Source organism: Bombina bombina, chromosome 11, assembly GCF_027579735.1.
Source record: "Bombina bombina isolate aBomBom1 chromosome 11, aBomBom1.pri, whole genome shotgun sequence".
Classification (NCBI taxonomy): Eukaryota; Metazoa; Chordata; class Amphibia; order Anura; family Bombinatoridae; genus Bombina; species Bombina bombina.
Genome location: NC_069509.1, coordinates 119777625 through 119849713, shown reverse-complemented (window position 1 = coordinate 119849713; position 72089 = coordinate 119777625).

Sequence of the window (72089 nt, the reverse complement as noted above, 5' to 3'; positions counted from 1 at the left end):
TAAAGACACCCGGGGTAAAGAGGAGACAAGATTCAAATTCGAAGTTTAATATACAAAGATCCTACATTGTTTTAAACGCACTTACGTGCTTCACATACCCAGACCAATATGGCGGCCAGAAAACCGAGGTCAGACAAGACACAGAAGAATACAACCCCCAGTGGAGGGAAACTAAAATCCTTTTTCAAACCATTTGACAGTGTAAACGCATTATCGTTAGAGACTGCACAAATGGACATGTCAGATCTCACAGAACACACAGATGATTCTGCTCCCATAACAAGGGCAGACCTGAATCTACTCCTCACTAAAAATGACCTCAGCACATTCATGGTACAAGTCAGCACAGCAATAAAAGATGGTCTGGCCGAAGTTAAAAGGGATATTAACGCTCTGGGCCACAGAGTACTCCATCTTGAAGAGCAAGCAGAGGAAAATACAAAGACCACTGATGATATGACCATCGCATTGCAACAGCAAAACACCACAATCTTACAATTGCAATCGCAAGTTGAAGACCTCGACAATAGAGGAAGACGCCACAATTTGAGAATTAGAGGAGTACCGGAGGAAATTCTACCACCACAAATCCCCTCATACCTACAAAATTAAAAATGAATAGAGAGGGCCTTAATAATATATCCTCTAAGGTAGACATTAACAATGTCCTTGATGAAATGAGATCACCTGAAAAAAGATATTAACCAGGTTATATATACAGTATTTTAGTATATATACATCACCACACAGTTCATAGTTTCATTATAATCAAGCAAAGCCTTTAATGATGAGTAATATACAGCATAGCTACCATGTTCCTCCTTTTATTTATAGCGTAATACCCCCATTGGGAGGTACACAGATAACTCTTGATATTTGCTAATAGGGATACCTCAACTAAAGTTGTTTTCACTGTATACTAGAAATATCGCCTTCTCTCATCTACATCTCTGTTTTTGGGGATTAGTGAGGGTATAGAAATAGACCTTGCAGCATACTCCCCTAGGCTAGAAATATACAATTTTAACTCCAGTTTATGATGCAGATTTAGAACATAGTACGTCTACTGGGAGGAACATAAACTCTGAACAGTTTTACATACAGTGAAGATATAACCTGTGGTACTATTTTAAGGGACACTGTTGACCACATGTTTAGAGGTAACATTATAATGTAAGCAGGTTGAAGAGGGTATAGATAATTGTTATTCCTGTTGTTCTTTTTTTTAATTATATGTAAAGTTAAATAAAAGTTGTATAGTTCATACAAAAGTTGTTGTTGACATGATATTAATTTCTGTACATATACCCCTCAGGATAAGCTAAACCCCACAATACCTGACTAACTTAGGTTTTATTGACCCTGATCTTTAAAACTATAATGTATTAAACAAATCGGGTGTGAGGATACAGACCCACCACCTTCCTGTCTTTCTTTTACAATACAACCTTGATAGGTTGTTCTTTCCTTTGTACTTACCTTACTTACCTCCCTTTATCGCTTTTTTCTTTTTTTTCTCTACATCTTTAAATTTAAGTTATATTGGTCTAGAACTTCTTTTAGGTCAAAGATTTTTTTTTTGTCTCTCTCTCGCCTATCTCCTCTCCCCTTCGTGTTCCCATATCTCCTTTCCCTATAGTCACACCACAATGCAAAATGGCAACCCAATGGGCATTCAACAATGCAAAGGGTCTTAATGTACCAGAGAAGATATCCCATTTAATTTGAGATGCTCACAGATTACATTGTGATATTATATATATACAAGATACACACTTTAAAAAGGGAAAGGAGCTAAAATGGCATAATAATAAAGTTCCCAACAACTGGCCCCACAAAATAAATGGTGTAGGCATACTTATTAAGCAGTCTTCCCCATTTTTCCTAATACAGGAAATAAGAGACCCTGAAGGAGGATATTTAATAGTTGTAGGTCTCCTACACAACAGACCGGTTACACTGGTAAATGTATATTCCCCCAACCAACATCAAAACAAATTTCTGTCCACTATTACAAACAAAATACTGGAATTAAAGAAAGGAGCATTGTTTCTCAGCAGTGATTTTAACCTCCCTTTAGACCCCCAGTTAGACACATCTAGAGGGATATCATCTATTTTTAAATTTTTTTATTAAGCATCATAATGCCGGACTTGAAGAACTGGCAGTGCATGACACATGGCGAGTCAACCACCCAACAAGACAAGATTATACTTTTTCTTTCCCACCCGCATGATCTTTACACTAGGATAGACTATATTTTTACTGACCAATCTACATTAGCCTTGATCACCAACCCGCAAATTATCCCAATGACATGGTCAGACCATGCCCCGGTGATATGCATTATGAGATGGCCAACCATACCAAATGTCCTTTCCTGTGGAGATTTGATGACTTCATGCTTGATTACCAAGTAATTAGAGCTAAAATTGAATCCACACTTACTGACTATTTCACACTTAATGACATTGACGAGACTTCTAAACACACCATATGGGAGAACCATAAATGGGTGTTACGTGGCGAGCTTATTAAACAAAAAGTCCTCTTAGCCAAACAAACCAGAATTAAATACACAACATTACTATCCAAAATAAGTGACCTGGAAACCAGACATAAAAGATTGCCTACAGATGCATCGATTAGCCTAGAACTCAAACAAGCCAGATTAAAGATACAAGACCTACATGCTGTTGAACAGCAAAAAATAGCCCTAAAACTTAAGCAGAAATTTTAAGAATTCAGAGATAAACCTGGTAAATTATTAGCAAGGGCCTTAAAAAGGAAAAGTCTGAAAACACACATTCACTCCATCTATAACCAAACGAATCTTACTTGTTCGGATAGCTAAGCTATTGCAGAGGTTTTGAGAACTTATTACCATAAGCTATACAATTTACAGGATACCACCCATCCACCAAATGATCCTGACAAACAACCAACTACACCAGACATAAACTCATACTTAGGCCTCTAGTTATTAAGGTCTGTCGGACCTGATCCGACAGTGCGGATCAGGTCCGACAGACCTCGCTGAATACGGCGAGCAATAAGCTTGCCGTATTCAGCATTGCACCAACAGCTCACAAGAGCTACTGGTGCAACGCCGCCCCCTGCAGACTCGCGCCAGCAGGGGGGTGTCAATCAACCCGATCGTACACAATCGGGTTGATTTCCGGCAATGTATGTCCGCCTGCTCAGAGCAGGCGGACAGGTTATGGAGCAGCAGTCTTTGTGACCGCTGCTTCATAACTGCTGTTTCTGGCGAGTCTAAAGACTCGCCAGAAACAGGGGCCATCAAGCTCCATCCGGAGCTTGATAACTAGAGGCCTTAGACTCTTTCACACTCCCTTCGTTATCTCAAGAGGATATGGAGGAGCTGGATGCCCCTATATGACAGAAGAAGTCCTATATACAATAGAGAATTTGCTGACCGGCAAGAACCCCGGCCCAGTCGGCTTCAGTGCCAAATACTACAAGCTATTTAAATCCATCTTATCCGCACATTTAGCCTCCCTATTTAATACACTAGAATATTCTCAGGGATTCCCTCCTTCTATGCTAACAGCATATATCACCACAATCCCAAAACCGGGAAAACCTCCAAACCGCCCTGAAAATTTTAGACCAATCTCTCTTCTTAATGTTGACATTAAGATTTTTTCCACAATTCTCTCTACCAGGTTAAATACATGTCTACCCAATTTAATATCCCCCAATCAAGAAGGATTTGTCCCTGGGCGAGAAGTTAGGGACAACCCTATAAAGGCCACTCTTCTCATTAATTATGCACAATGTAACAAAATCCTGATGATACTAGTATCAACGGACACTGAGAAAGCCTGAGAAAGATTAAATTTGGATCACATTTTATACAAAAAGTCTTCTCCCTTTACACAGCGCCCTCAGCACAGGTCAAAATAAATAATATCTTATCAAACTCCTTTAGCATATCCAATGGTACCAGTCAAGGGTGTATGCTGTCGCCATTGCTTTTTGCATTTGTAATAGAGATGCTGGCACAGAAAATTAGAGACAATGGAAAGATAACAGGTCTTAAAATAGAGGAACATGAACATAAACTGTCCCTCTAAACTGTCCACCACTCCCTGAGGTCCTGAGGGAATTTGAAGAATCTGGTAGGTTATCAAATTTTCTTCTAAATCAGAGTATATCGGAAATACTGAATATAAATCTCCCCCAGTTGGATTTATGCCAAACCCGATCTCTTAAATATTTAGGGATCAACTCAACCTCACCCCAAAAATTGATGCATTTTTTGAAGCCAATTACATAAATTTGCTCTCCATGATCACTAGTGATCTCTCATCATGGCGTACTAAACCGGTTTCTTGGTTGGGGAGAATTTGGATAATTAAGATGAATATTCTCCTGCATGTTTTGTACTATATGCAGACCCTCCCTATCTCTCTTCCTATACATTTTTTACAAAAAATTCAAAGCATAATGGAGGAGGTCATTTGGAAAGATGTAAAACCCTGAATAGCAAAACAAACACTTAAAAATCAAAAGAAAAAGGAGGGTAGGGAGTCCTGAATCTATTAATATATAAAAAAGCCATTAACCTCCAACACCAAGTAGAATGGAGTAACAACTCCAATGACAAAACATGGGTGCAGATAGGTGGGACAATATTAAGAACACAGAACATAGGTTCTCTGAGTTGGACTTCATCTAAAGCACAACCCAAACTAATTAACAGTTATGCACTACTGAGGGAATTCTTCACACAATGGGACAAAACATTAATAGAACACCCTTACATATCATTAAACCCCTCACCACGTATTTCCTTTATTGATAATCCATATATTTCATTCACAAATACCCATAACTTGACAGTGAATAATACACAACTTGCCCAAGTTACCTTTGGTCGAATTCTGACAGCCAAAAAAAATTAAAAATAGAGACGAACTAGAAAACTCAGGTCTCAGGTTTTCCTGGTACTACCACATGCAACATCTGCACTACCTTATGACACACAAAAGATCTGAAAGTATTACTAGGCCACTAACGTTCCTGGAATCTCTTTGCTTGCTACCTTGAGCACCGAAACATCTGATCTCCATAGCATATCATTTGTTACTCTCACACAGAGAGGCTCCCCTGCCTAGTTATGTTAGACAATGGAGCTTGTGCCCCCTCCATCTGAAAAAGATTGGAATATAATATTTCATTAGCACACAAAAGCTTCGATCTCAACAAGGGTCCTGGAGTCTAATTACAAATTTCCATCCCGTTGGTACCTTACATCAGATAAAATTTAAAAAATCTATAAACAAACTGATGGGAAGTGCTGGTGTGGTTGTGGGGAGCAGGGTACACTCATACATATCTGGTGGAGTTGTAAAATACTTGTACCCTTTTGGCAGTCAATTTTAGATTAACCAAATTAACCAAATTTAACATTACACTAAACAGATCACCAGACCTCTTGCTTTTTCACGGCCTCCCTAAACTAAAAGATAAACCTACAAAACACCTTCTTTTTATCATGCTCAATAGTGCTAAAATCCTTGTTCCTAAAAAATGGAAAAGCTTCAGTACCCCTACTATAACTGATTGGACAAACATATCTGCAGCTAGAAAGATTCCGATATATGAGATATGACAAAATAGAAATTCATGAATATATGCTAGCAATTTGGAATTCCCCAGCAATCTGTTCAAGGATAATCTTCATATGATCTCACTGTCTTGACATTGCCATTAGTACTCTCCCCTCAGAGTCCCACCCCATCCTTCCCATACCCCCTCCACATACCCTCTTCCCCCCTTTTTTTCTCTCTGTCTGTCTTCTTTCTCTACTTTCTCTTCATTTTTGTATTTCTTCTTTACTTTAATGTAGAAAAAATCTTGGCTTGCGGCTACAGGTTAGCGCATTTCAAGATACTAGGTTATCATCTGGTATGTAGGAGTACACCTACAAAACCTTACCCCTCTTTGTTAACAAGTTATCTTGTATTTGTTAAGATTCTTTTAATAGTTCAAACAAAGAGTACCGGTATTAAGGTAAAAGAAGCCAGTTACCCACAATGGTAAATGGAAGCGGAGACTGTGTATAGGAAATTTTCTCCTGTGTGGTATTGCCGGAGATCAAAATCTCACAGGACCTCCTTTCATTCAGCCGTCTGCAGCCCGTGATGTAGATGAGTATTCTCCAATCCCATCGGAAGCAAGGAAGCACTGGAATGAAATAAGACAGAAAGACGCAGCTCGGCTCAAGTGTAATAATTTTTAATAGGACGTAAGTGCGCATGTACAAGTGGCTACTTACAAAAAATAAAACAATACAAGCAGAATGAAAAACCAATGCGGTTTACAAATGGCATATGTTCCAAACTACGGAATGGACAGAAGTCTCTCCCCTACGTCTGCTCCACCTCAGCTGTTAGGAACCACGTCCAGAGCCGGATACAGTGAATGCCTCCAGGCGACCCCAGTGTATGCCATTGAAACAAGAACCTCTACGCATTTCTTCATAAAATAGAAGGCTAATAATTCTAAAATGTTCATTACATGAATGCTTGTAAGTCTAATTCAATTTTTATTATCCTATTTTATGAAGGTATTTTCATTTATTCAATTAATTTTTTTGCACACATCAGACATCTTTTAGACACTCAATATGTGGCATTTGATCCATTTAGTGCGTTTAGAACCATAAGAGTGATTGCAAATACACTCATATGCTGGTATATTTTAGCGTATATTTTAGTGATGTTTTTATTATTATTTTTTTTTAACAATATGCGTTACTATGCTTTTAGTTTATCATAAGCGCATTCTTTTTATATTGCATTGTAAGTTTCTTTGTTTTTAATTTATCCATTTGTGTATCATTACAAATGTAACACCTTAGAGGCGTGTTCCGCCATTGGTGATTGTGTCAATGTATGTTTTCTATTGGCTCTTTAAAAAGCCGGTTAGAGCCGCTAAAGAATCAACTCTTGAAAAAGTCTGAGCATTCCCAGACGAAACGCGTAGAGGTTCTTGTTTCAATGGCATACACTGGGATCGCCTGGAGTCATTCACTGTATCTGGCTCTGGACTTGGTTCCTAACAGCTGAGGTAGAGCAGATGTATGGGAGAGACTTCCATCTGTTTCGTGGTTTGGAACATATGCCATTTGTAAACCACATTGGTTTTTCATACTACTTGTATTGTTTTATTTTATGTAATTAGCCACTTGTACATGCACACTTACGTCCTATTAAATATTATTACACTTTAGTCGGGCTGCACATGTCTTATTTCATTCCAGTGCTTCCTTTTAATAGTTTGCAAACTTATAACATGACCTTACTTGTGGACAAGAACGCTTGGTAGTATCTCACAATTTAAATAATAATTGTACAAGGATCATCCACCTTTCCAACATAGACTTTGGTTAACAAAAGAGAATTTAACATTTGCTGGACGGAATTTCATCTCTATATTGGAATGTCTCTTCAACTTGAATGGGTACAATGTCCCTGAAATTCATGTATGTTATAACTTTTGTTTGCACATATTTTTGTACCGTTCTTTGATATCTTAATAAAGCTTTGAAGAAAAGAAAAAAAAAAAGAAAAAAAAATTTAAATTAAAAACTGTAGTTATTTCATTGAAATATGAAAATGAAGAGTCAGTTCAAATACAAATATATAATAATACAAGTGTGTTTTATAGCTTAAAAATGTTAATATTAAACATGATAACATAAAATTGATGAAGATGAATTTAAGATTGATATTGGATAAAAAATAAAGTGATGCCTAGATTTAGAGTTTTGCGGCCAAAGGGGTGCGTTAGCTACGCATGCTTTTTTCTGGCCGCACCTTTTAAATACCGCTAGTATTTAGAGTTCACAGAATGGCTGCGTTAGGCTCCAAAAAAGGAGCGTATAGCATATTTACCGCAACTTCAACTCTCGATACCAGCGGTGCTTACGGACGCGGCCAGCTTCAAAAACGTTCTCGTGCACGATTCCCCCATAGAAAACAATGGGGCTGTTTGAGCTAAAAAAAAACCTAACACCTGCAAAAAAGCCGCGTTCAGCTCCTAACGCAGCCCCATTGTTTTCTATGGGGAAACACTTCCTATGTCTGCACCTAACACCCTAACATGTACCCCGAGTCTAAACACCCCTAACCTTACACTTATTAACCCCTAATCTGCTGCCCCCGCTATCGCTGACCGCTGCATATTATATTTAACCCCTAATCTGCCGCTCCGTACACCCCCGCCACCTACATTATCCCTATGTACCCCTAATCTGCTGCCCTAACATCACCGACCCCTATATTATATTTATTAACCCCTAATCTGCCGCCCCCAACGTCGCCTCCACCTAACTACACTTATTAACCCCTAATCTGCCGACCGGACCTGAGCGCTACTATAATAAATGTATTAACCCCTAATCCGCCTCCCTCCTGCCTCAATAACCCTATAATAAATAGTATTAACCCCTAATCTGCCCTCCCTAACATTGCCGACACCTAACTTCAAGTATTAACCCCTAATCTGCCGACAGGAGCTCACCGCTACTCTAATAAATTTATTAACCCCTAAAGCAAAGTCTAACTTTAACCCTAACACCCCCCTAAATTAAATATAATTTAAATCTAACTAAATAAATTAACTCTTATTAAATAAATTATTCCTATTTAAAGCTAAATACTTACCTGTAAAATAAACCCTAATATAGCTACAATATAAATTATAATTATATTGTAGCTATTTTAGGATTAATATTTATTTTACAGGCAACTTTTTAATTATTTTAACCAGGTACAATAGCTATTAAATAGTTAATAACTATTTAATAGTTACCTAGTTAAAATAATTACAAAATTACCTGTAAAATAAATCCTAACCTAAGTTACAATTAAACCTAACACTACACTATCAATAAATTAATTAAATAAACTACCTACAATTATCTACAATTAAACCTAACACTACACTATCAATAAATAAATTAAATACAATTCCTACAAATAAATACAATTAAATAAACTAACTAAAGTACAAAAAATAAAAAAGAACTAAGTTACAAAAAATAAAAAAATATTTACAAACATTAGAAAAAAATTACAACAATTTTAAACTAATTACACCTTCTCTAAGCCCCCAAATAAAATAACAAAGACCCCCAAAATAAAAAAATGCCCTACCCTATTCTAAATTACAAAAGTTCAAAGCTCTTTTACCTTACCAGCCCTTAAAAGGGCCCTTTGCGGGGCATGCCCCAAAGAATTCAGCTCTTTTGCCTGTAAAAAAAAACCATACAATACCCCCCCCCCACATTACAACCCACCACCCACATACCCCTAATCTAACCCAAACCCCCCTTAAATAAACCTAACACTAAGCCCCTGAAGATCTCCCTACCTTGTCTTCACCATGCCAGGTTCACCAATCGGTCCAGAAGAGGGTCCGAAGTCTTGATCCAAGCCCAAGCGGGGGGCTGAAGAGTGAAGTCCATCCTCGGGCTGAAGTCTGGATCCAAGCGGCGGCTGAAGAAATCCATCATTGGGCTGAAGTCTTGATCCAAGCGGGCGCTGAAGAAGTCCATCATCGGGATGAAGTCTTCTATGAAGCAGCATCTTCAATCTTCTTTCTTCCGGAGCCATCATCTTCCAGCCGACCCGGAACATCCTCTTCTACCGACGCCTACTCGCCGAATGACGGTTCCTTTAAATGACATCATCCAAGATGGCGTCCGTCGAATTCCGATTGGCTGATAGGATTCTATCAGCCAATCGGAATTAAGGTAGGAAAATTCTGATTGGCTGATGGAATCAGCCAATCAGATTCAAGTTCAATCCGCTTGGCTGATCCGATCAGCCAATCAGATTGAGCTCACATTCTATTGGCTGTTCCGATCAGCCAATAGAATGCAAGCTCAATCTGATTGGCTGATCGGATCAGCCAATCGGATTGAACTTGATTCTGATTGGCTGATTCCATCAGCCAATCAGAATTTTCCTACCTTAATTCCGATTGGCTGATAGAATCCTATCAGCCAATCGGAATTCGACGGACGCCATCTTGGATGACGTCATTTAAAGGAACCGTCATTCGGCGAGTAGGCGTCGGTAGAAGAGGATGTTCCGCCTCGGCTGGAAGATGATGGCTCCGGAAGAAAGAAGATTGAAGATGCTGCTTCATAGAAGACTTCATCCCGATGATGGACTTCTTCAGCGCCCGCTTGGATCAAGACTTCAGCCCGATGATGGATTTCTTCAGCCGCCGCTTGGATCCAGACTTCAGCCCGAGGATGGACTTCACTCTTCAGCCCCCCGCTTGGGCTTGGATCAAGACTTTGGACCCTCTTCTGGACCGATCGGTGAACCTGGCATGGTGAAGACAAGGTAGGGAGATCTTCAGGGGCTTAGTGTTAGGTTTATTTAAGGGGGGTTTGGGTTAGATTAGGGGTATGTGGGTGGTGGATTGTAATGTGGGGGGGGTATTGTATGTTTTTTTTTTACAGGCAAAAGAGCTGAATTCTTTGGGGCATGCCCCGCAAAGGGCCCTTTTAAGGGCTGGTAAGGTAAAAGAGCTTTGAACTTTTGTAATTTAGAATAGGGTAGGGTATTTTTTATTTTGGGGGTCTTTGTTATTTTATTAGGGGGCTTAGAGTAGGTGTAATTAGTTTAAAATTGTTGTAATATTTTTCTAATGTTTGTAAATATTTTTTTATTTTTTGTAACTTAGTTCTTTTTTATTTTTTGTACTTTAGTTAGTTTATTTCATTGTATTTAATTGTAGGTATTTGTATGTAATTAATTTATTGATAGTGTAGTGTTAGGTTTAATTGTAGATAATTGTAGAGATTATATTTAATTAATTTATTGATAGTGTAGTGTTAGGTTTAATTGTAACTTAGGTTAGGATTTATTTTACAGGTAATTTTGTAATTATTTTAACTATTTTAGCTATTAAATAGTTATTAACTATTTAATAGCTATTGTACCTGATTAAAATAAATACAAAGTTGCCTGTAAAATAAATATTAATCCTAAAATAGCTACAATATAATTATAATTTATATTGTAGCTATATTAGGGTTTATTTTACAGGTAAGTATTTAGCTTTAAATAGGAATAATTTATATAATAAGAGTTAATTTATTTCGTTAGATTTAAATTATATTTAACTTAGGGGGGTGTTAGTGTTAGGGTTAGACTTAGCTTTAGGGATTAAAAAATTTATTAGAATAGCGGTGAGCTCCGGTCGGCAGATTAGGGGTTAATGTTTGAAGTTAGGTGTCGGCGATGTTAGGGAGGGCAGATTAGGGGTTAATACTATTTATTATAGGGTTATTGAGGCGGGAGTGAGGCGGATTAGGGGTTAATAACTTTATTATAGTAGCGGTGCGGTCCGCTCGGCAGATTAGGGGTTAATAAGTGTAGGTAGGTGGCGGCGACGTTGGGGGGGGCAGATTAGGGGTTAATAAATATAATATAGGGGTCGGCGGTGTTAGGGGCAGCAGATTAGGGGTACATAGGGATAATTTAGCTGTCGGCGCTTTGCGGTCGGCAGATTAGGGGTTAATTATTGTAGGTAGCTGGCGGCGACGTTGTGGGGGGCAGGTTAGGGGTTAATAAATATAATATAGGGGTCGGCGGTGTTAGGGGCAGCAGATTAGGGGTACATAAGTATAACGTAGGTGGCGGTCGGCAGATTAGGGGTTAAAAAAATGTAATCGAGTGGCGGCGATGTGGGGGGACCTCGGTTTAGGGGTACATAGGTAGTTTATGGGTGTTAGTGTACTTTAGAGCACAGTAGTTAAGAGCTTTATGAACCGGCATTAGCCCAGAAAGCTCTTAACTACTGACTTTTTTCTGCGGCTGGAGTTTTGTCGTTAGATTTCTAACGCTCACTTCAGCCAAGACTCTAAATACCGGCGTTAGAAAGATCCCATTGAAAAGAAAGGATATGCAAATGGCGTAGGGGGATCTGCGGTATGGAAAATTCGCGGCTGGAAAGTGAGCGTTAGACCCTTTCCTGACTGACTCCAAATACCGGCGGTAGCCCAAAACCAGCGTTAGGAGCCTCTAGCGCTGGTTTTGACGGCTACCGCCCAAATCTAAATCTAGGCCTGAGTAAATTACAAACAAAACTCAAGATTGTGTATAATAAACAAACAAAAAGTGAATGAATGAGTTTTGTGATTGCTTATAAAAAGAAGTTGTTGAGCATGAATTAAAATAAAAATTAAATTATAGTGATGGTAAATCCTAGCATTTTTGAAATGCTAGGATTTACCAGTGCAACAAATAGCCGATAGATGTGTGGGCAAGCTGGCATTATTGTGAATAGCTAGCACTGAAAAATAACGTTCTGCCTACTTCATTACTGAAAGTCCCCTATAATTGTTACACTGGTAAATCCTAGCATTTCAAAAATGCTAGGATATAGTATCACTTTAATGCAATAATTATAAATGACAGAGTGAGTCAATAAAGTGCCATAAATTGATGAATTCTATAATGTATGAATTTGTGAAATGCTAAATCTGTGTAATTGTAAATTTTTACAGAAAGGCCAAAAATCCTTTCAAGGACAATGCCCAGCCAAATGCCCTTTTCAGTAGTTTTTTTTAGAAAGCCTTTGTGGGAGGGTGGTTAATTCTAGAGGTTTATAGACTTTTTTCAGAAAAAGAGCAGTCACTTTAGGGCAATGCCCAACAAAATACCCTTTTAAGGCGGTTACTGGTAATGGGGTAAAGGTGATTTAGGGGTTAATAGTGAAGTTGGTTACTTTTAGATTGGGTGTGTGGTGATTTTGGAGTTAATTTAGGCAGTCATTTAAACAGCACGCCACTTGTAATATGGATGTGAGAATAAAGAATACCGTGATTTTGCAATCGTCTTTACGCTCCTCACACTAATGATAACGCTACACTTGTAATCTTGCCCTCAATCTATTAGCTGGACCTATTTTTGCTACATCTTACTGGATATCTTGTATTACTTATAGGATGTATACCTCCTAGCTACCCACAGTAACACAATATTAAGGGTTTATAACTTGTGATGTTGAATTCCCTGGGGTGCATGGATTTTCCTATGATAATTACAATATCCTAGAATACAATATAATACATGATAGGTCAATATTTTTTCCAACTTATTATCACTAAATTGTGATTGTACCAATTATAATATTTCTTATTTTGTGTGTAGTCCACATAATTTAAAGTATTTTGAAGACTATATTATACTTCCAAGAATGTATACTATCATACACTAATTCTCCTTTATTTTAAGGGTTTATCCCATTTTTAAAATTATATGTTTAATAAAAGTTATGTTTTAACACTAATATCTTTGTTATGCCTTATAAGGCTGGACAGAGACTGCTAGATTCCATCCTCTCTGTGGAATTTCTTCTTTATCTACATCCAAATAAACAATATTCATTTGACTAAGGGTGAGATTAAATTGAAGCCGATTAAGATATGCAAATCAGATACACATCTCACACTAAAGAATACATTTGCATATCTCATTTGCATATTTCCCTGGTTCTCTTTAATATCATCGCAAGTTTAATGAATATTATGTTTTCCCTATAATTAAGCTTCACCAACCAGCTTGCCAAATGTATTGTCTACTGTTAAAAACTTGTAAATTTATAGTAACTAGGAGACAAGGTTGTCTAGGCAATCTTTTGGCTGGAGGTATTCTTGTTACCTCAGAGAAACTAATGACAATTGCTTCCTGAGTAGTTGCATTTCAATTTCATAGTTATTGAAAAGTGGGTGGAGCTAGCACTATAGACTACCCTACTGTCAATACAAGGGAGCATCCTCAAATAAGCCCACGAGTTAACAAGTTAAGGAAAAAAAGATGGGTGTAGTACTGGCGCTCCAGGCTAAACATATATGAAACACACTAAAATAACGTCTATGGTAGAATGTATGGTAGAATGTAGGAAAATGTGTGAATACACTCCTAATGGGAAGAAAGATGTGTGTATACACTCCTAATGTAGCATCTGCTACTGATATATATGAATAAAGACAACAACAATAAATGCTATACTTATGTCTTCAAAAATATAGCTAGAGATGAGCTAGAAGAAAGCAAATTACAAAAGTACACATTTTAATACACAAATAACATATAAAATATATGAATATTATAAATCAGCAGCAGAACAATACATACATACAGTATAAAAGTACAATAAACCCTTATGTGCTGTGTGGGAAATAAAAAACGTATATGTCATATAAGGATATATGGGAATATAATACCTCAATAGTGATGTCCCGAACTGTTCGCCCGCGAACGGTTCACAGCGAACATAGCTTGTTCGCGTTCGCGTTTGTGGGCGAACACATGGCGATGTTCGATCCGCCCCTATGTGTCATCATTGAGGAAACTTTGACCCTTTATGTCACAGCCGCCTGACACATTAGAGCCAATCAACATCATCCACTCCCTCACAGACCCTCCCAGCTACTCGGAATCCGCCATTTTAGACTCATAACGACCTTGCTTTCTTAATGAGAGGACGTGTTGTGTTTTTGCTCCTGACATTAATAGGAAAAACATAGCTAGGCAAGTGTATTTACAGTCCAGAAGGACTCCACTCATCTCTGCTGCAAGCACAGCACCCCAAAAAACCCTTTTTAGGGATATATTTCGTGCCGTTTTTTTTTTTTTTTTCCGTTTTTTTTTTTATTAGCATTTGCCTGGCTTTCAGGCTGTGTGTTTAAGGCTCACAGCATATGCTGTGATTACTGCCACCACTGATATCTCCCTAACAATATTAGTTTAAATTTAACTTACCAAAAAATTTAATTATTTTGCTAGTGTAATTTTTTTTTCATTTTCTATCAGGCCTGTGTCACACAGCATATACTCTGGTTCATTGCTCTGTGCCAGCCAGCAGCCACCAGTGTTAATATCCGTTTATAACATTATTTTAAATTAAAAAATATATATATATATATTTTGCTAGTGTAATCTAATTACATTTACTATCAGGCCTGTGTCTGTCAGGCTCACTCAGCATTAATATACCTCATTTTTTTTTTCAGTCTTTTGGTTAATTGGTCTGTGCCAGGCAGCCACCCAGCACTCATATCTTCTTCACCTTTATTTAAATATAAAAAAAAAGTTTAAATTTGTTTGATAGTGTAATCTAATATAATTTTCTATCAGGCCTGTGTGTTTTGCTGACATACAGAGCCTACTGTGTTTACTTGCTGCCCTGCCTAGTCTATGAGCCACGACTCATATGTGTTTAACCTTTTTTTAATCCCCCCCCCCAAAATAATTTAAATAATTTTTCTAGTGTAATCTAATAGTATTTTCTATCAGGCGTGTGTGTATCTGACTTACAGAGCCTACTGTTTTTAATAGCTGCCCTTCCAAGGCTATCAGCCACGACTCATATGTATGTGCTTAACCTTTTTCTTTAAATTCCCCAAAAAAAGTCTTTAAATCATTATGCTAGTGTAATCTAATTTTATTTTCTATCAGGCCTGTGTCTGTCTATCTGACTTACACAGCATACTGTTGTTAATTTCTGCCCTACGTAGCAGCCAGCCAGTGCGACCACTCATAGAGTCATATGTGCATTGCACTTCTTAACATAATTTTAATATTAAAATCTAAAATTTTAAAATATTTTGCTAGTGTAATCTAACTTAATTTTCTATCAGGCCTGTGTTTTTGTCACTTACACAGCATATTGTGTTAAATTGCTGCCCTACCTACCATCCACGACTCATATCTGTCAGCCTGTGTGCCAGACCCAACTAGCCAATTAGTGGCACCAATCATAATTCTTCTAACAGTATATTAAAAAATAAAAATCATTATTTTTTGGACTGCAAATATTAAGTCTCCTAGTGCCATTGAATTGCATTTACCTCCTGCCTGCCATTGCCAGCCTTTTGTGCCAGGCCGTCTAGCCAACTATTTACACCAATCATAATTGTTGTCACAGACAGTATAGTTACTATTTAAAATTAAAAACATTTTGATTGTTGATCTTAATCCTCAGTTTGCTCATGCCATAGAATTGCACTTTTCTACTGCCTTCCAAGCCTGTGTGTCAGGCCTACTTGAAAAATATTTACACCAATCATATTTGTTGTCACAGTATTCTAAATAATTAAAAATTAAAATTTTTGGTAATAGTTGTTGTGAATCCTCAGTTTGCTGGTGCCATTGAATTGCACTTTCCTCCTGCCTTGCAGCCTGCTGTGTGCCAGGCCGACCTAGCCAATTATTGCCAGCAATCATATTTCTTTTAACAGTATTGCAAAAATTATCAATCATCACTGTTTTGACTGTCAGTAATCAGTCTCCTAGTGTCCTTGAATTGCATCTACCTCCTGCATGCCAGCCTTTTGTGCCAGGCCGTCTTGCCAACTATTTACACCAATCATAATTGTTGTCACAGTATAGTTACTAATTAAAATTAAAAAAATCTTGATTGTTGATCTTAATCCTCAGTTTGCTCGTGCCCTAGAATTGCACTTTTCTACTGCCTTCCAAGCCTGTGTGCCAGGCCTACTTGTAAAATATTTACACCAATCATATTTGTTGTCACAGTATTCTTAGTAATTAAAAATTAAATTTTTTGTTAATAGTTGTGAATCCTCAGTTTGCTGGTGCCAGTGAATTGCACTTTCCTCCTGCCTTGCAGCCTGCTGTGTGCCAGGCCCACCTAGCCAATTATTGCCAGCAATCATATTTATTTTAACAGTATTGCAAAAATTGTCAATCATCACTGTTTTGACTGTCAGTAATCAGTCTCCTAGTGTCCTTGAATTGCATTTACCTCCTGCATGCCAGCCTTTTGTGCCAGGCCATATTGCCAACTATTTACACCAATCATAATTGTTGTCACAGTATAGTTACTTATTAAAATAAAAAAATTCTTGATTGTTGATGATCTTAATCCTCAGTTTGCTCGTGCCCTAGAATTGCACTTTTCTACTGCCTTCCAAGCCTGTGTGCCAGGCCTACTTGAAAAATATTTACACCAATCATATTTGTTGTGACAGTATTCTTAATAATTAGACATTAAAATTTTTGGTAATAGTTCTTGTGAATTCTCAGTTTGCTGGTGCCATTGAATTGCACTTTCCTCCTGCCTTGCAGCCTGCTGTGTGCCAGGCCCAACTAGCCAATTATTGCCAGCAATCATATTTCTTTTAACAGTATTGCAAAAATTGTCAATCATCACTGTTTTGACTGTCAGTAATCAGTCTCCTAGTGTCCTTGAATTGCATCTACCTCCTGCCTGCCAGCCTTTTGTGCCAGGCCGTCTTGCCAACTATTTACACCAATCATAATTGTTGTCACAGTATAGTTACTAATTAAAATTAAAAAATTCTTGATTGTTGATCTTAATCCTCAGTTTGCTCGTGCCCTAGAATTGCAATTTTCTACTGCCTTCCAAGCCTGTGTGCCAGGCCTACTTGAAAAATATTTACACCAATCATATTTGTTGTCACAGTATTCTTAGTAATTAAAAATTAACATTTTTGGTAATAGTTGTTGTGAATCCTCAGTTTGCTGGTGCAAGTGAATTGCACTTTCCTCCTGCCTTGCAGCCTGCTGTGTGCCAGGTCCACCTAGCCAATTCGTAACAGAAAAGGAGAACCAATGGCACTACTTGTTAGGATTAAGGATAAGCTCTAGATCTCTGAATATCTTGGATTTAGGATTATATCCCAGATCAATACTGTGTAGTAAAAGAGTCTGTGGTGCTATGTACTGTGTATAAACTTAGAAGGCTAGATGTGGTTAAAGAGATAACCACCAAAAAAAGAGTACACTTGTAGCACTCAGGAGCTTAATGTTGATATAGTTAGATCTATCACAAGGCTCAATGTGGTACAATAGAAAGAGTAACAGCACTAGATTCCAAATATACTAAACCTAACTAATTTAAAACTTAACGTTTATTTGTACAGTGCTAAAATTTGCAGAAAACAATAAACATTAAAAACACTTAACCAAAATAGGTGCTAGATTGAATAGTACAAATCAATATGATAGGCTAATGAGACCCATACAGGGATCTCTATGTATTGGTCTCTACGTAGGAGGCCTTATAATGTAGATATAATTTACAAGGGATTGTGGGTACTTGCAGTTTGACTACTGATCAGTAGTGAATATATTTAGATACGCAACTGATTTTATTAAAGTATGAGCTGTGACTTCCCAGGGATAGCTACTAATAGCTGTAATAAGCTTTATGGTTCAATCTTACTCAATTAAGATTATAACCATGGCTCTTTTATAATTGTAGTATAGTTACAGATGATGGAGTCGTGGTTAAACTCAGGAAAAATTTGTATGAACACTATAGTTTAGTCTCTCAATAATAGTCTAACATGCACACACTATGGTGGTGTTTAATAAATTGAGGTATGTTATAGTCCTTGTCACGTTCACCTACCCATAAATTATGCCCCTTGTAGGTGCAGTAATATTGTCAAATGTGAACATCAGGGCTAATGAGTGTTCAATATTGATAACCTGAGTCTCTAGGTGGGCTTACCAAACCAAATGTAGTATGTTTTATTTACTATATTGTAATATTAATTGTCAGATTCTCACGTACTACAATTCAGCATAAATGTTGCCCAGTGGTAGTTGGTTCATATATATATATATATACTAGATTATATCTAGGAGTCCAGTTATATAGAACAGCTAATAACGATGTATATGTGTCGCTGGGAGTTTACTTATATAATGTAACTCAATGGTTTTAAATACAAGGTTTCAAGTTCAATTGATGCAGTAATATGTGTTACGTATTTTATTACATTGTACCTGTTTCAATTGTGCGTGTGTGAACATTGGTTACATTGGTATCAAAGCTCATTTATTGAGGGTACAAACTTATGATTATGATTTAAGCAAGCCGGGCTTTCAATGGATGTTAGGGCTTAGTTATTTTATCACAGCTTGAATTTAAACAGTTTTGTTTTAACTTGCAGTTAAATGTAAATACTTTACCACTGTTTTACAATATAGTTAAGAGTGTTAAATGAACTGTTTAAATTAAGAACTGAATTCTGTGATTTAGTTACTTGATACTTGAAAGTGATTTTATCATGCAATTTGTTGTAACATGCAAGAGCTCTGGGTGGTCTAGTGAGCCACACTTCAGAGTCAAGCACCTTAGTTGTCAATTTTGATGTAAGTTGTTCACCATTTAAGTTTGAGTTCACTGCAGCCTTACAGTTAAAGTAGTGTGGCTTATAATTAAAAAGATACTAATATCCCCTCTTGTTCTTATATTATTGTAGTGTTTGGCGATATCTAAATATTGAATAACTGAGATTGAATACTCTTTATGCACTTGTAGAACACACTGTTATCTGCAAACAACTATTATTGCTGAAACAGTATAAAACTGATCTGCTGCTGGTTATAAGCTGGCGAGTAATACCCGGTGCCTATATTGCCAAGTTTTGGCGCTTTCCTTTTTGAATTAACTGACCGTTAGGATAGTGTTACTCCTGATTATAGGCTGGCGAGTAATACCCGATTCCTAAATTACCAAGTTTTGGCGTTTTCCTATTTGAGTTAATTAACCGTTAAGATAATGTTGCTCTTGAACGGTAATAGAAGGTTGGAAAATAGCCAGTAAGTATCGTACTAAAAGCCAGCTTATAGTACCAGAGTCACCCTTGTTAGCGTATAAGTTTAGTAAAGGTACATATGTATAGCCTAAATAAAGTAACCGGTTTACATACTAACACAAATGTTAGTTAGCTTCTAAAATACAGGAGCTCGCAATGACTCCACACCATTTCCCTAAGTCCCTAACATGTTTCGCCGTCTAACACGGCTTTATCAAAGGGTTATCGCGAGTGCACTGTTTGCATACGCCTTATAAACCCAATTGGTAGTTAGCTCCGCCTAATGGGAGGCGACATTGGTATCACGTGATGGTTTAATGAGTAATACCCGATTCCTAAATTACCAAGTTTTGGCGTTTTCCTATTTGAGTTAATTAACCGTTAAGATAATGTTGCTCTTGAACGGTAATAGAAGGTTGGAAAATAGCCAGTAAGTATCGTACTAAAAGCCAGCTTATAGTACCAGAGTCACCCTTGTTAGCGTATAAGTTTAGTAAAGGTACATATGTATAGCCTAAATAAAGTAACCGGTTTACATACTAACACAAATGTTAGTTAGCTTCTAAAATACAGGAGCTCGCAATGACTCCACACCATTTCCCTAAGTCCCTAACATGTTTCGCCGTCTAACACGGCTTTATCAAAGGGTTATCGCGAGTGCACTGTTTGCATACGCCTTATAAACCCAATTGGTAGTTAGCTCCGCCTAATGGGAGGCGACATTGGTATTACGTGATGGTTTAATGATTGGCTTAAGCTTGGAGAGTTCTGGGTAATGTAGTTTCTGAGGAAACGTATATTTATCATTGAATTTTGTCAGTGCTTGTCTTGCTAGCATAGTCTTAATTTGTTAGTAATCCAGATCATGGCAGGATTAATATGTTGGATATACTGCACGTTTGATATTCCAACATATTAATATTGATTTTTTAAAAGAGAAACTATGTAACACCATAAGAGCACTCCCAACCGGAGAATTTCTACAAATGCGTAGAAATTGCTCAAACGAAGCTAACTACAATCAAAGAGCAAAGGAACTCAAAGAGAGACTAATAATGCGTGGATACAGCAAAAGGTCCATCAAAAAAGCAGAATTCAGGGCAAGGATGACAGAAAGAACTTCGTTACTTGAAACCAAACCTAAGAAATCTGATAACAAAGTAAGGTTTATAACTACCTATAACCCTAACTCTAGAGCAATCATTAATGTGATCAATGAGCATTGGCACATTCTAAAATCTGACCCAATTTTGGGGAAACTGTTGGAAAATAGAGTACAAGTGGGCTATAGACGAACGAAAAACCTAAAGGACTTAGTTAGTCCAAGTCATTTTCAAGGCCCAAAAACAAGAAATGCCTTCAAACCAGGTACATACAAATGTGGAACATGTAGTACCTGCAGCTTCATGTTGAAAACTGATACTGTTACAGACAGATTTTACAAAAAGCACAAAATTAATGAACATATCAATTGTCACACTGAAGGGGTAATCTATGCCCTTCAATGCAAATGCAAAAAATATTATGTTGGAATGACATCAAGAAAAATAAGAACTAGACTTCAGGAACACCTGAGGAATATTAAAAACTCTGACAAAGACCTCAAAGAAGGTAAAAAAATCACTTTGGTGGCCAGACACTTCTCTAACCATCATCAATCAAGACAAAATGAAGTTAAATGTTTTGGCTTACAGAAAATCACCCTAGGTATTCCGGGAGGTGACCTGGAAATAAGATTATTACAAGCAGAAACAAAATGGATATTCTTGCTTAACAGTGTTCAACCACACGGACTCAATGAACAAAACAATTTCAGTTCCTTTCTCTAAATTAATACAATCCTAAAATACAATCTTGAAACTTTGGATGCAGTGGTCCTAACCATTGAAAAAAATATTGATAAAAGAATGCATAACTGAAGACATCTATTTTTAAAAACACAACATATGATTCACTTTTTCTTTATTTGACTATTCACTTTTCTCCTTATTTTTCTACTAATCGTCCTCCTGACGATTACATCACTCTTAATCCTTTAGTGTCCTTTTCTCCCCCCTTTTTGCACCAACACTAATATACACATCACATAATGTGGTATACATCAATAATGATGTCACAATTTCCCCCATATAATATATGTTCACTGAAGCAAACTTTTAGCATAGAACGATACTAGGTTCATTAAACACTTAGAATAATGTAAATCTACAATACTTTATTTTCCTTCACTTGTTATCCAGTCTCACTTGTATAAAATCCTCAATCGTATATTGAGTAATATTGGCACACAGTCTCACCTTTATAGAATCCTCAATTTCATTTGAGTAATCCCACCAAAAACTAACATTAGTTAATATGATGCACTATTTTTATCACAATTAGTCAAAAACCGTTGTATATAAGTTTTATTTATTATTTCTTGAAGGACTCATTCAAGCATAATATAAGCACTTTTTAATTAGTTTAGATATTATAATAATAAGTAAAAAACTTAAGGTATATAATTCCCATTTTTAACTTTTCATTCCAAGGTTAGGACCCGAAAAATAACACAATCTGTATCCTTTCAATAAGGTCTCTATTCTTAAATCCAAAGACTAAAATCAACATTTCACTTTTAAAGAAAAAATTAATTTAATTAAGTTACATAGTTTCTCTTTTAAAAAATCAATATCAATATGTTGGAATATCAAACGTGCAGTATATCCAACATATTAATCCTGCTATGATCTGGATTACTAACAAATTAAGACTATGCTAGCAAGACAAGCACTGACAAAATTCAATGATAAATATACATTTCCTCAGAAACTACATTACCCAGAACTCTCCAAGCTTAAGCCAATCATTAAACCATCACGTAATACCAATGTCGCCTCCCATTAGGCGGAGCTAACTACCAATTGGGTTTATAAGGCGTATGCAAACAGTGCTCTCGCGATAACCTTTTGATAATGTTAGGGACTTAGGGAAATGGTGAGGAGTCATTGCGAGCTCCTGTATTTTAGAAGCTAACTAACATTTGTGCTAGTATGTAAACCGGTTACTTTATTTAGGCTATACATATGTACCTTTACTAAACTTATACGCTAACAAGGGTGACTCTGGTACTATAAGCTGGCTTTTAGTACGATACTTACTGGCTATTTTCCAACCTTCTATTACCGTTCAAGAGCAACATTATCTTAACGGTTAATTAACTCAAATAGGAAAATGCCAAAACTTGGTAATTTAGGAATCGGGTATTACTCGCCAGCCTATAATCAGGAGTAACACTATCCTAACGGTCAGTTAATTCAAACAGGAAAGCGCCAAAACTTGGCAATATAGGCACCGGGTATTACTCGCCAGCTTATAACCAGCAGCAGATCAGTTTTATACTGTTTCAGCAATAATAGTTGTTTGCAGATAACAGTGTGTTCTACAAGTGCATAAAGAGTATTCAATCTCAGTTATTCAATATTTAGATATCGCCAAACACTACAATAATATAAGAACAAGAGGGGATATTAGTATCTTTTTAATTATAAGCCACACTACTTTAACTGTAAGGCTGCAGTGAACTCAAACTTAAATGGTGAACAACTTACATCAAAATTGACAACTAAGGTGCTTGACTCTGAAGTGTGGCTCACTAGACCACCCAGAGCTCTTGCATGTTACAACAAATTGCATGATAAAATCACTTTCAAGTATCAAGTAGCTAAATCACAGAATTCAGTTCTTAATTTAAACAGTTCATTTAACACTCTTAACTATATTGTAAAACAGTGGTAAAGTATTTACATTTAACTGCAAGTTAAAACAAAACTGTTTAAATTCAAGCTGTGATAAAATAACTAAGCCCTAACATCCATTGAAAGCCCGGCTTGCTTAAATCATAATCATAAGTTTGTACCCTCAATAAATGAGCTTTGATACCAATGTAACCAATGTTCACACAAGCACAATTGAAACAGGTACAATGTAATAAAATATGTAACACATATTACTGCATCAATTGAACTTGAAACCTTGTATTTATAACCATTGAGTTACATTATATAAGTAAACTCCCAGCGACACATATACATCGTTATTAGCTGTTCTATATAACTGGACTCCTAGATATAATCTAGTATATATATATATATGAACCAACTACCACTGGGCAACATTTATGCTGAATTGTAGTACATGAGAATCTGACAATTAATATTACAATATAGTAAATAAAACATACTACATTTGGTTTGGTAAGCCCACCTAGAGACTCAGGTTATCAATATTGAACACTCATTAGCCCTGATGTTCACATTTGACAATATTACTGCACCTACAAGGGGCATAATTTATGGGTAGGTGAACGTGATAAGGACTATAACATACCTCAATTTATTAAACACCACCATAGTGTGTGCATGTTAGACTATTATTGAGAGACTAAACTATAGTGTTCATACAAATTTTTCCTGAGTTTAACCACGACTCCATCATCTGTAACTATACTACAATTATAAAAGAGCAATGGTTATAATCTTAATTGAGTAAGATTGAACCTTAAAGCTTATTACAGCTATTAGTAGCTATCCCTGGGAAGTCACAGCTCATACTTTAATAAAATCAGTTGCGTATCTAAATATATTCACTACTGATCAGTAGTCAAACTGCAAGTACCCACAATCCCTTGTTAATTATATCTACATTATACGGCCTCCTACGTAGAGACCAATACATAGAGATCCCTGTATGGGTCTCATTAGCCTATCATATTGATTTGTACTATTCAATCTAGCACCTATTTTGGTTAAGTATTTTTAATGTTTATTGTTTTCTGCAAATTTTAGCACTGTACAAATAAACGTTAAGTTTTAAATTAGTTAGGTTTAGTATATTTGGAATCTAGTGCTGTCACTCTGTCTATTGTACCACATTGAGCCTTGTGATAGATCTAACTATATCAACATTAAGCTCCTGAGTGCTACAAGTGTACTCTTTTTTGGTGGTTATCTCTTTAACCACATCTAGCCTTCTAAGTTTATACACAGTACACAGCACCACAGACTCTTTTACTACACAGTATTGATCTGGGATATAATCCTAAATCCAAGATATTCAGAGATCTAGAGCTTATCCTTAATCCTAACAAGTAGTGCCATTGGTTCTCCTTTTCTGTTATGAAGTGATACACATACCTGTAATACAGGGTTCCTTACCAATAGAGCACACATTCTAATTGTTATAACAAACAAGTGACTGTAGTCAATAGTGGTTTAATCTCACGCATATAGTTCTCCAAATATAATGTCCTGTAAATGGGAAGCTGACAGACTATCCAGACAACAAAAGAGAGAGGCCGATCTGAATGAGGTTTTTAAAAATCCTCAAACTACAACAACTAATGTACAGGACAAAATGAATCTAGCTTTAAAAAATATCCACAAAGCTATGCAAAAACAGGACAAACTGTGGTGGAACCATGATTTTTTCGAAAAATATTTCGACCATAAACTTATACCTAGAGGCTTACGGATACAAATTTTCCCTGCGTTTGAATTCCGGAACCCAAATTTAGGCACTGAATGGGAAGAAGCACTCACTGAATGTTCGGTCAAATTAATGAAAATTTTAATAAAACATGACAAGTCAGAATATGACCTATTGGAAACTGAAATACAAAAACAAAATCAGATGCTGAAGGAATTCGAAACAAACAAAGATTTTGAAAACATGTATAATAAATACCAACAAGAATTGGAGAAATATGAACAGGAAATCAAACAAACCAAACAAGGGAAACTAAGCAGAGGCAAGTCTGACTATGAAAATAAAAAGGTATATAAGTGGAAAAGAAAAATTAACACCAATCTGAACAGACAATCAAGAGTGAATGTGATACAAAGTGATATTTCGGACACAGAAGGGGAGGAGTCAGAAAATACTGATACAGAAATTGAACCTGGAACATCAGCCTCTAGCTTAAATACACTCCCTAATCAAAATAAACGTAAGAATTTTTTAGAGGACAATGCCTCTTCAGAAGTAAGCATACCAGAAGAGGCAGGAGGAAAAATAAAAAGACAAATGAGAAGCCGCTCACAAAACAAAATCAACAAACAAGGACAAACTCCCTATCGGAGACCGCCGAGACCATTCTCTCAAATCAAGATGAAACAATGAGAATAATAAATCTATCAAATAAGACTTTAACTATTGATCATAAGAATGTGCTCTCAAAAGGTCTGTCTTTCTGCCCTACGCCAACGATGGATAAATTCGATATAATCGAAGATCTTCAATTGTTTTTGAGGAAATTAACTCTCAAAAGACTATATAACAAAACGGCAGATCCTTCAAACACAGATGACTGGACAGAGGAAGAACAGAATTGTCTAGAAACTCTGGAAGAATTATTAAAAGAAAATGAACCTGCCAAACAAAAGTTATGGAGAGAGAGAATTAAAAACAAATCCAAATACATGCCTAAGTCACAAGATTGTCCTCAAATAGAGGTCTTTAACCAATTGGTCTGTTCCAAGATAATAAAAATGGAAGACAACAAGACGTCAAAGAACTTAACCAAACACGAATTAAAAGCGTTGGAAGAAATTAAAAAATGGGAGGATGTCATCATTAGAAACTCTGACAAGGGCGGCAATGTAGTGATTTGGCCCATCACATTATACCTCCAAGAGGCAGAGTCACAACTAAAGGATAAACCTTTTACCAGAAATTAAACTATAATCCAACACAAGAGTATCTATTGAAATATAGCAAACTCATCAATACTCCAAAAAAACAAAAAATCATAACAGCTAAGGAGCTATCTACCCCAACTAAGCTCCTATGTCCAAGACACTCGAGATGCCCTAAATCAACTACTCAATATCCAAGTTACTGCCTCTACCTGGTTAGTAACTGCGGACGTCGAGTCACTTTATACCTGTATTCGTCACAATCTAGGCTTACAAGCAATTGACTATTTTCTAAAAATGGGTTCCGAAGAAAACATTGAACATGATAAATTCATTCTTGAATTATTAAACTTTGTCCTGACCCATAATTCATTCACATTCAATCATCAATTCTATCTACAGATCCGCTGAACAGCCATGGGGACAGCCTGTGCTCCCACGTATGCCAACCTGTTCCTAGGTTCGTGGGAGAACAGTACAGTTTTTTCAGACATCAATGACAAATTTCTAAAGCATATACCCCTGTGGCTGCGGTACATTGATGATGTGCTATTCCTCTGGGAAGGTTCGAAAGATGAACTAGATGCATTCCTCCAGGTGCTAAACAACAATAAATTTAACATCAAATTGACACATGAAGCTGACTTTAAATCAATTGCTTTTTTGTAACTTATGATAACGAAAGATGAACAAGGAAATCTATCTACTGATGTTCATCGTAAATAAAACAGCGACAAAGAGTCTTTTACAAAGCGCCAGTGCACATGCACCAAACACCATAAGAGCACTCCCAACCGGAGAATTTCTACGAATGCGTAGAAATTGCTCAAACGAAGCTAACTACAATCAAAGAGCAAAGGAACTCAAAGAAAGACTAATAATGCGTGGATACAGCAAAAGGTCCATCAAAAAAGCAGAATTCAGGGCAAGGATGACAGAAAGAACTTTGTTACTTGAAACCAAACCTAAGAAATCTGATAACAAAGTAAGGTTTATAACTACCTATAACCCTAACTCTAGAGCAATCACTAATGTGATCAATGAGCATTGGCACATTATAAAATCTGACCCAATTTTGGGGAAACTGTTGGAAAATAGAGTACAAGTGGGCTATAGACGGACGAAAAACCTAAAGGACTTAGTTAGTCCAAGTCATTTTCAAGGCCCAAAAACAAGAAATGCCTTCAAGCCAGGTACATACAAATGTGGAACATGTAGTACCTGCAGCTTCATGTTGAAAACTGATACTGTCACAGACAGATTTGACGAAAAGCACAAAATTAATGAACATATCAATTGTCACACTGAAGGGGTAATCTATGCCCTTCAATGCAAATGCAAAAAATATTATGTTGGAATGACATCAAGAAAAATAAGAACTAGACTTCAGGAACATCTGAGGAATATTAAAAACGCTGACAAAGACCTCAAAGAAGGTAAAAAAGGGGGGGCGGAGCCAGCAACCACCAAGACAAGACGCACATTGCTAAAGCTCCTAATATTTCTACTATCTTTAAAGGCTTTATTACTTCTTTTCCCCACTTTTGACCCTATTTTTGAAACTCGCACAGTGAACTAGCCTTTTTTCCTTTACAGGGAATCTTTTAAGGCTTCATATTTAATTTTTTTCTATGTAACCCATGCTTTCTAGTTTTTATTGCCCTGAGTATGATGACTATGGCTGCGCTCATTTTGAAGCAGATAAAGGACTTGTTAAAACACCATAATGACATCCTTTTGGACGCAGTTGATGAAGCATTTAATTCTATCACAATTCATGCCGCCTCTTCAAGTGCCCTAACCGCTGGCGAACAGGAATGTGATGTCGCAGATGGTATAATGGAGTCCGGGCTGCCGCCATCTTTGCTGCTGGGAGCAGAGCATACTTTATTACTTAGCGATAGAAAGGCAACTACGCACACTAATATTCTGGATTCCGATACCAAGTTGAAAACAGGAGCTGAGGTGCATGTTCTGGGAACAACGCAACAGGCAGACATATGTCAGCACACTGAGGAGATGGAACTGCACTCGACTCCCGACTACCAGATATTTTACCGGAGTTCCTTTGGGGTCTAGAGCCTACTTAGAGTCTACAAGCTCGGGCTGGATTGTCTCAAAAACTGTGAGTTACAGCTACGCTGGGTATTTCAGAATGCAACTACGGATGTAGGTTAGCAGCCATCCCTGGGTCTTGTAACACAAGCGCAATTTGTTTTCTGCAATCTCAGATGTGGAATCGGCTAGCATGGAGATGATCTCTATATCCATATTTGAAGATACTTTTGCTTATCTGAGAGTGAATTAAAAGCGAGACGCTTCCCTATCATGTTGAACTTTTACTGTTCTTGTTTCAAACTCCCGGGGGCCACGTATTCCTCTCCACTGGATGTGCAGAATGTTTTTCATAAGCACTGGTTTCAATGGGTTGGTTTTATTTTATATGTAGTATTGCTATTGCTTAAGGCTGCTTGAAATACAGACTATATGACATGTTTCTCACAGAACCAACAAACGCCATGTTGAATTTAATTATTTGTTTAACATATCCCATTGTTAATATATATCTCGTATAGTCCTGTAAGTCCTATTTAATCTGTTCTAATTTATATTCCATAGCTGATAGTTAGCTCTGCGCACTTCCTACTTAGACAGTTATTTACTGTTATTTACTTATTTCAGTTAGTTAACTTTTCTGCTATCTCTTAGCTGAGCTTTCGCTAAGTTTAAATATTTATGTATTCACAATACAATTGTGTCTTCCCAGACTGCCCTCCTTAACATCTAGGAGTCCCCATATTCGACATTTAGCTAACTATGTTGTTCAATGTACTGTATTGGCAATACTTATGTAGTTCTCATATCTGCTCACTAAAATAGGTCTTGCTGTGCCGTCTGCGGCCGAGACGGCTCGGCTAAGACTTCAATTTGCTCTTTATATCTAATGTGGGATGTTTGGTGCAAACCTAATAATTTATTAATGTGAACATTGTTATAGAAGGGCTCGCAATCTTAATGTGAAACATTTGTCACGTCATTTAAGTGGGCTGGACCCACATTGCTAATCTTACTTATGGTTCCCCTACATATAAAACCCTGCTTAAGCCATGTCTAAACAAAAGATTTAGCTCTTTAAGCTTTAACGGGCCACATTGGACAGAGGCCTAGTATGAAACCAACCCTTGTGCATCATTCCCTTGGTAAATCATATGCTCCTGAGAGTAATACTGAAGCTCATCCCACTTTTGAGTTATTGTATTATAAGCTATCTTGTCTCTCTACCACACTCTATATAACCACCTCCCCCCCCCCCAACAATAATATATCACCTAGTTTAGGTGACTTAAAAACGCGGTTTTCTAGTCTATACCGCATCCTAAAGCCATTTAATTTATGCAGCGCACTAATATACACTTAACAGATTTTATCATAGGCTTAGCATATATCGCTACACACTTTTCATCTAACTTCTACCAAATATTCTAAACTTACCTTGTTGTTCGCATATTTCAACTTTTGCTATCCCTTGAAATTATTTTCTTGTAAGCCTTATTAAAATATATCCTAACTATAGTTTTAAAAATACATAAAATAAAGGTTTTCCAGTAGGGGTCCACAAGTGGCACTGTCACATCACTGCTTACCTGCTTTATACTACGTTACAGTACCTTTTGCGGTCTACATGTGGCCGCTTATATCTTATAGTAGGTGTAATGTTTGAGCAGAGTTTAATGCTTATATCTAATGGGTAATTTGTCATTTAACTGTTTTATATATCTATACGATCTTGTTTTGGCAGCTTACTCTGTAACAATTTATTCTCCTTTTTATTATTATGTGTTGACAATTAATAATTGTTTGTTTTGAAAAGAACCTCAATAAAAATTTATAAAAAAAAAAAAAAAAAAGAAGGTAAAAAAATCACTTTGGTGGCCAGACACTTCTCTAACCATCATCAATCAAGACAAAATGAAGTTAAATGTTTTGGCTTACAGAAAATCACCCTAGGTATTCGGGAAGGTGACCTGGAAACAAGATTATTATAAGCAGAAACAAAATGGATATTCTTGCTTAACAGTGTTCAACCACACGGACTCAATGAACAAAACAATTTCAGTTCCTTTCTCTAAATTAATACAATCCTAAAATACAATCTTGAAACTTTGGATGCAGTGGTCCTCACCATTGAAAAAAATATTGATAAAAGAATGCATAACTGAAGACATCTTTTTTAAAAACACAACGTATGATTCACTTTTTCTTTATTTGACTATTCACTTTTCTCCTTATTTTTCTACTAATCGTCCTCCTGACGATTTCATCACTCTTAATCCTTTAGTGTCCTTCTCTCCCCCCTTTTTGGACCAACACTAATATACACATCACATAATGTGGTATACATCAATAATGATGTCACAATTTCCCCCATATAATATATGTTCACTGAAGCAAACTTTTAGCATAGAACCATACTAGGTTAATTAAACACTTAGAATAATGTAAATCTACAATACTTTATTTTCCTTCACTTGTTATCCAGTCTCACTTGTATAAAATCCTCAATCGTATATTGAGTAATATTGGCACACAGTCTCACCTTTATAGAATCCTCAATTTCATTTGAGTAATCCCACCACACACTAACATTAGTTAATATGATGCACTACTGTTATCACAATTAGTAAAAAACCGTTGTATATAAGTTTTATTTATTATTTCTTGAAGGACTCATTCAAGCATAATATAAGCACTTTTTAATTAGTTTAGATATTATAATAATAAGTAAAAAACTTAAGGTATATAATCCCCATTTTTAACTTTTCATTCCAAGGTTAGGACCCAAAAAATAACACAATCTGTATCCTTTCAATAAGGTCTCTATTCTTAAATCCAAAGACTAAAATCAACATTTCACTTTTAAAGAAAAAATTAATTTAATTAAGTTACATAGTTTCTCTTTTAAAAAATCAATATCAATATGTTGGAATATCAAACGTGCAGTATATCCAACATATTAATCCTGCTATGATCTGGATTACTAACAAATTAAGACTATGCTAGCAAGACAAGCACTGACAAAATTCAATGATAAATATACGTTTCCTCAGAAACTACATTACCCAGAACTCTCCAAGCTTAAGCCAATCATTAAACCATCACGTAATACCAATGTCGCCTCCCATTAGGCGGAGCTAACTACCAATTGGGTTTATAAGGCGTATGCAAACAGTGCTCTCGCGATAACCCTTTGATAATGTCAGGGACTTAGGGAAATGGTGAGGAGTCATTGCGAGCTCCTGTATTTTAGAAGCTAACTAACATTTGTGCTAGTATGTAAACCGGTTACTTTATTTAGGCTATACATATGTACCTTTACTAAACTTATACGCTAACAAGGGTGACTCTGGTACTATAAGCTGGCTTTTAGTACGATACTTACTGGCTATTTTCCAACCTTCTATTACCGTTCAAGAGCAACATTATCTTAACGGTTAATTAACTCAAATAGGAAAACGCCAAAACTTGGTAATTTAGGAATCGGGTATTACTCGCCAGCCTATAATCAGGAGTAACACTATCCTAACGGTCAGTTAATTCAAACAGGAAAGCGCCAAAACTTGGCAATATAGGCACCGGGTATTACTCGCCAGCTTATAACCAGCATCAGATCAGTTTTACACTGTTTCAGCAATAATAGTTGTTTGCAGATAACAGTGTGTTCTACAAGTGCATAAAGAGTATTCAATCTCAGTTATTCAATATTTAGATATCGCCAAACACTACAATAATATAAGAACAAGAGGGGATATTAGTATCTTTTTTATTATAAGCCACACTACTTTAACTGTAAGGCTGCAGTGAACTCAAACTTATATGCTGAACAACTTACATCAAAATTGACAACTAAGGTGCTTGAATCTGAAGTGTGGCTCACTAGACCACCCAGAGCTCTTGCATGTTACAACAAATTGCATGATAAAATCACTTTCAAGTATCAAGTAGCTAAATCACAGAATTCAGTTCTTAATTTAAACAGTTCATTTAACACTCTTAACTATATTGTAAAACAGCGGTAAAGTATTTACATTTAACTGCAAGTTAAAACAAAACTGTTTAAATTCAAGCTGTGGTAAAATAACTAAGCCCTAACATCCATTGAAAGCCCGGCTTGCTTAAATCATAATCATAAGTTTGTACCCTCAATAAATGAGCTTTGATACCAATGTAACCAATGTTCACACAAGCACAATTGAAACAGGTACAATGTAATAAAATACGTAACACATATTACTGCCTCAATTGAACGTGAAACCTTGTATTTATAACCATTGAGTTACATTATATAAGTAAACTCCCAGCGACACATATACATCGTTATTAGCTGTTCTATATAACTGGACTCCTAGACATAATCTAGTATATATATGAACCAACTACCACTGGGCAACATTTATGCTGAATTGTAGTACATGAGAATCTGACAATTAATATTACAATATAGTAAATAAAACATACTACATTTGGTTTGGTTTTCTTACAAGGTGCATAATTTATGGGTAGGTGAACGTGACAAGGACTATAACATACCTCAATTTATTAAACACCACCATAGTGTGTGCATGTTAGACTATTTATATTAGAGACTAAACTATAGTGTTCATTCAATTTTTTCCTGAGTTTAACCACGACTCCATCATCTGTAACTATACTACAATTATAAAAGAGCAATGGTTATAATCTTAATTGAGTAAGATTGAACCTTAAAGCTTATTACAGCTATTAGTAGCTGTCCCTGGGAAGTTACAGCTCATACTTTAATAAAATCAGTATCTAAATATATTCACTACTGATCAGTAGTCAAACTGCAAGTACCCACAATCCCTTGTTAATTATATCTACATTATACGCAGTGGCGGTTCTAGACAAATTTCACTGGGGGGGCCAAGGTGGGGCCAGTGTTTAATCAGAGGGGCACATTAAGAAATTAAAGACACAGAAATTGCCAGGGGAACAGTGATAGTATTTATTTATTACTTAACACATTAATGTGCCACTGTCTAAACTGTTAATATATTGTTTATCAAACTGCAAGTATGTCCTTTATTTATATAGGTATTATTTATCATTTTAAGACAGGTACAATCACATTAATTTATATATTTTTTTACTTCATTGAGCCAGCTTTATATTCTTAAAGAAACTGCATACAAATGGGTTTACGTAATTTAATTCATTATCTGTGGAAATTTAATTAATGGTAATTGCAGGCTATGTACTTTTTACATATTGCCATAACTTTTTTGAATATAATTCCTTTGATTACTATTTGTATAAATAAAGCAATATACCTTTTAAGACAAATGAATTGTTTGCATCAACATATAGTTTGATGTAAACAATACAATATTTCATATGAAATATACAAATGGCTAAATAGATAACATCTTTTAAAATGTTTTCTTACACAATTTGTCTATAGATATAAATGTATTATATATGTATAAAGCCTTGATTTGCATGAGTACATAAGGGCCACATTTAAAAAAATTTACATGGACACATGCTCATTAAGATGACAGATTTTACCTTTTTGTGACTTTCCTTGCACAGCTCAATGTATTAAGAATAAGGTATAAATTGCATCTTTAAGCAAAATACAACTTAGAAAGTGTATACTTCAAGAAAATAGTTACCTTAAACAATTAAAAACCGCACACAACACACAATAAGCTGACTAGTATTGTCTAACCAAAATTTTAGATGATGTAAATCAATTTGAAGAGCAAATTGATACACAACATTAATACAACAAATATAGAATATAGAAGTCTTGATAAAGGCCCAGAGAAGGCCGAAACGCGTAGACAACACTGGTAAGCCTTATTTCAATTGGAGGAATATATTGTGATCATTCTACACATTGCTTTTTATCTTTCTCTCCACAGGTTTTTATATTTTTTCCCCCTGATATTTGATATTTTTATATTTTTCATTTTTTATTTTATTTTTTGGAATTGCCTGCACTGTGTTATTCATTGTGCACTTATCTTCACTATTCCAGCCACCCCAGGCTGGCCACACCTACACCAACATTCCACATTTTTTATCTTTTTCACATTGGAAACACACCAAATAGGAGTATCCCAGCGGATTGATTTTTGGATCAAGGTCGTGAAGTTTTGAGTTTTTTACATATTGACTACCTCTTGCACTGACTTTTCTAAGAACACATTCTTTCACATTGGACATTATTTTGACATTTTGATTGATTTTTTCACTGGTTTTATTGGACTTTTTTTATTGTATCCTTTGGTTGTTATTACCCAATTTTTAGCATTTTGGAGTATTACACCAAGTCACTTTGTAGCACCATTGTGTATCACTGTTCTTTGCCTAATTGCCCTGTATAAATTGTTATTACTTACCATTATTTTTTATTGTTATAGCGTGGATCCATGCCTTTTAGCATTGTATTTTAACTGTATTTTAACATTGTACGCCGAGTTGTAATAAACATTTTTAATACTCCAAACCTTAGCCATACATTGGCGCCTAGGATTTACCTCTTATCTATTAATACAACAAATACCCATAAGATAGAACAAATGTGTTGATTACATAAGCACCATATTGATATCTGTGCACTGCAATTTACACATTTAATGATTCTATCATGGACCTGGTAATGGTTAGACTTATACTTTTCTTCTTGTCTACCATCTTGCCCCCACTTATGACATACGCGGATCTCAAGACACGTCACTCCCTATACCTCTGTCTCCACTCTCCCTTAAGCTTATTTCACTAGCTGTATCTCATCTCTGAACGTTATATGGGACTGACAGTGGGAGTACTTAACCGACACAGAAACTTACACTTATGGAACTGTCATCATGTGTGTTTTGCAAATTCAGCTCAGCTAGCTAATTAATTAGATCGATCGATGTCAGTCTGCCCTCTCAGCTCTCCTGCCTGTCTGTTCTCTACTCTAAGTTACAATCTAACTATGTTTTTGTCAACATAGTTAGATCGTAACTTAGAGTAGAGAACAGGCAGGCAGGAGAGCTGAGAGGGCAGACTGACATCGATTTTTGTTTTCCTGCCAGACGTGCACTGCTTGCTATACTGTCTTTGACATGATTTGAAAGTACTTTACTCCTACCTGAGTTAGGCTCCCCGAGTCCCCGCCACCGCAGAGCAGACTGCACCGTTAACGATCACTGATCTGGGATCACTCAGTGTTAGTCAGACTTAGTCTCCAAGCCCGGCTGCCGTCCACACTTCTTCTAAGTTCTTCCAAGTTCTCACCTAACCGCGGCATGGGAGATCAGTTCACGTGCATAAGCATGAAGCCATGTGCGCTAACACAGACACTAGCTGATCACGTGACTGCTCGGCGGTAAGCCGCCGGTGACGCCTGTGACTGTCAAACTCAAAATATATATATTTTTAAAGCTCTTAGCTACATATTTGGGCAGCTGCGGCCCCTGGGCCTGTTGTATATATTATTAATGTATAAAAAAATAAAAATAATATTATTTCAGACACCATTTCAGGAGGGGCCACAGGGGGGGCCGGGGACATTTTTACAGGGGCACCGGCCCCTGTAGGCCCCCCTGTAGAACCGCCCCTGATTATACGGCCTCCTACGTAGAGACCAATACATAGAGATCCCTGTATGGGTCTCATTAGCCTATCATATTGATTTGTACTATTCAATCTAGCACCTATTTTGGTTAAGTGTTTTTAATGTTTATTGTTTTCTGCAAATTTTAGCACTGTACAAATAAACGTTAAGTTTTAAATTAGTTAGGTTTAGTATATTTGAAATCTAGTGCTGTCACTCTGTCTATTGCACCACATTGAGCCTTGTGATTGATCTAACTATATCAACATTAAGCTCCTGAGTGCTACAAGTGTACTCTTTTTTGGTGGTTACCTCTTTAACCACATCTAGCCACCTAGCCAATTATTGCCAGCAATCATATTTCTTTTAACAGTATTGCAAAAATTGTCAATCATCAATGTTTTGACTGTCAGTAATCAGTCTCCTAGTGTCCTTGAATTGCATCTACCTCCTGCCTGCCAGCCTTTTGTGCCAGGCTGTCTTGCCAACTATTTACACCAATCATAATTGTTGTCACAGTATAGTTCTTAATTAAAATTAAAAAATTCTTGATTGTTGATCTTAATCCTCAGTTTGCTCGTTCCCTAGAATTGCACTTTTCTACTGCCTTCCAGCCTGTGTGCCAGGCCTACTTGAAAAATATTTACACCAATCATATTTGTTGTCACACTATTCTTAGTAATTAAAAATTAAAATTTTTGGTAATAGTTGTTGTGAATCCTCAGTTTGCTGGTGCAAGTAAATTGCACTTTCCTCCTGCCTTGCAGCCTGCTGTGTGCCAGGCCCACCTAGCCAATTATTGCCAGCAATCATATTTCTTTTAACAGTATTTCAAAAATTGCCAATCATCACTGTTTTGGCTGTCAGTAATCAGTCTCCTAGTGTCCTTGAATTGCATCTACCTCCTGCCTGCCAGCCTTTTGTGCCAGGCCGTCTTGCCAACCATTTACACTAATCATAATTGTTGTCACAGTATAGTTACTTATTAAAATTAAAAAAATCTTGATTGTTGATCTCAATCCTCAGTTTGCTCCTGCCCTAGAATTGCACTTTTCTACTGCCTTCCAAGCCTGTGTGCCAGGCCTACTTGAAAAATATTTACACCAATCATATTTGTTGTCACAGTATTCTTAGTAATTAAAAATTACAATTTTTGGTAATAGTTGTTGTGTGAATCCTCAGTTTGCTGGTGCCAGTGAATTGCACTTTCCTCCTGCCTTGCAGCCTGCTGTGTGCCAGGCCCACCTAGCCAATTATTGCCAGCAATCATATTTCTTTTAACAGTATTGAAAAATTGTCAATCATCACTGTTTTGACTGTCAGTAATCAGTCTCCTAGTGTCCTTGAATTGCATCTACCTCCTGCCTGCCAGCCTTTTGTGCCAGGCCGTCTTGCCAACTATTTACAACAATCATAATTGTTGTCACAGTATAGTTACTAATTAAAAAAAATTTGATTGTTGATCTTAATCCTCAGTTTGCTCGTGCCATTGAATTGCACTTTTCTACTGCCTGCCAGCCTGTGTGCCAGGCCCAACTATCCAATTAGTGCCAGCAATCATATTTCTTTTAACAGTATTGCAAAATTTGTCAATCATCACTGTTTTTACTGTCAATCTGCAGTCTACTAGTGCCCTTGAATTGCATTTTCCTCCTGCTTGCCTGCTTGTGTGCCAGTCCCAACTAGCCAATTAGTGCCACCACTCATATTTATTGTAACAGGATTGGAATTTTTGTTAATCATAACTGTTTTGACTGTGATTCTTCAGTCTCCTAGTGCCATTGAATTGCAGTTTCCTTTCTCCCAGCGTGTGTGCCAGACAGGCCCATTTGCCAACTAGTGCCAAACAATCATATTTGTTGTCACAGTACTTGTAATATTTTAAAAAATTAACAATTTGTGATTTTTAAAACATCTGTCTTTTTTGTTGTTGTCAGTCTCACAGCGTATACTGTGCCCACTTTCACAGTGCCACCACTCAATTGGTGTAATAGTATTGTTAGTGTCCATTTTAAAAAAAATGACAGGCAGAGGCAGGCCACCCCGCAGGTTCCATGGTCGTGGTCGTGGTGCTGTGATTCTTTTAGACCCTACAAATATGCACATTGTTTAGACATCGGGTGCCAGGGGACACACAAAAACTTCTGAGGAGGACCTAGTTGAATGGCTAACACAGGACACCCAATCTTCTTCAGCTTCCACTGCTAGTCCTCCTAACCTTGACGCACCATCTAAGTCCAGCTGTGCTTTGGGCAGGTCTCAAGTGACCAGTGCCACTCCCCCGCCTGTCGCCACCACCAACACTAGCACCACAGCCGCTTCACTTGATCTGTCACAGGAGTTATTGACACATCATTTGGAAGAAATGAGTGATGCGCAACCATCATTGACAGAGGATGTAGATAATAGTGATCAGTCTCAGTCAGGCAGCATTACCGACATGGAGGTACGGTGTGATGATGATGATGTTGTACCCGCTGCTGCTTCCTTTCTTGATGTTTCAGATACAAGTGAAAGCAGTTGATGATGATGTGTCAGTGGATGTCACGTAGGTGCCTGCTAGAAGAGAAGAAGAAGAGGGGGAAAGTTCAGATGGGGAGATAGAGAGGAGGAGGAGGAGATGATTTGGAAGCATGGGGAGGTTTTCTCAAGGAGCTAGTGGCACAGTCAGACAGCATGCATCGTCACCAGGGGTCAGCCAGACAGCACGCCGACGCCCATCAACGCTTTCTGTTGCCACCACCAGAATGCCGTCATCGCATAGCTCAGCAGTGTGGCATTTTTTTTGTGTGTCTGCCTCTGACAACAGCGATGCCATTTGCAACCTGTGCCAAAAGAAACTGAGTCAAGGGAAGTCCAACAGCCAGCTAGGTACAACTGCTTTGCGAAGGCACATGGTCTCCCATCAGAAAGGCCGATGGGAAGAGCACATGAGTAGAAGCAGCACACAAAGTGAAAGCTGCCCTCCTCCTCCTGCTCCAGCATCTTCAGCCACGTCAACCAGTGCTGTCCTCCTTGCCCCCTCTCAACCATCCTCCACTCAGTCTCTCTTACGTAGCAGTTCCTGGTCATCTGCCCATAGTCAGGTGTCTGTCAAGGACATGTTTGAGCGTAAGAAGCCAATTTCTCAAAGTCACCCCCTTGCCCAGCGTCTGACAGCTGGCTTGTCTGAACTCTTAGCCCGACAGCTTTTACCATACAAGCTGGTGGAGTCTGATGCTTTCAAAAAATTTGTATCTATTGGGACACCGCAGTGGAAGGTACCTGGCAGAAATTTCTTTACACAAAAGGCAATCCCAAACCTGTACTCTGTTGTTCAAAAGGAAGTTATGGCATGTCTGGCACACAGCGTTGGGGCAAGGGTCCATATGACCACGGATAGCTGGTCTGCAAAGCATGGTCAGGGCAGGTATATCACCTACACTGCGCATTGGGTAAACCTGCTGACTTCTGACAAGCATGGAATGCGTTGCTCTGCAGAAGAGTTGGTGACACCGCCACGACTTGCAGGCAGGCCTGCTGCTACCTCCTCTACTCCTCCTACTCCATCCTCTTCCATAACCCCTTCCTCGGCTGAGTCCTCTTCAACTTCTGTGTCTTGCTCCACATCTATGACACCCCCCCAGCTCCCCAGGTACTATGCTACATCCCGGGTACGCAGTGTCACGCCGTCTTGGGGTTGACTTGCCTGAAAGCGGAGAGTCACACCGCACCAGCACTCCTGACCGCCCTGAACGCACAGGTTGATCAGTGGCTGACTCCGCACCAACTGGAGATTGGCAAGGTTGTTTTTGACAATGGAAGTAATTTGGTGGCGGCATTGAAATTGGGCAAGTTGACACATGTGCCGTGCATGGCACATGTGTGTAATCTAATTGTACAACGATTTGTCCATAAGCACCCAGGCTTACAGGACGTCCTGAAGCAGGCCAGAAAGGTGTGTGGCCATTTCAGGCATTCCTATATGGCCATGGCGCACTTGTCCGATATCCAGCGTCGAAACAACCTGCCAGTGAGGCGCTTGATTTGCGACAGCCCGACACGGTGGAATTCAACACTCCTAATGTTTGACCGCCTGCTACAATGTCAATGAGTATTTGTATGACCGGGGTGCTAGGCCAGCCTCTGGGGAGCTGGGGATATTTTTTCCAAATTACTGGACGCTCATGCACAATGCCTGTAGGCTCATGCGTCCTTTTGAGGAGGTGACAAACCTTGTCAGTCGCACCGAAGGCACCATCAGCAACATCATACCATTTGTTTTCTTCCTGGAGCGTGCCCTGCGAAGAGTGCTGGATCAGGCAGTAGATGAGCGTGAAGAGGAAGCGGAAGAGTTGTGGTGTACATCACCCCCACAAACAGCCGAATCAGCATCGCTTGCTGGACCTGCGGCAATGCAGGAAGAGGATTGTGAGGAAGAGGAGTCAGAGGAGGAATGTGGCTTTGAGGAGGAGGAGGAGGAAGACCGAGCACAACAGGTATCCCAGGGTGCTCGTTGTTGTCACCTCTCTGGTACCCGTGGTGTTGTACGTGGCTGGGGGGAAGAAGATACGATCAGTGAGATCAGTGAGGAGGAGGAACGGGACATGATTAGCTCGGCATCCAACCTTGTTCAAATGGGTTCTTTCATGCTGTCGTGCCTGTTGAGGGACCCTCGTATAAAAAAGCTGAAGGAGAACGACCTGTACTGGGTGTCCACGCTCCTCGACCCCCGGTATAAGCATAAAGTGCCTGAAATGTTACCAAATTCCCACAAGTCGGAAAGGATGGAGCATTTTCATAATAAATTAAAAACTATGCTTTACACAGCGTATAAGGGTAATGTCACAGCACCATGGGAATGTAACAAGGGAAGAGATGAAATTAATCCTCCTCCTCCTCCTCCTCCTCCCACGACCACGACGGCAAGGACCGGGCGCTTTCCTGACGTCTTGTTGAAGGAGGACATGCGTACCTTTTTAACTCCCATGCACCATCATAGCCTTTCGGGATCCAGCCTTAGAGAAAGACTCAACCGACAGGTAGCAGACTACCTAGCTTTAACTGCGGATCTCGACACTCTCAGGAGCGATGGACCCCTTGACTACTGGGTGTGCAGGCTGGACTTGTGGCCTGAGCTATCCCAATTTGCAATGGAACTTCTGGCCTGCCCCGCTTCAAGTGTCCTGTCCGAAAGGACTTTTAGTGCAGCAGGAGGTTTTGTCACTGAGAAGAGAAGTCACCTAGGTCAAAAAAGCCTTGACTATCTCACTTTTATAAAAATGAATGAGGGCTGGATCCCGAAGGGACTGACATTGGGCGATACATTTGAATAAAAAAGGCCTGATGATGAGATGAGCTGGCTTGGGCTACAACTGGTACACAGGCTGGCCTTTTTTTTTGTTATAAAGCTGGAGGACTTGCTTGACTTATCCGCCAACAACTAGTGTTCAAGCCACAAGCTTTTAGGGCAGTTTATAAATGTTTTACAAACATCAATTTTTTCTGGCCACTGCTACAGCAGTTGCTACAACAATACCCAATTGTTTCAGTCATTTGTACATTCCTAATTTTTCTGGCCTCTGCTGCAGCTCTGTGGGTACAAAACTCAAATAAAAAAAATAAGGCACCTAACACTTGTGATTAAACTGTTACGAATTGTACAACTTAGCACACCACTCATATCTGGTGGACCATTAAATTGAACGCAAAATGCCACAAATTTGAAGGAGGAGGACCGACTCTTGGTTGCTCTAAATTATCTCCGTGTTCCATCTATGCCATACCTGTACTCTATTGTGCAAAAGGGTGGCATATGTGGTGTTTCATGCTGTTGTGCCTGTTGCGTGTCGTGGCCCATGGTATAAAAAGGCTGAAGGAGAACAACCTGTAATGGGTGCCCCATCAAATTTTTAGAAAAATGTTCCTGGTTCCTCTCAATTATCTCTGGGTTTCTAAAATGGATGCCATACCTGTACTCGCTTGTGCAAAAGGATGGCATATGTGGTGGTGTTTCCTGCAGTTGTTTCTGTTGAGGGTGCTGGACCCTCTTATAAAAAAGCTGAAGGAGAACGACCTGGAGTGGGAGTCCAAGCATGGTTTTTGGGGCCATTTCACTTTTCCAAACAATTATCTGTGGGTTTCTAAAATCAATGCTGTACCAGTACTCTATTGTTCAAAAGGATGCCATATGTTCTCTTTCCTGCTGGTATTTTGTTTGAGGGTCCTGGACCCTCTTATAAAAAGGCCTAAGGAGAAAGAGGTGTACTGGGTGTCCACTCAATTTTTTTTTCTATTTCACATTTGACCAAAATTATCTCTGGGTTTGTAAAATCAATGCTGTACCTGTACTCTATTGTTCAAAAGGATGCCATACGTCCTCTTTCCTGCTGGTGTTTTTTTGAGGGTCCTGGACCCTCTTATTAAAAGGCCAAAGGAGAAAGAAGTGTACTGGGTGTCCATCGAATCATTTTTTTGATTCAAATTCCCGGTTGCAACAAATTATCTCCGGGTTTCTAAAATCAATGCCTTTCCTGTAATCTAATTTTCAAAAGGATGCCATATGTCCTCTTTCCTGCTGCTGGTTTTGTTGAGGGTCCTGGAGCCTCTGCTAAAAAAAGGCCTAAGGATAAATAAGTGTACTGGGTGTTTTTTTAGATTTCACGGTTGCAACAAATTTTTCTAAAATCAATGCCTTTCCTGTAATCGATTATTCACAAAGATGCCATATGTCCTCTTTCATGCTGTTGTTTCTGTTGAGGCTCCGGGAGCCTCTTATAAAAAGACAGAAGGATAAAGAAGTGTACTAGGTGTCTAATCTATGTTTTTTTAGATTTCACAGTTGCAACAAATTATCCCCGGGTTTCTAAAATCAATGCCTTTCCTGTAATCTATTATTCACAAGGATGCCATATGTCCTCTTTCATGCTGTTGTTTCTGTTGAGGCTCCAGGAGCCTCTTATAAAAAGGCCTAAGGATAAAGAAGTGTACTGGGTGTATAATCTATGTTTTTTTAGATTTCCCGGTTGCAACTAATGATCTCTGTGTTTCTAAAATCAATGCCTTTCCTGTAATCTAATTTTCAAAAGGATGCCATATGTCCTCTTTCCTGCTGCTGGTTTTGTTGAGGCTCCGGGACCCTCTTATTAAAAAGGCCTAAGGATAAATAAGTGTACTGGGTGTTTAATCAATGTTTTTTTCTACTTCCCAGTTGCAACTAATGATCTCTGTGTTTCTAAAATCAATGCCTTTCCTGTAATCTAATTTTCAAAAGTATGCCATATGTCTTCTTTCCTGCTGCTGGTTTTGTTGCGGGTCCTGGAGCCTCTGCTAAAAAGGCCTAAAGATAAAGAAGTGTACTGGGTGTCTAAACTATGTTTTTTTAGATTTCACGGTTGCAACAAATTATCCCCGGGTTTCTAAAATCAATGCCTTTCCTGTAATCTATTATTCACAAGGATGCCATATGTCCTCTTTCATGCTGTTGTTTCTGTTGAGGCTCCGGGAGCCTCTTATAAAAAGGCCTAAGGATAAAGAAGTGTACTGGGTGTCTAATCTATGTTTTTTTTAGATTTCATGGTAGCAACTAATGATCTCTGTGTTTCTAAAATCAATGCCTTTCCTGTAATCTATTATTCACAAGGATGCCATATGTCCTCTTTCATGCTGTTGTTTCTGTTGAGGGTCCTGGAGCCTCTACTAAAAAGGTCTAAGGATAAATATGTGTACTGGGTGTCTAATCAATGTTTTTTTTAGATTTCCCAGTTGAAACAAATTATCCCCAGGTTTCTAAAATCAATGCCTTTCCAGAAATCTATTTTTCAAAAGGATGCCATATGTCCTCTTTCCTGCTGCTGGTTTTGTTGAGGGTCCTGGAGCCTCTGCTAATAAGGCCTAAGGATAAATAAGTGTACTGGGTGTCTAATCAAGGTTTTTTTTAGATTTCCCGGTTGCAACAAATTATTTCTGGGTTTCTCAAATCAATGCCTTAAATGTAATCTATTGTTCAAAAGGATGCCATATGTCCTCTTTCCTTTTTTTTTTTTTCTTTCTCTGTATTTTTGTTTATTTTAGAAAATTTAATGCACTTATAGGTTCACTAAGATTATGACTTTGCACACTGCCATTTTCCATGCAGCATTTTGACATGTCGTGTGATATGACTAGAAGAATGGTATGTTTTGAATCTGCTGAGCATAATTAAAAAAAAAAAAATTAATTTAACTTGAGTTAATAACTGAAGCATGACTTCAGGAGTCAGGTGTGGTCCTAGGTAGTGGTTGTTAGCTGATTCTTTTTAATGCAAATTGCAATTGCCACAGCGTGCATAAAATGTGCGTCACTAGTCTCCAAATCTTACCTTTTTTTTTCATTCAGGATTAGTTTGGTGTCCAGCGCAATATTGGAAAGGCAAAATACAGGACTCCGTACCCGTTGATATAAGGGGTGACTAGTGCTTTTCCTTCTCTTTGTCAACAGTTGTGATTAACGAGTTGTCCAGTTACTATAGAACCGGTTTGATAACCCAGGGTCCTGGGGGGGTATATTGGCGGCAGCTTTGACAGCACTATCAGGCTAGAGAGGCCTCTCAGTGTCGCGGCTAGCTGTAACGCAGTCAGCTGATGAACATAGGTAAGCCAATATGAGTAAGGTATCTCCAGGCTCCTCTTGGATAGCCCCAGAAAGTGTGACTATAAATCCCAAAAAGAAAATTAAATTAAGGTTGAAAACTAACTCCAAAGTAACTTGTAAGACCTGGAGTTCCTCAAACACACGTCCTACCGCAACAGCTATAGGCTCCGCCCCCCCAAATCTTAACTTTTTAATGCCAATTGATATTGCCACAGCTGGAACAACAGTAAATAACATGTGCGTCACCACAGTCTCCGAAGCTGTTGTCGGATGTATACAAAAACACTGATAAAGTATTCCTTTCGGGGCGCAAAGAGATAGCTACCAGAACACTCCAGGAACTTCCCAAGAGTCGCTGTCTTGTGTTTCTGGTGATGTTGGAGACATCTGGGTAGTGTACAGGGTGGCCCAAAATCCTCTCCATCTCTGTGCACCACAGGACAGGACGTCCTTGTCATCCATAAGAACAGCATTTTCCTTGCTTCAAAAAGTTCAGCTTTTGTGGTGAAAGTACAGAATTAAATAAACTTTGGTTTCCTACCATACTCAAGACAATCTTGTAGTTCAAGCTTCGGACTTGCTGTGGGAAACAGTGGCCTGTCCATACCAGGAAGATGATTTAGACAGAAGTAACAAGCTCTGATTGCAGGTGACACATGTTTATCGTCAATCATCAAAGGGGTTGCGTGCAGAATATGGCTGATGGCCCCTTATTCACATGTTTGTCCAGAGCCACAACATTTGCAAACAGCCAGAAGAAAGGTCGGTTCTCACCAGCCTTAAGTTAAGCTTCATTTACCAAATGCTGATATTCAAAAAATAGACAAACAGTGCCTTAAAAAACACATTTGCGATATGGATTCACCAGAGCAAGGTCATTGCAAGTACTTCCCACGATAACAAAATTAAAATGCCACAACTCCGCAATCTTCCCCTTCACATTATTATTGTCACACTCCATTGTACTCCTATGCCTAGCTCCCTGCTCTTGTTTTTGTTGAGGGTCCTGGAGCCTCTGCTAAAAAGGCCTATGGATGAAGAAGTGTACTGGGTGTCTGTTCAATGTTTTTTTAGATTTCCCGGTTGCAACTAATTATCTCTGTGTTTATAAAATCAATGCCTTTCCTGTAATCTATTATTCAAAAGGATGATATATGTCCTCTTTCATGCTGTTGTTTCGGTTGAGGCTCCGGGACCCTCTTATTAAAAAGGCCTGAGGATAAATAAGTGTACTGGGTGTCTAATCAATTTTTTTTAGATTTCACGGTTGCAAATAATGATCTGTGGGTTTCTAAAATCAATGCCTTTCCTGTAATCTATTATTCAAAAGGATGACATATGTCCTCTTTCATGCTGTTGTTTCGGTTGAGGCTCCGGGACCCTCTTATTAAAAAGGCCTGAGGATAAATAAGTGTATTGGGTGTCTAATCAATGTTTTTTTTCTATTTCACGGTTGCAACTAATGATCTGTGGGTTTCTAAAATCAATGACTTTCCTGTAATCTATTATTCAAAAGGATGACATATGTCCTCTTTCATGCTGTTGTTTCGGTTGAGGCTCCGGGACCCTCTTATTAAAAAGGCCTAAGGATAAATAAGTGTACTGGGTGTCTAATCAATGTTTTTTTAGATTTGACGGTTGCAAATAATGATCTGTGGGTTTCTAAAATCAATGCCTTTCCTGTAATCTATTATTCAAAAGGATGTGTAATGCTCTAACTTACTGCCCCTTTAAGTATGGCCCTCCTCCTTCAGCCTATTTAAGCCAGCACTTCCTCTAAAACTCTGCTTAGGTATCTTCAATTGCAGAGAGTTTCCTTCCTGTGCAACTTACTGAAGCCAATCAACTACAGACTGCTGTTGCTCCTCAGTCTGTATCAGCTGCTAACCTACAGGAGCTGCAGTCTTTTTCACTGCTTCTGGATTCACTTTCAGTTTCTCTATAACAGCAGGACACTCCACACTGAAGCTGCATTGTTCCTCTCCTGCTGGCTGGAAAAGCCTTTAACCTTAACTACTGAATTACTGCTGGCAATCACTACTCTAATGATCTCCTATACAGGACTGCATTCCTTCCATAAGATAAGTTGTTTCCCTTACAATCTATGCTTATGTGTGCTGCTCATTTACTCTCACAAAGTCTGTGCTTGCTATAATCTGTAATACAACAAATCTTACTAGTTCTTTTTGCTAACAGCACACACACTAATCATCAACTTGTTATAACCTGTTGCTTAAATGGACTGCCATTAACAAACTAACTTTGTCTCTAACTGCCATTTATGAACTACTAATCTAAAACCGAGATTGTTTATTTTCCATTAATCTCAAGGCAGCCCCCGTGTTCAGATAATGTTTTCACGTCTACCCACAACATTAGTATCAGCTGCTAGCCAGCAATGTTAACCCTTAATTAACCAGCTATTGCTAGCAGTCTTGCCTGCACTCTCAGACTCAGACTGTTACTGATAGTTAAATCAAAATGCAGTTTCCTCTGGTGTGGTCTCTTATCAATGATTCAACTCTAACAACTACTGCTAACAAACTCTGATATGACAGGATGACATATGTCCTCTTTCATGCTGTTGTTTCGGTTGAGGCTCTGGGACCCTCTTATTAAAAAGGCCTGAGGATAAATAAGTGTACTGGGTGTCTAATCAATGTTTTTTTCTATTTCACGGTTGCAAATAATGATCTGTGGGTTTCTAAAATCAATGCCTTTCCTGTAATCTATTATTCAAAAGGATGACATATGTCCTCTTTCATGCTGTTGTTTCGGTTGAGGCTCCAGGACCCTCTTATTAAAAAGGCCTAAGGATAAATAAGTGTACTGGGTGTCTAATCAATGTTTTTTTTAGATTTCACAGTTGCAAATAATGATCTGTGGGTTTCTAAAATCAATGCCTTTCCTGTAATCTATTATTCAAAAGGATGACATATGTCCTCTTTCATGCAGTTGTTTCGGTTGAGGCTCCGGGACCCTCTATTAAAAAGGCCTGAGGATAAATAAGTGTACTGGGTGTCTAATCAATGTTTTTTTTCTATTTCACGGTTGAAACTAATGATCTGTGGGTTTCTAAAATCAATGACTTTCCTGTAATCTATTATTCAAAAGGATGACATCTGTCCTCTTTCATGCTGTTGTTTCGGTTGAGGCTCTGGGATCCTCTTATTAAAAAGGCCTAAGGATAAATAAGTGTACTGGGTGTCTAATCAATGTTTTTTTAGATTTCACGGTTGCAAATAATGATCTGTGGGTTTCTAAAATCAATGCCTTTCCTGTAATCTATTATTCAAAAGGATGACATATGTCCTCTTTCATGCTGTTGTTTTGGTTGAGGCTCCGGGACCCTCTTATTAAAAAGGCCTAAGGATAAATAAGTGTACTGGGTGTCTAATCAATGTTTTTTTCTATTTTCCGGTTGCAAATAATGATCTGTGGGTTTCTAAAAACAATGCCTTTCCTGTAATCTATTATTCAAAAGGATGACATATGTCCGCTTTCATGCTGTTGTTTCCGTTGAGGCTCTGGGACCCTCTTATTAAAAAGGACTGAGGATAAATAAGTGTACTGGGTGTCTAATCAATGTTTTTTTCTATTTCCCGGTTGCAACTAATGATCTGTGGGTTTCTAAAATCAATGCCTCTCCTGTAATCTATTATTCAAAAGGATGACATATGTCCTCTTTCATGCTGTTGTTTCGGGTGAGGCTCCGGGACCCTCTTATTAAAAAGGCCTAAGGATAAATAAGTGTACTGGGTGTCTAATCAATGTTTTTTTAGATTTCACGGTTGCAAATAATGATCTGTGGGTTTCTAAAATCAATGCCTTTCCTGTAATCTATTATTCAAAAGGATGACATATGTCCTCTTTCATGCTGTTGTTTCGGTTGAGGCTCCGGGACCCTCTTATTAAAAAGGCCTGAGGATAAATAAGTGTACTGGGTGTCTAATCAATGTTTTTTTCTATTTCCCGGTTGCAACTAATGATCTCTGGGTTTCTAAAATCAATGCCTTTCCTGTAATCTATTATTCAAAAGGATGACATATGTCCTCTTTCATGCTGTTGTTTCTGTTGAGGCTCCTGGACCCTCTCATTAAAAAGGCCTAAGGATAAAGAAGTGTACTGGGTGTCCAATCAATGTTTTTTTCTATTTCCCGGGTCATATAAATGATCTCTGGGATTCTAAAATCAATGCCTTAACTGTAATCAATTGTTCACAAGGATGCCATATGTCCTCTTTCATGCTGTTGTTTCTGTTGAGGCTCCTGGACCCTCTTATTAAAAAGGCCTAAGGATAAAGAAGTGTACTGGGTGTCCAATCAATGTTTTTTTCTATTTCCCGGGTCATATAAATGATCTCTGGGATTCTAAAATCAATGCCTTAACTGTAATCAATTGTTCACAAGGATGCCATATGTCCTCTTTCATGCTGTTGTTTCTGTTGAGGCTCCGGGAGCCTCTTATAAAAAGGCCTAAGGATAAAGAAGTGTGCTGGGTGTCCAATCAATTTTTTTTTTTAATTTAAAATTGCAAAAAAATTATCTATGGCTTTGTAAAATCTATGCCTTACCTGTCATCTATTGTTCAAAAGGATGCCATATGTCCTCTTTCCTGCTGTTGTTTTTGTTGGGGGTCCGGAACACTATTCTAAAAAGGTCGAAGGAGAATGACCTTTACTGTACTGGGTGTCCAATCATGTTTTTGTTTTCAATTTCACGGTTCATAATAAATATCACTGTGTAACTAAAATCAATGCCATACCTGTACTCTGTTGTTCAAAAGGATGGCATATGTGGTGTTTCATTCTGTTGTGGTTGTTGAGGGTTGTGGCCATGGGACAGCATATAAAACGGCTGAAGGAGAACAACCTGTACAGACTTGCTCCTCTTTTTAGGCAGGCCAGCTTTTTGCATACATGCCCACAGATTCTGTAACGCATGCCTCTTTTAGGAAGAGGTGCAGCCATAATGCAGGGTCAGAACCTCTGCCTGCAACTGTTATACTCGATTTTGCAAAAGGAAGTAACCTTACCATGGTTCCCTGCACGCACGTATTGTTGTTATATTTTGGTGAGGGTAATCATGATGGCCATGTAGACCACCACCACTGAGAGTCCTGGAAGTAACAGGGATGAGATGAAAGAGCTAAGAATAGTAGAACTTGAAACAACAGAGTTAGCCATGGGTGTTAGTGCAAGGCCGCTTGGCTTTTTTTTGGCTTTGGGTGTGGCTATTCATGCAGGCCATATAGAGCTGCCACCATTCAGTGTTGTATCAGGTATTAAACTAATAAGAACAGTACTACCAAAATACAGCCAATGAAGGGCCTTATGAAGACTGAGCCTAGGTTGGATTGTAGTATTTGGTAAGGCTAATCATGATGGCCATGTAGACCACCACCGAGAGTCCTGGAAGTAACAGGGATGATGAGTTGAAAGTGCTAAGAATAGTACTACTTGAAACAACAGAGTTAGCCATGGGTGTTAATCCAAGACCGCTTAGATTTATTTTTGTATTGAGTGCGGCTAATCATGCAGGCCATATAGAGCTGCCACCATTCGGTGTTGTATCAGCTATAAAAATAATAAGAACTGTACTTAATATTATATTATATAATCAAAATACAGCCAATGAAGGGCCTATGAAGACTGAGCAAAGGTTGGATTGTAGTATTTTGTTCTGCTAATCATGATGGCCATGTAGACCACCCGTAACAGGGATGAAAGTGCTAAGAATAGTACAAATTGAAACAACCGAGTTAGGCATGGGTGTTAGTCTAAGACCACTCTGCTTTTTTGGGTTTGGGAGCAGCTAATCATGAAGGCCAGATAGACCTGCCACCATTTGGTGTTGTAACTGGTATTAAACTGCAAAGAACAGTACTACTTAACACAACCTACTTACCATGGGTCCCAGAAAATATGTTTGGTTATTATATTTTGTAAGGGTAATCATGCAGGCCATATAGACCTCCACCGATAGGGTGAGTATGAGTAACAGCTATTAAAATGCGAAGGACATTACTAATTAACACAACATAGTTACCATGGGTCGCAGACCAAGAGCAGATGTCTTATTATTATATTTTGTATGGGTAATCATCCAGGCCGTATAGACCTCACCAAATAGGGGGAGTTACAGAGATTAAAGTGCTAAGAATGGTAGTACTTAAAACACAACCTAGTTAAAATGGGTACCAGACCGCATGTCTTATTATTATATTTTTTCAGGGTAATCAGGCAGGCCATATAGAACACCCCCGATAGGGGGGGGGGGGGGACAGGGATTAAAGTGCTAAGAAAAGTACTAATTAACACAAGCTAGTTATCATGGGTCCAACACCGTGTGTCTTGATGTTATACTTTGTCAGGGTAATCATGCAGGCCATATAGACCTCCCTTGATAGGAGGAGTAACAGGGATTACAGTTATAAGAATAGTACTACTTAAACACAACCTAATTACCATGGGTCCAAGACTAGATGTTTTATTATTATTATACTTTGCCAGGCTAATCATGCAGGCCATATAGAGCTCCAAGAAAAGGGGGGGGTAAGAGGGATTCAAGTGAGAAGAAAAGTTTTACTTAAAACAACAAAATTACCATGGGTCCCAGACCGCGTGTCTTGTTGTTATACTTTGTCAGGGTAATCATAACCGCCATATAGACCTCCACCAATAGGGGGAGTTACAGGGCTCAAAGTGCGAAGAACAGTATTACTTAACACAACCTAGTTGGGTCCAAGAACGCATGTTTAATTATTAGACTTTATCAGGGTAATTATATATCTAACAAATCTATCTATTTCTCTTCTATCGATTCTATCTAACTATCAATCTATGTATATCTATCTATCCTATCTATCAATCTATCTTCTGTCCGGGATGTTTTGAGACAGCCACTTTGGGAATGTTAGTTGATTTAGGCCCATTATGGCTTAAAAGCAGACTCTGCATAAACTATGTAATTTTCCATGGGAGTTTTGCCAGGGATCCCCCTCCAGCATGCGACAGTCCAGGTGTTAGTACCCTTGAAACAACTTTTCCATCACTATTGTGGGCAGAAAGAGTCCTTGTAGGTTTTAAAGTTCGCCTGCCTATTGAATTCAATGGCGGTTCGCGAACAATACCGGAAGTTCGAGTCCGCCGTTCGCGAACCGAAAATTTTAGGTTCTTGACATCACTATACCTCAAGTGGATAAAGTTAATGTTGTGGTGGGAACAACTACTATGAAGTGTAATCTACTTTCAAGTGGGAGTTAGAGTAAATGTCGTATAATTCAAATATGTAATAGAGGCCAGCGGCCTATATCAAAATGAACACTGTTGATATATGTTGTTAAGGGATATATGGGGATAATTCCTCCAGTGACTTGGGGATAATACCTCAAGTCAATTGAGTTAATATAGTGGTTTTATTGACTACTAAGATAATATGATCTGTAGTCAAGATGGTTAATAGAGGCAGATGGCCTAAATCAAAATCAAAATTTAATAAACATGGTAGATAAACAAATTACAAGGATGATACTTCTAAAACAGATAATATTTCTAAAAACTGGAAGTCCAGAAAAAAATTAAAATATTAAAAAATATAACGATCGTTGAAAAAATAATAATATAAATATAGCGGTTCGTCTTATTGACGGTATTTAGTCTTAAATTGTGGTTAGAAAAAAATGTGTGGTAAAGTACCTGGGCGCTACTCACTGTCCTTCGAGAGTGGTAGCGTTAAGTGGTGGTAAATAATGTAGCCAAGAAGAGGGAATAGATCGTCTCTCATGTAGAGTGATATGAATCACTTAGTATTTTGTCCGCTCCTGCAGCACAATAGGATATCGGGAGTCTTCTCAAGCCACTCCTGTGGCTGGTATTGTGGACGCACCTGACAAGGCACCTCACTTCTGCATTCTTGTAGGCGTCACGTGGTTGGGGGCATCAGCTTACGATCAGCTGTAGATTACTTCTTTTTATTACGGCTCTGTTCTCGTCCGTTTTTCTTAGATGTTCTCTTCTGATAATAGTATCGTACACATTACAGCCTACAGCAAGTTCTTAAATGCAATATGGGATAGGGAGTTTTAACCCAAAATAAAGAAGTTCTTAATAGACTTATTACGAGGAGCATAGCAAGTATTGAAGTTTAGGTAATTTCTGTAAACGGTATGAATAAAGCAGAGTTCTTGAGTGACAGAAATTCAAAATGGTATATAACCACTTGATTAGGACCCTTTATTATTGCATATATATATGTCATATAATAAGGTACAGTGAACTATAGGTGTCGAGAGTCGGTAGCATAAAACACAAGCTACATGGACAGTATAACACATTCAACGTGTTTCACCCCTCTCCGGGGGCTTTTTCAGGTATATATAGAGAATATATATTTATATATATATATATATATATATATATATATATATATATATATATATATATATAAATATACATATATATTGTGTAAAATCTTATATTAAGTGCATTTTATTCCAAGCTTGGTTGAGATCGATTAGAAATTCTTAAGAGAGATACTTAGTAGTCTAGTTGAGCAACTATATTAGAAATTGTTTAACTAATAATTAAAAATCTTACAAACTAAAAAAATATAATATAACAAACAGGATAAAAAATAATAACATAGTAGTAAAAAAATATATTTTAAAAAAATTAACATAGTAGTAAAAAATATATATTTTAAAAAAAATTCTAAAAATATACAATGTTTAAAAAATGAAAATTAGGTACAAGTAATTATTAGATAAGGATAAATATCACGTTTAAAAATATTGAATGTAAAAAATGTATACAATCTTAAAAATGATATATATATTCTCATTATAATTCACACATAGGGGGGTAGTTATCAAGCCGTCAACCTCAAATACGCTGGAATTCTGCAGCGTATTTATGGCGAGGCTGATTCGCCTAAGTTATCAAGCCCTAGATACCGGCAAAAGTAGAATTTTGTGACGTAAGCTTCGATCCGCCGGACTCAGTCCGACACAGATCGATTCTTACGTCACTCCAGATGTTCCGTACACAAGTTTGGCAAAATCTGACTACTTTTGCTAGTTATCAAAAAACTAGCAGGTACGCTCGGCACTTTTCCGGCCCAGCGTACCTGGTTTTCAACCCGCCGCCCTGGAGGCGGCGGATCCCATAGGAATCAATGGGAGTCTGAGCATAGCGAAAGCTCATGTTTGCTGCTGCCAGATATCCCATTGATTTCTATGGGAGCTGTCTACACCTAACACCCTAACATGTACCCCGAGTCTAAACACCCCTAATCTGCCCCCCTACACCGCCGCAACAAAATAAATGTATTACCCCCTAAACCGCCGCTCCCGGAGCCCACCGCAAGCTATAATAAATATGTTAACCCCTAAACCGCCGCTCCCGGTCCCCGCCGCAACTATAATATATGTATTAACCCCTAAACCGCCGCTCCTGGACCCCGCTGCCACCTACATGATACCTATTAACCCCTATCCTGCCCCCCTATACCGTTGCCACCTATAATAAAGTTATTAACCCCTATCATGCCGATCCCGGACCTCGCCGCAACTAAATAAATAGTTTAACCCCTAAACCGCCGCTCCCGGACCCTGTCGCAACCTATATTAAACTTATTAACCCCTAATCTGCCCCCCCCACATCGTCGCCACCTATAATAAATTTATTAACCCCTATCCTGCCCCCCACTACACCGCCGCCACTGTAATAAAATTATTAACCCCTAAACCTAAGTCTAACACTAAACCTAACACCCCCCTAACTTAAATATTAATTAAATAAATCTAAATAATATTTCTCTTATTAACTAAGTTAATCCTATTTAAAACTAAATACCTTTAAAATAAACCCTAATATAGCTACAATATAAATAATAATTATATTGTAGCTATTTTAGGATTTATTTTTATTTTACAGGCAACTTTCAATTTATTTTAACTAGGTACAATAGCTATTAAATAGTTATTAACTATTTAATAGCTACCTAGTTAAAATAAAGAGAAATTGACCTGTAAAATAAAAACTAACCTAAGTTACAATTACACCTAACACTACACTATACTTTAATAAATTATTTCTATTTAAAACTAAATACTTACCTGTAAAATAAACCCTAAGATAGCTACAATATAATTAATAATTACATTGTAGCTATTTTAGGATTTATATTTATTTTACAGGTAACTTTGTATTTATTTTAGTTAGTTAGAATAGTTATTAAATAGTTATTAACTATTTAATAACTACCTAGCTAAAAGAAATACAAATTTACCTGTAAAATAAATCCTAACCTAAGTTACAATTAAACCTAACACTACACTATCAATAAATAAATTAAATTAATTAACTATAAATACCTACAATTAAATACAATTACATAAACTAACTAAAATACAAAAAATAAAAAAAGCTAAGTTACAAAAAATAAAAAAAATAAGTTACAAACATTTAAAAAATATTACAACAATTTAAAGCTACTTACACCTAATCTAAGCCCCCTAATAAAATAACAAAGCCCCCCAAAATAAAAAAATTCCCTACCCTATTCTAAATTAAAAAGTTCAAAGCTCTTTTACCTTACCAGCCCTTAAAAGGGCCTTTTGCGGGGCATGCCCCAAAGAAAACTGCTCTTTTGCCTGTAAAAGGAAAATACAACCCCCCCAACATTAAAACCCACCACCCACATACCCCTAATCTAACCCAAACCCCCCCGATCAGCCAATAGAATGCAAGCTCAATCTGATTGGCTGATTGGATCAGCCAATCGGATTGAACTTCAATCTGATTGGCCGATTCAATCAGCCAATCAAATTTTTCCTACCTTAATTTCAATTGGCTGATAGAATCCTATCAGCCAATCGGAATTGAAGGGACGCCATTTTGGATGACATCCCTTAAAGGAATATCCATTCGTCGGTAGTCGTCGGAAAGAAGAGGATGGGTACGCGTCGGCTTGTCTGAAGATGGCGCTCCGCTCCGGATGGATGAAGATTGAAGACGCCGCTTGGAAGATGACATCGCTCGGATGGAAGACTTCTTCAGTGCCGCCTGGATGATGACTTCATCGGATGGAAGATTTCTTCAGCGCCCCTTGGATGATGACCTCTGCCGCTCTGGATCTCCTATTCGGTTCCATCGATGGTCGGCTGGCTGAAGACAACTCAAGGTAGGATGATCTTCAGGGGGGTAGTGTTAGTTTTTTTTAAGGGGGGTTTGGGTTAGATTAGGCGTATGTGGGTGGTGGGTTTTAATGTTGGGGGTGGTTGTATTTTTCTTTTACAGGAAAAAGAGCAGTTTTCTTTGGGGCATGCCCCGCAAAAGGCCCTTTTAAGGGCTGGTAAGGTAAAAGAGCTTTGAACTTTTTAATTTAGAATAGGGTAGGGATTTTTTTTATTTTGGGGGGCTTTGTTATTTTATTAGGGGGCTTAGATTAGGTGTAAGTAGCTTAAAATTGTTGTAATATTTTTTAAATGTTTGTAACTTATTTTTTTTATTTTTTGTAACTTAGCTAGTTAATGTAATTGTATTTAATTGTAGGTATTTGTAGTTAATTAATTTAATTTATTTATTGATAGTGTAGTGTTAGGTTTAATTGTAACTTAGGTTAGGATTTATTTTACAGGTAAATTTGTATTTCTTTTAGCTAGGTAGTTATTAAATAGTTAATAACTATTTAATAACTATTGTACCTAGCTAAAATAAATACAAAGTTACCTGTAAAATAAATATAAATCCTAAAATAGCTACAATGTAATTATTAATTACATTGTAGCTATCTTAGGGTTATTTTACAGGTAAGTATTTAGTTTTAAATATAAATAATTTATTAAAGTATAGTGAAGTGTTAGGTGTAATTGTAACTTAGGTTAGTTTTTATTTTACAGGTTAATTTCTCTTTATTTTAGCTAGGTAGCTATTAAATAGTTAATAACTTTTTAATAGCTATTGTACCTAGTTAAAATAAATTGAAAGTTGCCTGTAAAATAAAAATAAATCCTAAGATAGCTACAATATAATTATTATTTATATTGTAGCTATATTAGGGTTTATTTTAAAGGTAAGTATTTAGTTTTAAATAGGATTAATTTACGGCTAGATTTAGAGTTTTGTCGGTAACGACCCGCGTAGCTAACGCTGGCTTTTTTCTGGCCGCACCTTTAAAATAACTCTGGTATTGAGAGTCCACAGAATGGCTGCGTTAGGCTCCAAAAAAGGAGCGTAGAGCACATTTAACGCAACTGCAACTCTCGATACCAGAGTTGCTTACGGAAGCGGCCAGCTTCAAAAACGTGCTCGTGCACGATTCCCCCATAGGAAACAATGGGGCTGTTTGAGCTGGAAAAAAACCTAACACCTGCAAAAAAGCCGGGTTCATCTCCTAACGCAGCCCCATTGTTTGCTATGGGGAAACACTTCCTACGTCTGCATCTAACACTCTAACATGTACCCCGAGTCTAAACACCCCTAACCTTACACTTATTAACCCCTAATCTGCCGCCCCCGCTATCGCTGACCCCTGCATATTATTATTAACCCCTAATCTGCCGCTCCGTAAAGCGCCGCTACTTACATTATCCCTATGTACCCCTAATCTGCTGCCCCTAACACCGCCGACCCCTATATTATATTTATTAACCCCTAATCTGCCCCCCACAACGTCGCCTCCACCTGCCTACACTTATTAACCCCTAATCTGCCGACCGGACCGCACCGCTATTATAATAAAGTTATTAACCCCTAATCCGCCTCAATAACCCTATAATAAATAGTATTAACCCCTAATCTGCCCTCCCTAACATCGTCAACACCTAACTTCAAACATTAACCCCTAATCTGCCGACTGGAGCTCACCGCTATTCTAATAAATGGATTAACCCCTAAAGCTAAGTCTAACCCTAACACTAACACCCCCCTAAATTAAATATAATTTAAATCTAAGGAAATTAATTAACTCTTATTAAATAAATTATTCCTATTTAAAGCTAAATACTTACCTGTAAAATAAATCCTAATATAGCTACAATATAAATTATATTTATATTATAGCTATTTTAGGATTTATATTTATTTTACAGGTAACTTTGTATTTATTTTAACCAGGTACAATAGCTATTAAATAGTTAAGAACTATTTAATAGCTAAAATAGTTAAAATAATTACAAATTACCTGTAAAATAAATCCTAAACTAAGTTACAATTAAACCTAACACTAGACTATCAATAAATTAATTAAATAAAATACCTACAATTACCTACAATTAAACCTAACACTACACTATCAATAAATTATTTAAATACAATATCTACAAATAAATACAATGAAATAAACTAACTAAAGTACAAAAAATAATAAAGAACTAAGTTACAAAAAATATTTACAAACATTAGAACAATATTACAATCCGATTGGCTGATCCAATCAGCCAATTGGATTGAACTTGATTCTGATTGGCTGATTCCATCAGCCAATCAGAATATTCCTACCTTAATTCCGATTGGCTGATAGAATCCTATCAGCCAATCGGAATTCGAGGGATGCCATCTTGGATGACGTCCCTTAAAGGAACCGTCATTCATCGGGAAGTCGTCGTCAGAAGAAGATGGGTCCGCAGTGGAGGTCTTCAAGATGGAGCCGGTCCTCATCGGATGAAGATAGAAGATGCCGCTTGGAAGAAGATGGTTGCCGGTCCGGATCTACTCTTCTTCCCGGATAGGATGAAGACTTTGGACCCTCTTCTGGACTTCTTCAGCCGTCGGATGATGGATGTCTAGCCCCCTCTTGGGTTGGATGAAGATATCGGAGCCAGGACGGATCGGTGTGATAGCCGGTGAGGTGAAGACAAGGTAGGAAGATCTTCAGGGGCTTAGTGTTAGGTTTATTTAAGGGGGGTTTGGGTTAGATTAGGGGTATGTGGGTGGTGGGTTGTAATGTTGGGGGGGTATTGTATGTTTTTTTTTACAGGCAAAAGAGCTGAATTTCTTGGGGCATGCCCCGCAAAGGGCCCTGTTCAGGGCTGGTAAGGTGAAAGAGCTTTGAACTTTAGTAATTTAGAATAGGGTAGGGCATTTTTTTATTTTGGGGGTCTTTGTTATTTTATTAGGGGGCTTAGAGTAGGTGTAATTAGTTTAAAATTTTGTAATATTTTTCTGATGTTTGTAAATATTTTTTTATTTTTTGTAACTTAGTTCTTTTTTATTTTTTGTACTTTAGTTAGTTTATTTCGTTGTATTTATTTGTAGATATTGTATTTAATTAATTTATTGATAGTGTAGTGTTAGGTTTAATTGTAGATAATTGTAGAGATTATATTTAATTAATTTATTGATAGTGTAGTGTTAGGTTTAATTGTAACTTAGGTTAGGATTTATTTTACAGGTAATTTTGTAATTATTTTAACTATTTTAGCTATTAAATAGTTATTAACTATTTAATAGCTATTGTACCTGATTAAAATAAATACAAAGTTGCCTGTAAAATAAATATTAATCCTAAAATAGCTACAATATAATTATAATTTATATTGTAGCTATATTAGGGTTTATTTTACAGGTAAGTATTTAGCTTTAAATAGGAATAATTTATATAATAAGAGTTAATTTATTTCGTTAGATTTAAATTATATTTAACTTAGGGGGGTGTTAGTGTTAGGGTTAGACTTAGCTTTAGGGATTAAAAAATTTATTAGAATAGCGGTGAGCTCCGGTCGGCAGATTAGGGGTTAATGTTTGAAGTTAGGTGTCGGCGATGTTAGGGAGGGCAGATTAGGGGTTAATACTATTTATTATAGGGTTATTGAGGCGGGAGTGAGGCGGATTAGGGGTTAATAACTTTATTATAGTAGCGGTGCGGTCCGCTCGGCAGATTAGGGGTTAATAAGTGTAGGTAGGTGGCTTAGGGGGGTGTTAGTGTTAGGGTTAGACTTAGCTTTAGGGGTTAATCCATTTATTAGAATAGCGGTGAGCTCCAGTCGGCAGATTAGGGGTTAATGTTTGAAGTTAGGTGTCGGCGATGTTAGGGAGGGCAGATTAGGGGTTAATACTATTTATTATAGGGTTAGTGAGGCAGATTAGGGGTTAATAACTTTATTATAGTAGCGGTGCGGTCCACTCGGCAGATTAGGGGTTAATAAGTGTAGGCAGGTGGAGGGGACGTTGAGGGGGGCAGATTAGGGGTTAATAAATATAATATAGGGGTAGGCAGTGTTAGGGGCAGCAGATTAGGGGTACATAGCTATAATGTAGGTGGCGGCGGCATGCGGACGGCAGATTAGGGGTTAATTATTGTAGGTAGCTGGCGGCGACTTTGTGGGGGGCAGGTTAGGGGTTAATAAATATAATATAGGGGTCGGCGGTGTTAGGGGCAGCAGATTAGGGGTACATAAGTATAACGTAGGTGGCGGTCAGCAGATTAGGGGTTAAAAAAATTTAATCGAGTGGCGGCGATGTGGGGGGACCTCAGTTTAGGGGTACATAGGTAGTTTATGGGTGTTAGTGTACTTTAGAGCACAGTAGTTAAGAGCTTTATGAACTGGCGTTAGCCCAGAAAGCTCTTAACTACTTACTTTTTTCTGCGGCTGGAGTTTTGTCGTTAGATTTCTAACGCTCACTTCAGCCACGACTCTAAATACCGGAGTTAGAAAGATCCCATTGAAAAGATAGGATACGCAAATGACGTAAGGGGATCTGCGGTATGGAAATGTCACGGCTGAAAAGTGAGCGTTAGACCCTTTCCTGACTGACTCCAAATACCGGCGGTAGCCTAAAACCAGCTTTAGGAGCCTCTAATGCTAGTTTTCACGGCTGCCGCCAAACTCCAAATCTAGGCCTTAGTTAATAAGATAAATATTATTTAGATTTATTTAATTAATATTTAAGTTAGGGGGGTGTTAGGGTTAGTGTTAGACTTAGGTTTAGGGGTTAATAATTTTATTACAGTGGCGGCGGTGTAGTGGGGGGCAGGATAGGGATTAATAAATTTATTATAGGTGGCGACGGTGTAGGGGGCAGGATAGGGGTTAATACATTTATTATAGGTGGTGACGGTGTAGGGGGGGCAGTATAGGGGTTAATAAATTTAATATAGGTTGCGGCAGGGTCCGGGAGCGGCAGTTTAGGGGTTAAACTATATATTTAGTTGCGGCGAGGTCTGGGATCAGCTGGATAGGGGTTAATAAGTTTATTATAGAGGGCGGCGGTATAGGGGGGCAGGATAGGTGTTACTAGGTATAATGTAGGTGGCGGCGGTGTCCTGGAGCGGCCTTTTAGGGCTTAATACATTTATAAGAGTTGCGGAGGGGGTCTAGGAGCGGCGGTTTAGGGGTTAATAACTTTATTTAGTTGCGGGGGGCTCCGGGGGCGCCGGTATAGGGGGTAGTTAGTGTGGGTGTTTAGTGACAGGCTAGCAAGAAAGCTGTCAAAAAGCCGAAGAGCAGCGAGATCGGATGAGTGATAACTCTCACAGTCCGCTGCTCATCGCCCCGTACTTGGTGCGTGGCTTTTTGATAGCTTTTTTGATAACTTAGGCGAAATTTTGCAGGTCCGCGGCAGCGAAGGTAGGCGAGCTTAAGGCAGGTAAAGCAAAGGCAGGTAAAGTAGACACGTTGATAACTACCCCCCATAGTAATAGAGAAATGTGTCTCAAACTTCTCAAGTCATTAAGCCTTAGGGCGATAGTTCCATGTATATATATTTTGGTAATATCTGGTCTAGTTATTATAGTCATTATAGAAGGGCTTGTTGCAATTCTTGGACACATATATCTTAACTTAATATATTACCACAGGAATATAGTTTATTATTCATACATAAAGGGGGCAACGTCCAAGTCAGAATTGAGTCCAGATGGGTGTAGGGTTTTATATATTATATATATGTTAATGGTATATGTTAATATATAATTTCTGCCTCCTTTTTAAGCAGCTTTGCCTCGAAATTTCCTCCTTTCCAATTGTGTTTTACTTTGACTATTCCCCAGAATTTTAGTTCTTTCAATTTATTAATATGAACATCCCTAAAGGGTCTATAAAGGTGGGTGTCTTTATTTCCTTTTTCAATGAGCCATAAGTGCTCCCTTATTCTTTCTCTAAGGGTTCTTGTCGTTTTGCCCAAATATAGTTTATTGCAACTACATTGCATCAAGTATACGACCCCTTATCTGTACATCTTATTGTGTCTCTTATCCTATATAATAAAAGGCCAAGTTTGTTTGTCCGAAGCTGTCATGCGCAGTAGACGCTGCGCGCGAGGACAAACACACTTGGCATACCTCACCTGGCATCTGGCGTGGAGTGGGCGTGGCCGGTCGGGCGTGACATGGGCGGGGTCCGGCGTGATGGGGACAGGCATGATGCGGGCGGGGGCGTGTGTGACGTGGGCAGGGACGGGCGTGACACGGGCGGGTAGTGGTCCGGCGTCGGATGCACTGTGAGAGTCGAGATAGAGAGCTCTAAAGGGGGGGGAATAGAGGGAGCAGAAGAGGGGGGATAAAGAGAGGGAAGGAGATAGCAAAAGAGAAGGGGGAGAGACAGCAAAAGAGAGGGGGGAGAGGCAGCAAAAGAGAGGGGGGAAGAGAGAGAGCAAAAGAGAGAGGAGAGGGAGAAAACAAAAGAGGGAGAGCACAAAAGAGGGGTAGAGAGAGCTCAAAAGAGAGAGGGGGAGAGAGAGAGCTCAAAAGAGAGGGGAAGAGAGCTCAAAAGAGAGGGGGAGAGAGAGAGCTCAAAAGAGAGGGGAAGAGAGCTCAAAAGAGAGGGGGAGAGAGCTCAAAAGAGAGGGGGAGAAAGCTCAAAAGAGAGGGGGAGAGAGAGCGCAAAAGAGGGGGGAGAGAGAGCGCAAAAGAGGGGGGAGAGAGAGCGCAAAAGAGGGGGGAGAGAGAGCGCAAAAGAGGGGGGAGAGAGCGCGCAAAAGAGAAGGGGGAGAGAGCGCAAAAGAGAAGGGGGAGAGAGCGCAAAAGAAAAGGGGGAGAGAGCGCAAAAGAGGGGGGAGAGAGCGCAAAAGAGGGGGTAGAAAGAGCGCAAAAGAGGGGGGAGAGAGCGCAAAAGAGGGGGTAGAAAGAGCGTAAAAGAGGGGGGAGAGAGCGCAAAAGAGGGGGGAGAGAGCACAAAAGAGGGGGGAGAAAGAGCGCAAAAGAGGGGGGAGAAAGAGCGCAAAAGAGAAGGGGGAGAGAGCGCAAAAGAGGGGGGAGAGAGAGAGCAAAAGAGAGGGGGAGAGAGAGCAAAAGAGAGGGGGAGAGAGAGCAAAAGAGAGGGGGAAGAGAGCGCAAAAGAGAGGGGGGAGAGAGCGCAAAAGAGAGGGGGGAGAGAGAGCAAAAGAGAGGGGGGAGAGAGAGCAAAAGAGAGGGGGAGAGAGAGCAAAAGAGAGGGGGAGAGAGAGCAAAAGAGAGGGGGAGAGAGAGCAAAAGAGAGGGGGAGAGAGAGCAAAAGAGAGGGGGAGAGAGAGCAAAAGAGAGGGGGAGAGAGAGCAAAAGAGAGGGGGAGAGAGAGCAAAAGAGAGGGGGAGAGAGCTCAAAAGAGGGGGGAGAGAGCGCAAAAGAGGGGGGAGAAAGAGCGCAAAAGAGGGGGGAGAAAGAGCGCAAAAGAGAAGGGGGAGAGAGCGCAAAAGAGGGGGGAGAGAGAGAGCAAAAGAGAGGGGGAGAGAGAGCAAAAGAGAGGGGGAGAGAGCGCAAAAGAGAGGGGGGAGAGAGCGCAAAAGAGAGGGGGGAGAGAGAGCAAAAGAGAGGGGGGAGAGAGAGCAAAAGAGAGGGGGAGAGAGAGCAAAAGAGAGGGGGAGAGAGAGCAAAAGAGAGGGGGGAGAGAGAGCAAAAGAGAGGGGGGAGAGAGCGCAAAAGAGAGGGGGGAGAGAGAGCAAAAGAGAGGGGGGAGAGAGAGCAAAAGAGAGGGGGGAGAGAGAGCAAAAGAGAGGGGGGAGAGAGAGCAAAAGAGAGGGGGGAGAGAGAGCAAAAGAGAGGGGGGAGAGAGCGCAAAGAGGGGAGAGAGAGCGCAAAAGAGGGGAGAGAGAGCGCAAAAGAAGGGGGCGAGAGCACAAAAGAAGGGGGAGAGAGCACAAAAGAAGGGGGAGAGAGCGCAAAAGAGAGGGGGAGAGAGCACAAAAGAGAGGGGAAGAGAGCGCAAAAGAGAGGGGGAGAGAGCGCAAAAGAGAGGGGGAGAGAGCGCAAAAGAGAGGGGGAGAGAGCGCAAAAGAGGGGGGGAAAGAGAGAGGGGGGAAAGAGAGGGAGCAAGGGTTGGAACCGTGGTACTTAAAAACATTGGCCCGTGTACACGGGCTTTAGGACTAGCCTGATATATTTCACCTGTTTGACTTGAGGAGAATTGTTTGGTTTTTGAGCTAAAATGACATGACCTGCAGCAGTGACATGGATAGAAACCATTTATTTTATTTCCAAACAGTAGTAGTAGTGGATCTCTTCCTATTATCCTTACATCCTCAAAGTCCCTATAATTTTTTTTCTCATCATATCCCCTGTCTGAGAATCTTTTACTTAAAATCATGGCTTGCTCCTCATAATCTATATGGGTCGAACAGTTCTTCCTTACTCTCAGGAATTGGGATTTGGGTATTTTCTCTTTCCACCTTGTTAAGTGGCAACTGTTTGCGTGAATAAAGTTATTCAAATCAAACTTTTTTAAAAAGTTCAATTTCTATGTCTAAATCTAAAAATTATATTCTCTCTTTGCTTATTTCATGAGTGAACTTGAGTCCTTTGTTATTTTTATTCATGGCATCAAAGAATTCAAGTAGTGATTTTTTCTAAAGGGGGGGATAGAGGGAGCAGAAGAGGGGGGATAAAGAGAGGGAAGGAGATAGCAAAAGAGAAGGGGGAGAGAGAGCAAAAGAGAGGGGGAGAGACAGCAAAAGAGAGGGGGGAAGAGAGAGAGCAAAAGAGAGAGGAGAGGGAGAGCACAAAAGAGGAAGAGGGAGAGCACAAAAGAGGGGTAGAGAGAGCTGAAAAGAGAGGGGGAGAGAGAGAGAGCTCAAAAGAGAGGGGGAGAGAGAGCTCAAAAGAGAGGGGGAGAGAGAGAGCTCAAAAGAGAGGGGAAAGAGAGCTCAAAAGAGAGGGGGAGAGAGAGAGCTCAAAAGAGAGGGGGAGAGAGAGAGCTCAAAAGAGGGGGAGAGAGAGCGCAAAAGAGGGGGGAGAGAGAGCGCAAAAGAGGGGGGAGAGAGAGCGCAAAAGAGGGGGGAGAGAGAGCGCAAAAGAGGGGGGAGAGAGAGCGCAAAAGAGAAGGGGAGAGAGCGCAAAAGAGAAGGGGGAGAGAGCGCAAAAGAGAAGGGGGATAGAGCACAAAAGAGAAGGGGGGAGAGAGCGCAAAAGAGAAGGGGGAGAGAGCACAAAAGAGAAGGGGGAGAGAGCACAAAAGAGAAGGGGGAGAGAGCGCAAAAGAGAAGGGGGAGAGAGCGCAAAAGAGAAGGGGGAGAGAGCGCAAAAGAGAAGGGGGAGAGAGCGCAAAAGAGAGGGGGGAGAAAGAGAGCAAAAGAGAGGGGGGAGAAAGAGAGCAAAAGAGAGGGGGGAGAGAGAGAGCAAAAGAGAGGGGGGAGAGAGAGAGCAAAAGAGAGGGGGGAGAGAGAGAGCAAAAGAGAGGGGGAGAAAGAGAGCAAAAGAGAGGGGGGAGAGAGAGCAAAAGAGAGGGGGGAAAGAGAGCAAAAGAGAGGGGGGAGAGAGAGCAAAAGAGAGGGGGGAGAGAGAGCAAAAGAGAGGGGGGAGAGAGAGCAAAAGAGAGGGGGGAGAGAGAGCAAAACAGAGGGGGGGGGAGAGCTCAAAAGAGAGGGGGGAGAGAGCTCAAAAGAGAGGGGGGGAAAGAGCTCAAAAGAGAGGGGGAGAGAGAGCGCAAAAGAGGGGGGAGAGAGAGCGCAAAAGAGGGGGGAGAGAGAGCGCAAAAGAGGGGGGAGAGAGAGCGCAAAAGAGGGGAGAGAGAGCGCAAAAGAAGGGTGCGAGAACGCAAAAGAGGGGGGAAAGAACGCAAAAGATGGGGAGAGAGCGCAAAAGAGGGGGGGGGAGAGCGCAAAAGAGGGGGGGGGAAGAGCGCAAAAGAGAGGGGGGGAAGAGCGCAAAAGAGAGGGGGGAAGAGCGCAAAAGAGAGGGGGGAAAGAGCGCAAAAGAGAGGGGGAAAGAGCGCAAAAGAGAGGGGGGAAAGAGCGCAAAAGAGAGGGGGGAAAGAGCGCAAAAGAGAGGGGGGAAAGAGCGCAAAAGAGAGGGGGAAAGAGCGCAAAAGAGAGGGGGGAAAGAGCGCAAAAGAGAGGGAGGAAAGAGCGCAAAAGATAGGGGGAAAGAGCGCAAAAGAGAGGGGGGAAAGAGCACAAAAGAGAGGGGGGAAAGAGGGGGGAAAGAGCGCAAAAGAGAGGGGGGAAAGAGCGCAAAAGAGAGGGAGGAAAGAGCGCAAAAGAGAGGGGGGAAAGAGCGCAAAAGAGAGGGAGGAAAGAGCGCAAAAGAGAGGGGGAAAGAGCGCAAAAGAGAGGGGGGAAAGAGCACAAAAGAGAGGGGGGAAAGAGCGCAAAAGAGAGGGGGGGGAGAGAGGGGGGAAAGAGCGCAAAAGAGAGGGGGGAAAGAGCGCAAAAGAGAGGGAGGAAAGAGAGCAAAAGAGAGGGAGGAAAGAGCGCAAAAGAGAGGGAGGAAAGAGCGCAAAAGAGAGGGGGAGAGAGCGCAAAAGAGAGGGGGGAAAGAGCGCAAAAGAGAGGAGAGAGAGCGTAAAAGAGGGGGGAGAGAGCGCAAAAGAGGGGGGAGAGAGAGCAAAAGAGGGAGAGAGAGCATAAGAGGGGCGGGGAAGAGAGAGCGCAAGAGAGAGGGGGAGAGAGAGGGAGCAAGGGTTGGAACCGCGGTACTTAAAAAAATTGGGAGAGAGAGCGCAAAAGAGGGGAGAGAGAGCGCAAAAGAAGGGTGCGAGAACGCAAAAGAGGGGGGAAAGAGCGCAAAAGAGAGGGGGAGAGAGCGCAAAAGAGGGGGGAAAGAGCGCAAAAGAGAGGGGGAGAGAGCGCAAAAGAGGGGGGAAAGAACGCAAAAGATGGGGAGAGAGCGCAAAAGAGGGGGGAGAGAGCGCAAAAGAGGGGGGGGAAGAGCGCAAAAGAGAGGGGGGGAAGAGCGCAAAAGAGAGGGGGGAAAGAGCGCAAAAAAGAGGGGGAAAGAGCGCAAAAGAGAGGGGGGAAAGAGCGCAAAAGAGAGGGGGGAAAGAGCGCAAAAGAGAGGGGGAAAGAGCGCAAAAGAGAGGGGGAAAGAGCGCAAAAGAGAGGGGGGAAAGAGCGCAAAAGAGAGGGGGGAAAGAGCGCAAAAGAGAGGGGGGAAAGAGCGCAAAAGAGAGGGAGGAAAGAGCGCAAAAGAGAGGGGGAAAGAGCGCAAAAGAGAGGGGGGAAAGAGCACAAAAGAGAGGGGGGAAAGAGCACAAAAGAGAGGGGGGAAAGAGCGCAAAAGAGAGGGGGGGGAGAGAGGGGGGAAAGAGCGCAAAAGAGAGGGGGGGGAGAGAGGGGGGAAAGAGCGCAAAAGAGAGGGGGGAAAGAGCGCAAAAGAGAGGGGGGAAAGAGCGCAAAAGAGAGGGAGGAAAGAGAGCAAAAGAGAGGGAGGAAAGAGCGCAAAAGAGAGGGGGAGAGAGCGCAAAAGAGAGGGGGGAAAGAGCGCAAAAGAGAGGGGGGAAAGAGCGCAAAAGAGAGGAGAGAGAGCGCAAAAGAGGGGGGAGAGAGAGCAAAAGAGGGAGAGAGAGCATAAGAGGGGCGGGGAAGAGAGAGCGCAAGAGAGAGGGGGAGAGAGAGGGAGCAAGGGTTGGAACCGCGGTACTTAAAAAAATTGGCCCGTGTACACGGGCTTTAGGACTAGCTTGATATATTTCGCCTGTTTGACTTGAGGACAATTGTTTGGTTTTTGAGCTAAAATGACATGACCTGCAGCAGTGACATGGATAGAAACTGTTTATTTTATTTCCAAGCAGATCTTTTTGGATAAAGGTAGAGCTTCTTCCATTTAAATTCACTAGGTGCTAAAATGCTCTTTAGATGGTTGGATCTCCTATATATGAAACGCGGTTTAATTAACAGTTTATCACCCATAATGGGGTCTTCCCTCACTATGTGCCAATGTTTATTTATAATTTTTTCGATTTTCTTATATTCTCCATTATAATTGGTTATAAAAGGGACTATCATATCTGGTTCTTTGTTTTCGAGGGGGTCATTGGTCTTATTCTTATATTGTAGTAGTGGATCTCTTCCTATTATCCTTACATCCTTAAAGTCCCTAGAATATTTTTTCTCATCATATCCCCTGTCTGAGAATCTTTTACTTAAAATCATGGCTTGCTCCTCATAATCTATATGTGTCGAACAGTTCTTCCTTACTCTCAGGAATTGGGCTTTGGGTATGTTCTCTTTCCACCTTGTTAAGTGGCAACTGTTTACGTGAATAAAGTTATTCAAATCTACCTTTTTAAAAAATGTTTTTGTCTTGAATCTATTAAGTTCAATTTCTATGTCTAAATCTAAAAATTATATTCTCTCTTTGCTTATTTCATGAGTGAAATTGAGTCCTTTGTTATTTTTATTCATAGCATCAAAGAATTCAAGTAGTGATTTTTCGCTTCCCTTCCAGATGATTAGTATATCATCTATGTATCTTCTATAGGTCACCAGGTCTTGCACCAAGCTACACAAACCTAGGAAATCTGATTTCCAGTTCCCCATAAAAAGGTAAGCATAGCTTGGTGCAAACATGGTGCCCATAGCTGTCCCTTTGATTTGGACAAACATTTTTCAATTGAACAAGAAAATGTTGTTAAGTATAAATAAATAAATCTAATACTATCCAATATGAACTCCTTCTGCTCTAGGTTGATCTCTGTATCTCGTTTCAAATACTTTGAGACTGCTTCAATTCCTAAATCATGTTCGAAGTTAGTATATAACGAGGTGACGTCGCATGTTGCTAAAATAATATCACCCTCTAGTTTAATGTTATCTAGAATCTGTAAGACCTGTGTGGAGTCTTTAAGGAAGGATGGTAATGTTCTTACGTATTTCTGTAAGTACCTATCAATATATTGTGAAAGGTTTGATGTGACCGAATTTATACCCGATATTATAGGGCATCCTGGGGGGTTGTTAAGGTCCTTATGGATTTTTGGAAGGAAGTAAAATATTGGCATTTTTGGGAATTCTGTATTTAAGTAGTTACATTTTTTATTATTTAGGATGCCTACAGTATGTGCGCTCTCTAAATAGTTGCGAAGTAGAATAATATCTGCTCTCGTTGGGTCTCTTTTTAATTCTTTATAGGTTGTTGTATCTTCAAGGAGTCTTTCTGCTTCTTTGAGGTAATATATTTTATCAGCAGGCTTTATTGTTACATTGTCATTCTCATTTAACCTTTTTAGTGTATCATTTTCCAATTTGTTATATTGTCATTCTCTTTTAACCTCTTTAGCGTATCATTTTCCAATTTGTTCAGATTCCTTAGTGTGTTTTTGTTATTATCATATCTCTCTATATCTTTCAAAACTAGTTTCTCAAAAAGCTGCACATTTTTTTCCTCTCTCATCAGAGGGGTAGAATTTAGACTTAGGTCTCAAATTGGTGTGTACATATTTAGGTACAACACTACTATCAGAAGAGGACATCTGAGAAATATGGACAAGACCAGAGCCGTAATAAAAGAAAGTAATCTACAGCTGATTGCCAGCAAACGCCCCCAAACACATGACGCATACAAGAACGCAGAAGTGAGGTGCCTAGTCAGGCGCATCCACCATACCAGCCGCAGGAGCGGCTTGAGAAGACTCCTGATATCTTATTATGCCGCAGGAGCGGACGAAATACTAAGTGATTCATATCACTCTATATGAGAGATGATCCATTCCCTCTTCTTGGCTAGATTACCACCACTTAACGCTACCACTCTCGATGGAGAGTGAGTAGTGCCCAGGTACTTTACCACACATTTTTTCTAACCACAATTTAAGACTAAATAACTTAAATAAGACGAACCGCTATATATATATTATTATATTTTCAACCATCGCTATATTTTAATTTTTTCCTGGACGTCTAGTTTTTAGAAATATGATCTGTTTTAGAAGTATCATCCTTGTAATATATTTATCTACAGTGTTTATTCAATTTTGATTTTGATTTAGGCCACCGGCCTCTATTAAGCATCTTGACTACAGATCATATAATCTTAGAAGTCGATAAAATCACTATATTAACTCAGTTGACTGGAGGAATTATCCCCATATATCCCTTAACAACATATATCAACAGTGTTCATTTTGATTTAGGCCACGGCCTCTATTACATATTTGAATTATACGACATTTACTCTAACTCCTCATAGTAGTTGTTCCCACCGCAATATTAACTTTATCCACTTGAGGTATTATATTCACATATATCCTTATATGACATATAAGTTTTTTATTTCCCACACACCACATAAGTGTTAATTGTACTTTTATATGTATGTATTGTTCTGCTGCTGACTTCTAATATTCGTATATTTTATATGTTATTTGTGTATTAAAATTTGTACTTTTGTAATTTGCTTTCTTCTAGCTCATCTCTAGCTACATTTTTGAAGACATAAGTATAGCATTTATTGTCGTTGTCTTTATTCATATATATCAGTAGCATACGCTATATTAAGAGTGTATACACACATCTTTCTTCACATAAGGAGTGTATTCACACATTTTCCTACATACTACCATAGATGCTATTTTAGTGTGTTTCATCTATCCCTAGCCTAGAGCGCCAGTACTACACCCCTCTTTTTTTCCTGAATTTCATAGGTACTACCATTTGGAGAATAGTAGCAATTTCTACAGAAGATGTGTGATAGTGGGCCTGATATTCAAAAGCTCTCCACTCAGGTGATATGATTTAATATATCTCATCAGTATGAAAAGGTCCCTAAAAAAATGTTAGAAACACAAATTTTAATTTGAAAGATATGTATCTCACTATGCAGGGTTCTTGATGTGAAGGAGACTCTCCTACATTACAAGGTCTAATAAAAGCCCAAAGATTTTTTTTCATGATGATTTCTCTTCATACCGTTGAGGTTTTGAATATCAGGCCCAGTATGAGAACCATCTATTGGAGAAGGAGAGGAAACAATTATCCTTAAAATATATTGTAGTTGTTTCCTGAGTGATAGTGTGATCACTATCTATTGGAGAGTGGATGCAACTCCTGTCCTCTACAATACTCCTCTCCCTGACACTCATCTCCTCCCCTCCACCCAACCTCTCCCTGCCATCCTCACACTACACACACTCACACTCACTCCCAGTTCAATCACACACAATCACAACCAAACACTCAGCCTATCACACTGTAAAATTGAAATAAAATGTGTGAGGTGTTAGAAAAAAAAAGTGTTGTGTATTTTGTATATGTATGTATGCAATATGTGTGCAATATGTAAAAATATGTGTAAGTGTACAAGCTTAACCAACCAACGTGACCTAACTAACTCCTCTGTTTGCGCCTCTCTCTCAACTCTCAACAAACCTCCACTCCAGTGTAGTGTGCTGTAGCTCAACGAACCATCCAAACACACTGAAGAAAATGGCGGCTGCGCATGGGTTTGTATATGACTTTTGAATAGCGTAATTACGTGGCGCATTTTTTGATGGAGTCACGGTTTACGAGTGTTAGCCTAATTTGCATAAAACTACTCTTTTATTGAGACTTTACGTGGACAAAATACAGGCGTAAGTCACTTGCGACGAGTAAAATGTGTATTTGCGCACTTTTCGGAAGATCGCCAGTTTGTCCTACTTACGCCAGTTTAGCATCTAACGGCGCAGTATATGTAATACCCCGATGTGCGAGGTGAAATTACGGGCGGCGTGGGTTCCCTCACTTGCGCCGGAAACTACGCCGCATATCGGATCGCGCCCAATAAGTATATTGTCCACACTACAATCAAATATACTTGAATTATAATAGTAGTACTATATCTTAGCTATATGCATGCAATGTGTGCAATAGCCAGCCACTAAATATTATATATTTATATATATAAAAAAAAGAGCTATACAGCCCACAGTTACCCACTGCAATACAAAATAATATTTGAAATATATTATCAGTACTACTATATGTCAAATATACTACTAACTATAGTATAGGCAATAATTATGCAATGTAAGCCCAACCACTAAAATAATATTATTGTATATTTATTTATAAAAGAAAAATTGAAAGCTATACTGCTAGGTGACTAAGCCTAGGCTATAGAGCAAAGGCAGGGATCAGACAGGATCCCTACATGTCCAGCAATGCCTCCACTGCAATAAAAAATGATCGCCCTGACAAAAATGACTTCTTAATCAGATTCTGTACACACAGAATGCAGGAGAAAAAACAAAAAGTTTCAAGAAAAAACAACAACACACACACTGCAAGTACTAGCCACAGCAATGGAACAACTAAAAGTATGCAATAGCTGTCACAGATTTTATTTCAGGCAATGACAAATGGATGTCAGGCACACAACTGCACTTTCCAAAATCTGAAGTCATACGGCTAGATTTGGAG